This window comes from Vanellus vanellus (genome assembly GCF_965231255.1).
Source record: "Vanellus vanellus genome assembly, contig: HAP1_SCAFFOLD_386, whole genome shotgun sequence".
In the NCBI taxonomy this organism is placed as follows: Eukaryota; Metazoa; Chordata; class Aves; order Charadriiformes; family Charadriidae; genus Vanellus; species Vanellus vanellus.
The window spans coordinates 50,563-121,212 of NW_028128834.1; the positions used below are offsets into that span (position 1 = coordinate 50,563).

The 70,650-nt window shown below is 47.7% G+C and overlaps 3 protein-coding genes across 3 annotated transcripts; all 3 read left to right on the forward strand.

The window, feature by feature from the left end:
* Positions 1-7,775: 7,775 nt before the first annotated feature.
* Positions 7,776-10,161, forward strand: LOC309684018 (E3 ubiquitin-protein ligase RBBP6-like; the record flags this gene model as incomplete). The annotated part of the gene is made up of 3 exons (XM_082499984.1): positions 7,776-8,001; positions 9,352-9,451; positions 10,029-10,161. The coding sequence occupies exons 1-3, from the start codon at positions 7,836-7,838 to the stop codon at positions 10,159-10,161; spliced, it is 399 nt and encodes a 132-aa protein (XP_082356110.1). The 5' UTR covers positions 7,776-7,835.
* A 22,707-nt stretch (positions 10,162-32,868) lies between these two features.
* Positions 32,869-35,254, forward strand: LOC309684019 (E3 ubiquitin-protein ligase RBBP6-like; the record flags this gene model as incomplete). Its single annotated transcript, XM_082499985.1, has 3 exons — positions 32,869-33,094; positions 34,445-34,544; positions 35,122-35,254. The coding sequence occupies exons 1-3, from the start codon at positions 32,929-32,931 to the stop codon at positions 35,252-35,254; spliced, it is 399 nt and encodes a 132-aa protein (XP_082356111.1). The 5' UTR covers positions 32,869-32,928.
* A 23,123-nt stretch (positions 35,255-58,377) lies between these two features.
* Positions 58,378-60,763, forward strand: LOC309684021 (E3 ubiquitin-protein ligase RBBP6-like; the record flags this gene model as incomplete). The annotated part of the gene is made up of 3 exons (XM_082499986.1): positions 58,378-58,603; positions 59,954-60,053; positions 60,631-60,763. Exons 1-3 carry the CDS (start codon positions 58,438-58,440, stop codon positions 60,761-60,763), a joined length of 399 nt encoding a protein of 132 aa, XP_082356112.1. The 5' UTR covers positions 58,378-58,437.
* Between the last annotated feature and the right edge of the window lie 9,887 nt (positions 60,764-70,650).

Below are 70,650 nucleotides of genomic sequence, written 5' to 3' on the forward strand. Positions count from 1 at the left end.
CCTGCTATAAGAGGAGCTAGCCGGGGAGGGGGGGGCAGCCGCCGTTCGGGGGGTGGGCTGCAGCGGTGCTGTAATCTCTCATGGTTTGGCCTCAGCCAGCAACAAAGAACCACGCAGCCACTCGCTCGACTCCCACAGCCGTGGGAAAAATCAGCAGAAAAGGGCAAAACTCGTGGGCTTAAATATTATAATTTAACAGAACAGACAAAGGGAAGAAGAAAGAAAAACAATAACACCGGTAAAGGAATATAAGAATGTGATTACAGTACCGCCGCGAAGTGTACCAACCGGACCCACACCGCCTCAGCCCACCCCCGGAGTGGCAACTGACTCCCTCTCCCCGGCTAGCTCCTTTTATAGCTGGGCGTGGGTCACGTGGTATGGAATACTTGCCTCCCATGCCGGGTCCTTGGGGAATTAACCCCATCCTTGCCGGAACCAGGACAACGTACTTATACTCCTTTATCGGTGTTACTGGTTTTCTTTCTTCTTCCCTTTGGCTGTTCTGTTAAATTGCACTATTTCAACCCACGGGTTTTGCCTTTTCCTGCCAATTTTTTCCACGGCTGTGGGAGTCGAGCGAGCACTGCGTGGTTCTTTGTTGCTGGCTGAGGCCAAACCACAACTGCTACTCACATATTCATTGCTACAGTTTAAACAACCTACTGCTTTGGCCTTCTACCAAAGCCTGCCTTCTACCATTCACTTTTGAATATTTGTTCATGTGCCCCCCTGTGCAAGCACACTTGATGCATATTTATTAGCTGAGTTTGCAGTGTTTTTTGGAAATGTGCCACTGTCAGCTCGTTTCCATCTGGTTTCTTTTAACAGTGGACTCACTTATATGGGGAAGGTCACAGTCGCCCAAGTTCTCTTGTGCATATCTTTGAAGCTTTTTCTTACGTTTGCGTCAAAAGGAATGTAATTTCAATATTTGTCTGTCAGAGTCTCAGCAAAGGACTTTCACTGAGTCAGATTTACAACCATTGAAATGATTTATTTGATTGAGGGCGACACAGCAGATTTGAGATTGCCGTGTATAAATTCACTGACTACAATAGTGCTACTAATTAAGGTTAATATTGCTAGCAAATGTAATAATAATACTACCACAGCCCGGGGGTGACATTCACCCGAGGGTGAAAAAGGCACAGCGCTTACCCAGAAAAGCGTCCCTGCCTGGGCTGGACGAAGGGAACGCAACTGGTCTGTCAGGTACCGAGGTTCTTCTTTCTCAATTTAACAGTCATTTTCTCCATCTTTTTATGCCCACACTTACAAGGTTTCCTTCCCCCAGGTGACGGGTAGTATGATTTGGGTGGAGAGACGAGTGCTATAGTCATGAATGTTTAGCATGATCTCTATAATCTTCATTAGCATATGCAGGGATGTCAACTTCCATATGCGTTTCACAGGTAATGAGGCAGAGGTCAGTCATCGGGCATGACAGCCTTTCAAAGAAGCAAAGAACTACACGGGTTGCTGTTATCTGGTTGTCTCAGCTGATGAGAAGCAGGGCTGTCCTGCCTACACAGGGCTCCCTCCTTATCTGCATCCCATTACAGCCAGGGCAGTCTCTGCTCCCCCGAGTTATCAAGGCCAGGCTTATCTTATCTTTGAGCACAGAGACTTCACCCCATTATCCAACTTGCACACTTACGTACCGCCATGGGCTGGTCAGCTTTTTCCCCAGGGCTAGTTCAAAGCCTATGCAGCAAGACGCAACTGCTTCTTCCTATCCCAGAGGATTTCAAACTTTCCATGGGAGACGGGGAGGACCAAAGCTCTTGTATCACGGCTTGGCTTGATCTGGGAAGGCAAAAACAGCATGTGGTGGTGGCAGGCACTTCTGTCCTGCGAGCTGTGCAAATCAATCAATCTCTGTTGACAGTCTTTCATAAACAGGGATTCTGAGAAGTGGAAGTTTCTCCCTTCCTGTGGAAGAACGCACCAGAGCTTTGTTGTCAGAGAAGGAAGTGGTGAGCGCTGCTGGTTGGATGCAGCTCGCTTGGCAGATGCTTGTGCTCATCTCTGGGCCCCCAGGTCTGACGCGTGCCTTTGCCCCCCACCCAAGCTGTGCTGCCGGCTCTTGGGAGATGGGGGTACCGAGGACGGAAGTTCCAGTCACCCAATCAGGGAGGATTTCTTCCTGGTTCTTGCACTTACAGGTTTTCAAAAAAGCCAGCAAAGAAGTTTTCCAAGGAAATGTGACCAAGGAAGGTGTAGGGTTGAGCTCTGATTACTGTCTGTGTGGATTGTGTCTGTCCTCAGTCAGGCACGCAGGCACTTTCCGATGAGAAATGAGACTGTTCCGGGCTGAAGTGAGCAATCAGGATCCAAAGACTGCTTTGTTGAAGGCAAGCAGGGGGAAATGTGTGGTTGGAGCCTTCTTGGTCGCTTGGCCTTTGATTTCAGAGCTGTCGTCTTCTCCGAATCTTGCAGTGCTCTTACTGAAGTCTCAGAATTAAAGGGATAAAGCAGATCATCCTCACCCATCCTGATCACCTTCCTCCACCTTCTGTTCCTACTCCTCTTCGTTGCAGTCCTTTTACCCTTCTTCTTTTCTCCCTTCTGTCTGTCCTCCTGTTTGTCATTGCTATGCTCGTCCTTATCCCCTTCCTCTTCCTCCCCCTTCCTCTCACTCCTCCTCCACAACTTCATCCTCCTCACTCCTCCTCCACAACTTCATCCTGTTTCTCCTGTTAGTCATCCTGATTTTCCTGTACATCTTCTCACTCATCCTCTTCTTGATTCTCCTCCGCCGCCTTCTCCTCTTTCTTCCGCACCTCCTCCACCGCCTCCTCTTTGTTCTGTTCCTCTTCATCTTGTATGACATCCTGTATCACACCCTCTCTTCCTTCTCTTCATCTTCCTCCTCTTCATATTCCCATGCCTCTTCATTCTCTTCTTTTTCCTTCCTCCTTCTCCTCCTTCTGCCCTTCTACCTCCTCCTCCTCATCCCATTCTTCTTCCTCTTTTTTCTCTTTTCATGTTTGTCCTCCCCCTGTTCTGTGTCTTGTTCCTCTACCTTCTATTCCTCCTCCTGCTCACCCTTCTTCTCTTCCTACTTTTCCTCCTGCCCGTAGTCCTGTCTTCCTATTCCTCATGTTCCTTCTCCACCTTCTCTTTCTCCTCCTCATGTTCTTCCTCTTCCTCCTTTGCTTTCTCTTCTTCCTTCTCGTTCTCATCCCCTTGCTGTGTTCCTCATCTTCTTCATCCCCTTCCTCCTGCTCTCTACCAGTTCATCCTGTTTGTCTTCCTTCCTTTTCTCCTCCTCCTGTTTGTCCTCCTGTTAATTCTCTTTGACGAGGTCATCACAGCCTGGTTGCTTGGGTGCCTGGCGCTCTGATAGATAAAGGGATACCCCATTTGGAAGGGTGTTTCACAGAATCACAGAAGCAGAGACTGGGTTGGAAGGGACCTCTGGAGATACCTAGTCCAACCACCCTGCTAAAGCGGGTTCATCTAGAGCAGGTTGCACAGGATCGCGTCCAGGCGTGTTTTGAACGTCTCCAGCAAAGGAGACTCTACTACCTTTCTGGGCTCTCGGTTTCCATGTGCCCTTTTCTCGTGTCACCGTGAGAACCACCACGGGCTGCCAGTGGGGGGGGGTGCGGGGGGGTGTTAAAGTGTTTGTGGGTTGGAGAGAGCAGGAAAACGAGCGCATTCCACATGCCATCTGGTGGGTGCCTGCCCATTCTTAAAGTGTTGTTAATTAAGTGCTGTTAGTTTGTGGTCTGTAGGGCAGGTGGAAGACCCAGGCGTCTGTGAGGTTCACACCATTGCTGTACAATTTTATGTGTGGTATGAAGGTAGAAAACCTCTTCACCGCCAGAGGGGACGGTGCCATTTGTCATTTCCTCCATCAATTAGGCCGTAAGTACAGGAGAAGAGGGGAAAAGTGCTGGTTGATTTTCTAGAGGCTGCTGGGTGTGCTGCTGCGCTTCCCTGCTCTGTGACGGGGTGATCACAACCTGGTTGTTCAGGTGCCTGGGACCTTCAAGGCCCCTAAGGAGGGAAGAAGTCTGCCTGGCACCCAGGAACCTTCAGGCTTGCGGGGAGGGGGAGAAGAAGACTGCCTGGTACACAGGACCTCCAGGCCCTGATGAGGAGGAGAAAGGGAACTGATACGTAACCAGCTGGATCACAGAGCATGGCCGTTTGTCTGATCAAATGGTGTTTGTTTTGCCAACCATATTACCAGGGGTCTTTTTTTCATAACTTTTCCTTAAGAAAGGCTATTTTTCTTTGCCTTTCTTAAGTACAGGCATGGTAGCAGTGGAGGGCCCAAATACCAGGTCAGGCTCGAGGCCGCTGCTGTTGTCCTGATTCTCCCAGGCAAAGCACAGGCGGAGATGGATCCCTGCCTGCAGCTTCTCTGAAGGGAGCGCAGCAGCTCTTGCCCAGGACCAAGACACTGCGTGGCTCCAGCCCATACAGCATGGGAGTCAGTAGAAGCTGTGCTGGCTCCAGCTTCAAAGGCTCGGCTGGTGGCCAGGGACTCAGCTCGTTGGGGGGAACCTTTTATTTCCTCAGTTCACTCTGCGTTCCTGTCTGCAGAAAAGGCTGTGGATTTACCAAACCAAACACCATTTTTCAAGTGGGCGTTTCTGTCTGTAAACCGTACTCCTAAAGTATGACCGGGGTCGGAAGGGGGAGTGTCTTGCACAGGAGAGGATGGCGCACTGCTCCATGTTCTTGAGGCAGTCCGATTCGAGTTATGGTTTCAGGGAGAGTCGATCTTGAACGGTCATTTCCTGGGAGCTCAGCGCGATAAAAGCAGTAAAGCGTCTTCTGGTCCAGCCCTGGGGGCAATTCTCGGTCTTGGAGGATAACTTTCAGACTGGGGAGAGGGATATTTTCATGAAGATTCTGCAACTGGCCCATGCCGTCCGAGGAGAGAGGCCAGGACACAAAGTATAGGATGACAAGAGTGATTCTCTGTTCATGTGTATGAGGTGTCCCAGTCAAATTGGGGTACCCTGAATGCAGTTTTACACATGGTTCTTATGCCTTTCCAGCGTTCAGGTAAATGCGATTTGACTGATTGCTACCTAACACGCACACATATACTGCTGTTTTGTGAAGCAACTCTGCTTGTGTGGAATCCTCATCCACTTGCGTCATTCCTGATCTAGATGTCACAGTATCACAGTATGCTAGGGATTGGAAGGGACCTCAAAAGATCACCTAGTCCAATCCCCCAGTCCCTGCAGTGGGTCTTGCTGCAGTTCCTTCTCTCTGATGCCAGATCAGGGGAGGGTTTCACAGGGGTGTCGGAGGGGCTGGGAGGCTGGCGTCATCTGCGTAGTCCCGGAGCATCCTTTCTTCTTCAGGGTGGGGGCTGTCCTTCTCCTGCCTGCAATGAGCTGGGTCCTTTAGTCATGCCGACTGAACCGTGGCTGTGCAGGTTCCAATGTAAACTCTGTATCTTGTTTCTCTCGCGTTTGATTTTCTGGTCTGGATCTACATAAAAACCCCAGCAGCTCTTACTCAAGTACCGACATACTCTGTCATGTACTTCTAAATGTCGCTGTAGAGCTAATCGATTCGTTATTACCATTTTTGATAAAAATTTGATTTCTTCCTGTAAGGGTGTAATAGTGCTTGTGCTTTGATGAATGGCTTTTTCTGATTCTCTTGACACATTTGCAGTAGCTCTTTCTGGTTTTGCAACCCCTAGCTGTGGGATAAAAGCTGTGACGGGCAGGTGGAACTCGGTGCCATGTTCAGTCAGGGTAATTAGGAGCTACAGAGACAGAAGAGATCCTGGTTTTAACCTGTGTGGATGCTCTTAATGCAATCAGAATACCCGTTTCAGCTCAGGTTGAGGGTAAATCCTCGAACGCCCTTTCTCCACCTATCTAATGTTGCCCTGGTAGTTGTGTCAACGGGTAGTATAATGTGCACATAAGTCTGAATTGTGTAAATGATTTCCCGTCAAGGGGTAGCATGTGCCGGATTTGGTTGTTTAGGTAAACCAGTAAGGTTGGGACCCAGAGGAGATGACTGAGAGCAATCAGGATCCTGCAAGCCCATAGTGGCAACCAAACTTTTAACTTGATCTTCAGCACGATTATTGATTCCTGCAGAATACCCATTTAATCTGTCTGCAAAGAGCCACATGGTCTCAGAGCCTGCAGGGTATGATAAACTCCATCTAGGAAGAAAACCACAGCGTGATGGCTTGTTACAAGAGGTTTGATGTAAGGGCTTCTGGAGAATCTCTCTTTCACGGTCAGTGGATGGGGTATAGAGTAAGGTTTTGGAGTAATCTGTAAAGGAAATGGGGATGAAACCAGAATTACAAAAGTGGTGCCTGGGAGAAGCGTACCAGTGCTTCTGGGTAAAAGTGTTAGCAAGGTCTTGCAGCCTGTCCCAGTGATGGTGGGGGATGGTGAATTGTGTGACAGCAAAGACATGAGGGGTAGTGATAATTTGGTAGCTACAGTAGTGTCTGAGTATGATCAGGTGCAAATTAGGGCTTGTCCCCCCAAGAAAGTGGCAGGACAATTAGCCCAGCTGAAGTGCATCTATGCTAATGCACGCAGCATGGGAAATAAACAGGAGGAGCTGGAGGCCATTGTACAGCAAGGAAACTATGATATAGTTGCCATCACAGAAACATGGTGGGAGGACATACACAAGTGGAGTGCTGTAATTGATGGCTACCAACTCTTCAAAAAGGATAGGCAAGGAAGGAGAGCAAAAATAACTCGCCCTCGGATAGAGAGGACAGCACTGAAATCAAAAGGGTTTCCTTCCTCCGAAAAGCCAAAAGGCATTTAAAGACCTAAACCCAGCAGTCGTGGCAAGTCCCTCGTTAGCCCTGCCAGACCACAGCAAGCTTTTCATATTGTATTTACATGAACAGAAAGGAGTAGCCACTTGGCCCAGAAGTGTCTGCAAGCCGCAGCATCTCAGTCAGCAGAGCCAGACCGCATCATTCCGGGCAGGATTTCATGCGCTAGGGCTGTTGCAGCAGCAGCTGCAGTGACGGAGAGAGCAAGACATGTCGTCCTGGGGCACCTCCGAACGCTCACGGTTCACTCCTGACTCCTTCGTCCTCCTCCGCAGAGTTGAAGCAAGTGTGGGTGCGCCACGGTTGGGAAGTGCATTGGTTTACGGCGATGAGCGTAGGTGGCCATTGGCCTCTTTGGCTGAACTCTCCGTCCCTGCCCCAAGGTGCACTCAGCGTCCCCGAGATGTCCCCTGCCTTGGCTGGCCCTGCGGCGTGGGCAGCCGGGCGCCCCAGGGCAAAGCCCGCTGCATCTGCCCCGGGCTGTGTGGCCTTGGCTGGCTGCGGAGAGGAGGGGAGAGCGGGGGTGACAGCCTTGGGGGTGACAGCCCGGGGGGTGACAGGAGGGCCAGCAGGCAGTGAGAGGCATGGGGGGTGGCAGGGTGGGCCCAGGGCTGTTGGGAGAGCCAGCACTGGCCCAGGGGCTGCCGGGAGGTGACGCCGGGTGGTGAAGGCCCCTGGGGGACAGCAGGGACCCCAGAGACTTGGGGGGCACCAGGAGAGCGGGCGGGGACAGGCCCGGGGGACAGCAGGGGCAGCAGTGGCCTGGGGCGGCAACGGGCCTTTGGTCACAATGCGTGTGAGGCGTGGGGGGGCGGCGTGCGGTGTCCCCGTGCCCATAGCGACCGGTCAGGCCTGGCAGTGCAGCTTGCCAGAGAGGGAGCAGAGGCTGCGCTGGGCTCAGCCCGCACCACCTTCCCCGGGCCCTGGGTGGGCCCTTCCCCACGCCGCCGCAGGCCCCAGCCCGGAACAGGGGCCGCCACAGCCTCTGCCACAGGAGACGCCGTTGTGGAGCAGGCACTGCCCGCCTCTGGCAATGTCCTGCATCCACTACAAGTTTGCCTCCAGGCTGCGCCATGACAGGGTGATCTTCCAGGGCCGAGACATCTCCCTGAGAGACCTCAGGCGCCAGATCATGGGCCGCGAGAAGCTGAAGGCGGCCCACTGCGACCTGAGGATCAGCAATGCCCAGACGGAAGAAGGTGCGTGGGGGGGGCAGGCGCGGGGAAATATGGGAGGATATCTTCTGATAAAACACTTGCCAGATTTCTATGAAAGCCGGTGGAGAAATGTGAAAGTGATAGTAGAACAGATGGCTCATTTGAAGAAAAAAAGTTGTTTGGGTGACTTAATTTTGTCTTCAGCTTGTTTTAATGCACTGCATCGGGAACCTGTTTTTTCGGCTGTTGCAGAAACTGCTCAACAGCAACATTTTGGATCCAGAGTGTATCTGTGAGTTGCAATCTATGCAGACCCTTGAAAGCCATCTTGCACAGGAGTGTTCTCCGTATCTGAATTATACTCTGGGATTTCTTTTTAATAGAACTTCTTTTCTACACCAAAGACATTGTCATTCAGATGCTACTGAGCATCATTTCATCGTTCATTTCTAACCAGATTTTTTGGGGTTTTGCTTCTGCAAAAGACTAACGTGGTGTAAGACAAGGCAAAGCATGGAGAGCTTCTAGCACGTGCTGGTTTTGAAAGGCATTTCCAGGCTGCTTTCATCAGTAATTTCGTTCAAGTCTGTCTGCTCTGCAAAAAATGAATCGAAAGAATTCACGTCCCTGTGGTTAATTCAAACTGGATGATCAGCTTAAGAAGGGAGATACCACTTTCGTTGGAGCCAATTCTGCCCTACTTGTGAAAGCAAGACCGAAATCCCCCCAAATTTCTGCGGTCCACGTTCTAGCACTGCCAGCTTTGTTCCTGTTTAAACGTAACAGAAACAGAAACCGAGCAGTTTGGTCAGTTTGGTTGTTGATGCTCCAAGAAATAGAGCGAGATGGCGGGCTCTCTTCTGTGTTCTGTCAGTCTTGAGCACCGGTGGTTTTAGGTGAATCGTTTTTAGGTAACAGCTATGAAAGCCACGGCGCAGAGCTTCCATGCTTTAGCCAAGGGCCTGTTTTGCTGCAGGGCGAGCGTGTCAGACCTTAGTATCTGCTTTATGCAGGTGAGACTGCTGTGGTTTGTTTTTCTCGAAAGATCTCTTGGCATTGTAGCCTCAACAGAAGCAAATGCAGCTTAAGCTAGATGCGGAAAGAACCTCATGCCTTAGCAGACTCTCTTTTTGTCACCTTTGAGATAACTTTGCTGTTGGCATTTAAACTATATAAAAAAATGATGATTTCGCTGCTTGTCTTCGATTAGGAAACCTGAAGGTCTCTTGAAACGTACCGTTAGAGTGTTGAGATGGTAACAGCGCAATGTCACACGCAAAGTTTTGCTTTCATAGCTGTAAAAGGATTCTCTGAAGTGCGATGTAACTACACAGTAAGAGACCTTCTTACAAGTTGACTGATGTTTTTTTTCTGCATTCATGTTGTTTTCAGAATACACAGACGACAATGCCCTGATTCCTAAGAATTCATCAGTAATTGTCAGAAGAATCCCCCCTGGAGGAGTTAAAGCTACCAGCAAAACATCAGTTCTGTAAGTATCCATAAAGCATTGTGTTCTTTGTTAGGGGTTTCAGTGTGTTGACGTTTTTTAAGGCTGTTACTTTACAGAGACACTCACATTGTCTCTCTCGTGTTACAGCTGCTCTTAATTTTTGTTGTCACGGGGTAGATTTTAATGTGCCTGTCCCAAAGCAGGCTGACATTTTGAGGCCTGCTGGGGTTAGCAGGCAGGTTAGCTTTCTGTTCCTTCACAGCAACACCGCTCTACAGACTGTGCGGTTGACATTTTTGTTATTTCTTTGTCAGAGAACTGATTTTTTTGATACTTACGCAGCAGAGACAAAAGATCTCAGGACTTCCTCTTGCACTGCTGTGTTCTACATCTGTCAGTCTTAGAGTATTTGTGACCAAGGAGAAATGTGATTTTGAGGGTTCTTTTCAGTACCAAGAGAGAAGAGCTTACGTATACGGAGGAACTTCCACATTCACTAGATGATCAGAACATAAAGTTTTGATGTTCAGGTTTTATAATCTCTTTGCACTGCTTTATGTTGGGTACAAGTGCTTTATTTTAAGTTCTGACCACCTTCCTTTCTTTCTTCTTCTAGAAGTCGAACTGAGCCAGGGAGTGGAACATCAAAAGCAGTATGTAAAAACACAATCATCTCACACTTTTTTCTGCACACTGCACTTAATCCTAAACAATGGAGCCTTGTATTAATTTTGCAAACAGTAACTTGACCTATTTTCCAGTAAAACGTAGTATATGTTGCAAATGCAATGTATTTAATTCAGCCTAGTAAAAAGTGAGGAATGCCATCCTTTGCACAGTTCTCATGTGAATATTGGTATTTGTGCCTAGCCATGCATTGTATTTCACAGCGACTATGCTGGACTATTTCCCGTATGACTTTGTGTTGTACAGATGATGTAGGACCGTTTTTAGATCATGCAGGTTCAAGGCTTGCACAGGTGAACTCGGTGCCATGTTCTACATCTGTCTGTCTGGAGCTAGTAATACGTACGTTTGTATGGGTTCTTGGGTGCTTTTTGTTTCCTGCGGTAAAAGTCATGCTATCCTGTAAAGAGTAGTTCCCGGTTTGGGAAGAAAGAAGGGGAGTACCTTATCAGCCTCAGCGTCATGTAGCAGTATCACTCATCTCCAAGGCACAAAGAAGAAGCCCTTCACACACTGTTTACCGCTTTTCGTGCGTCTCGATAATTTTGCATTGGAAACTAACACAATTTTTACAGAAGAATCTAATTGGCTGCAAGTTATGGACATTTCAGGAGGCTTTGTCACAGCCAAACCAGAAGCATTTCTGTAACACGGACAATTGCGTGGCTTTTTCTGAGTTTCTAGTCGTTAGAGTTACAGATCCATTCTCTGAATGCGGCACAACTTCATAAATTCTACTCTGCATATACAGTGGACAACACAAACTCATGGGTTTGAACGCAGACCCTGTAAATGCTGTAAATGTACCTCCTCGTTTATCGGAATATACCAAGGTGTCTGTGTGGTGTATTAGCAGACGTGACCTTCTGAAACTGTTGTAACACCATGTCTTGCTACAGAACTGCTTGCATTTTTTGCTCAACGATGCGTAACTTCGCCTGGCAAAGCACTGGTGATTGCACCTTGTGAAAAGGCGTAGTGTTAGTCAATTAAAATACCAGTTACAGAGACGAGAGAAGGCAGCGCCTAGTGCAGAGGAGCTAGTTCTTTCTTCTGAAAATAAAGGCGGGAGTTCATTTCCAAGAGAATCTCTTCCCACTGGTAAATTCTTCCCTCGCTCACTGCAGTGAGAGACACATTTCACAATGTGTACATTTGGGGGAAAAAAAGGAAAGGTTTGGAAGGCAACCACCAAAAGACATTGGTCTGCATTAGTGCTGCCCCTAATCGTGTCCTTGGTTTGGTAAACTCACGTGAAGTTTTACTCTGAAACGTGAAAAGCTCTGTACACGTTTGAGCTTTTGAGAAAATTTCAGTATTTCAGACAAATCCGGGAACGTGACAGCAAGCAGCTCAAAACCGTTACTTTCTCTGACCTCTTTAGTGCAGACTGGCTTAGCCTGGAGGCAATGTGCTAACAGTCTTCGGGTCTGTTATTCCTGTGTATTAACTGCCGTATTTGAATTTTGGTCTATCCCGAGTAATGTTTTGTGGGATTTGGATGTGTTTTCTAAACCGTTTGGATTCCAACAAATTAGTCTAGCATCTGTAAAGGTTCCTCTAAATGTTCATGGAAATTATTTCATAGATGTCGATCTGGATTATGTTACTGTTGGAAAAAAACTGTCTATGAAACAAGCGTTCAATAAAATTGTGAAACTAGTTTGTTGCTTTTGTGAATGAACGCATGTAAAACCCAAACCAATAGGGGCTGATCTGAATGATGGGCACTTGAAGGTCCAAGTCATTGACAGCCACTCCCTTGGACCCTGCTTGTACCTGGACTAGTGTGTAATAAAAATGTTTTAAGAAATCCTGCTTAACTTAATCAGCTGGCTTCCATAATTGGAAGATGTAGCTCTGCGTAATGTTTTTAGTACCATTTGCATGTTAGAAGGACAGAGCCAACTGGACAAAAACCTGCAGGTTTTGCTTTCTGTAGTTAACTCACCTAATATGAAGAAGTTAGGCCGGCGGGGGAGAACGTGCAGTTTGGACAGCCTAGAGCACGTGATTGTCAAATTTCTACTGCAAAGAATCTCTTGTCTTGCTGAGGGATTATGAAAAGCACGATTCCTTTTCAGGCTTCTGTGTCTGAAGCTGAAGTTCAGCAAGCAGAAACAACTTCCCCGACTCCTGGGTGTCCTTTTAATGCTGCAAAATGTAAAGAAAGAGAGTTGCATGCATCTTTCCCCATTAAATGCACGGTGGATAGCTTCTCCTTCAAATAGGCCGGAGCTTAAAAATCGGTTTGAAAATACTGGATAGTATAATTTTTTCGACACGTAGCTTCAGTCCACTTGGGAGAAAATTGATTACGCCAGCCTTTCTGTGAGGTACCAACAGAGCCAAAGGTTCTGAGTGCCCGAGAATGCTCTTTTCAAGTGGGTGAACGGGCACATAAACATCACGCGATGGCGTAAGGACTCCCCAGAACATCTTCAGGACAACTGTATTTGATCAAAGCAGCTGTTTTCACGCAACCTCAGCTAGCGTTGTGCTGCTCTTTACAGGATGGGGTGAGCGGTGCTGTCTTGGGCCGTGTGGGCTTAAACGTGTTTCTAACATGTGTGTCAAATACTTCCCTGTTACACAGACTGACGATCTGGCCGGTGCTTCCAAAGAAGATATAATGAAAGCTACGGTGATCCAGTCGTGCCGTGAATACGATGCAATGAAGTAAGTGTTGATCATGTCACATCTCTTCTTCAAAGACTATGGAAAAGTTGTAGAGATGTTTGTTTGAACAAGAGAGACACATGCATACCTTTTTCTTCTTTTCCCCAAAAAATTTTAGTTATGGGAAGAAACCCTTGGCTCCACCTCCACCATCGTATATCTGCTTTCGTTGCGGAATACCTGGCCACTATAAAAAGCACTGCCCAACCAATGGGGTAAGATTGCAGGGGACTGCTTTTTAATGGCGGTTCACAGTTTTTAGTATTCCATATAAAAACAAGGCATTTCTGTTGCTCCCGCCTATTGAATATGTGTGTGTTTTATTGACGCACGTCTCTGGCTGAGCTTTCATGCCCTGTAACGTTACTCGCCGCATGTATACGCAGCCGTCATCTATAGAGACGGTGAAGGTAAGTAAGACGAGCTCTCCCTCTGAATTGCGCCTTGGAGGAGGAGCGGGTTTGTGCCTCTTCTAGGGGCGGGTGGCGAGCTAAGCGATATGTAACCCTTACGGAACCCGGAGTTAAGCAAAAGAATGTCGCTTGAGCGCAAAACGCTGCTCAAGTCTTTGCAACATCCTGGTTCTATTAGTTTAGGAAAATAAGAGAAACCCTTAGGCTAGGTAAAAGGAGAGGATTAAGGGCTTTTGCTGCTTAAAATCACCGTTGAAATATCATTTTAAGTGTGGGTCTTCAGATGAGAGATGTCCGCATTTCTTTTCTTAACAGGACAAAAATTTTAAGCCTCTTCCCAGAATTAAAAAGAGCACAGGAATTCCAAGGAGCTTCATGATGGAGGTGAAAGATCCCAATACAAAGGGTGCCATGCTGACAAACACCGGGCAATACGTAATACCAATCATTAACGCGTACGTATGGAATGAACTGGACTGAGCACAAAGGGAACGAGAGGAACCATGGGCAAATGCCTGAGTGGCAATGTAACCGAGTTGGCCAGCGTCTGTAGTGACGGGGGAGGAAGCACTGTTGCTGTATCGTAACCTTCTAAACTGCGATACTTGCTAGTATTAAAACGGGGTGGTCCTACTGTTCATGCCCCTGGACCTTGGTTAAACTTGCGATGTGCTAAGAATCTGGCTTTCTGCCAAACATTTCCGTAGTATTTACAGTGGAGTCGTTCTCTTGGAAAGCTCATTTGGCTTCTGATTTATGTTTCAAAGGCTTCTTGCAAAGTTTAACAAATAGCTCTTGGACTGAGATTTCCTCCCCCCCCTCTGACTTTTATCCAATGCCATGTGGGAAACCGACTGAAGTTTTCCTGTTGCTGTAAACTAAGAAAATACTACTGTGTGCTGACAGCAGTGGCTGTTTGAAAATGCACTTGGTAGCACTTCCGTTCTTCTGTCACGCATCTCCTTTTGTAGACGCTGTACCATAGAGCTCTTCCATGTGTAAAATGTAATGACTCAGAGACAAAGTTTATCCTGCGCCTGCAATTTGCTCTCTGTCAAAGGAGAGGTGGGATTCATTTCACCTGACTTCTAGCTGTCAAAAAATGATGCTTCTCACCTGAGCTAATTTCTTACTTGATCCAATGAATGGCAGAGTTCTGCAGAAGGAAATTGGTTCCCCCTCCCTCTGCTAGTGCTGTGGCTATGGCAAAGCAGTTTAAACTAAATGCCTACCTCTCCGAAGGCTAATGCAGAGTGAGAATTCCATCTGTTTTCTTCCTCCGATAACATGCAAAGCTTGGAACAGTTTTCCTTTACCCAGCTTTAACTTTTTGCTTTTTTCCTTCCCCACCCCGCCCTCCAGGGAAGCTTATGCTCGAGGAAAGAAGGAAAAGCCTCCCTTTTTACCAGAGGAGCCGTCCTCCTCCTCTTCCTCCTCCTCCTCTGAAGACGCTATTCCAGAGGAGTTGTTGTGTCTCCTTTGCAAAGAGATAATGACCGACGCCGCTGTTATTCCCTGCTGCGGAAACAGTTACTGTGACGAATGTACGTGTTATTCCCGTCTTTGTTAATTCCAAACATCACATCTGATTTTCTGAAAGCAGAAATAGGGGATGACGAAAATACTTGTCACCCGTTCGTGACAACCTATTCGTGAACCTTGAGGCTGGGGGCTTCTCCCTGTACTAGACAGTGGAAAAAAGACTAGTGAGAACATCAAGACGCAGACATCTTCAAGTGTTACACTAGTGAAAGACCAAAACTGTATAGTTATTTGCTGCATATGAGAAACTTTTCACACTGTTGAACATCTATAGCTTCATGCGCTCAGTTCAAGACCATCTTCACCCATCAATCATATAATTGTTTTATACTTGATGAGAACCCCCAAAATTGCTTTACTTTGGCTAAACCTCCTTTGATGACTCTAATGATACACAGGTATTAGAACGGCATTACTGGACTCGGAGGAACACACATGCCCAACGTGTCACCAGACAGACGTTTCCCCCGATGCTTTAGTTGCCAACCACTTCCTACGCAAGGTAACATGATGACTTCTAGGTAAACTGTTTGTAAGAACAGGGTCTTAATGTTACTCTGTGGAGGCGTTTGTTCGTCTATCTGCTGAAGTTTCATATTCCCTTTCTGTAAATGTTTTTCTGCCTCTAGGCCGTCAACAACTTCAGCAATGGAACTGGCTACACAAAAAGGCTCCCTGAGCGGAATCAGCAGCAGCAGCTGCCAGCGCCACCACCTCCACCACCGCTCATGACCGTTACACCTCCTGGACCTTTTTGGTAGGAAATCTGTAGATCAACATGAATATAAGAGCCACCAAAATGTTGGAGTCAGATTCTTCTTCTTGAGCTTCTCTGCTAGGGATTTATAGATAACATTAGTGACAGTTCCGCATAACTGTGGGAGCTCTCTTTTTCGTTTCTACTTGGAATGAGGCCACTTTGGTAAGCTGGAAGTGTGCCTCATGCAAGAATTTTCTCCAAAGCATTTCCCGTTTGGTTCCCTTATCAGTCGCTCAGTACAGGTTTACCCTGAGAGAGGAACGTTTTTTCCCCAGGAGCCCTTTGATTGTAAGTGGCTAGCAATTCCTAAAGAAACCATTCCTTGATGTTAAACCTTCCTGAGTGCATTAACTTCTCTTTAGTACTGGGGGAATAATATTTTAATGAAAAGTGTAAAAGTGCAATCATAGGTAAAATTGGCCAGGTGTGTTCGCTCTACTTTCTTCTATAGTATTTCCGTCGTCAATGTTAGAATAAGGAATACACAGTATTCAGTATGGTTGAGTATTACTCAGTAATACACAGCGTAGTCAGTGATGCATACAGATTGGGTAATAAACATTGAAACACTGTAAATTTGAGGAATTTACAAACCTGACAGTCTAAGTGTGCAACCCAGTGCGGTCACAGGAAACTACATGAAAAATCTGTACGATTCCTTAGGGCTTATACCCTTTTGCCTTTATGCCTTGAATGCAAACAGCCACTCTGCCCAGCAGATGGTCAGGCTCAGCCGTACCATTGAACACAAAGGATCACAATTCAAAAGAACCTCTCGGGCAGCCTCTGAAGTAGCTTTATCTTTCACGTAGCACTCCAAAACACTCTTTGAATAATAGAAATTTGCTTGTTTGTTTGTTTGTTTGTTTGTTTCGTAGTGGTGCCAACAGCGTTCGACCTCCTACTGCTCTGGTGACGGCACATCTGGTGTCGGTGTCACAGAGGTGTCGCCAAGGACAATCACTACCCACAACTGGTAAGTAACTGCAACTTCCGAATGTCTTTAAGCAAATTACCTGCAGATCAACTGAATGGGATCTTTGTTCTTTTTCCTCTCCCCACTCCAAAAGGTCACCCAGGGAGAGCCAGTACACCTTGCTCAGCAGGTGGCAGACCGGGCTGCCAACTGTAAGTATTCTACAGAAATTCAGTATGTTCCTTCTTGTAACCCGTCAAATGATTCCATAAGGTGTCACTCACACAGCAGCTGATTTGTAATGAAAAAAGTATGCACAGAGAGTTGTGGAGAATACAAGCGGTAATTGATTTTTAAACGGCTTATTTTGAATTGGCTTTAACAGAGGGGATCTGTGCATGCAGTAAGGTTACTGTAAATAAAACCCCAGTACGGGATTGGAAAGAGGACTGTGAAAAATGAATGCTTTTTGAGGAAACCATAATCTCACGTGAAAACTAAACATAATGAAAGGATCAGATGGAAAGTCACCCTTTTGATTACTGCTGAAGAGAGCTGAAGAAATTGATTTCCCAATAGAGAGCGGGACTCGAGCCCCAACACTGCCAGCATCACCACCGGTCTCTGTGCCCGTGCCTCCAGCTCCCCTGAAGGACTTTGAGAGGAGGAATGGTGCCAATGAACATATGAGGAATACTGTGAAAGGGTTCTTTAAAAAAAGAATGCAAGAAAAACTCGTGAAGACAAATCTCAGGCTAGCTGATGTCTTCTATCCCCAAAATCACTTGGGCAGGAGTCTGAATCGCTCTCTATTAGTAATGCTGCCAGTATCTTTCCTCGAGTAACGGCATTGAGTCATAGTACTAGAGGCTGAGTTTAGAGATGCCTTTAGGTAGCACGTTTCTTGAAATGCCGTCACTATCCTTGGTGTGAGCGATTATGTGCTAAAGTTTGCTAGAACAGCTGGGCAGAAGTGTTGGTTAAATAGTGCTGCACGTAGGATTGCAGTACAAGTATTTTGCATCCTGTACAAATTGCCAAATAAGGATTGAAGTTCAATAGCCTAAGCTGGCATTTTAAAATTGAGGTTGACTGTCTTCAGGCTGAATTGTGTTTTCTTGATGTTTGATAGTGCACTGTAGACGTTAAGAGTTCTCTTCTTGCATCTTACTGCAACAAAAAGGGTTTGCACTGCACGTGGTTGCCCAGTGGTGAAACGTGTGCGTTCACATACCAGTAGAGGCCAGTGCACAGCGCCTTAAATCAATCAACAGCGATGGTAGCTCGTGTGCTAGAAGCGAGTGGAAACAGACTTACCCTTCCTGTATGCTTTTACACTTACAAAGCAGCAGCTGTTCTGTCTTGGAAGCAGAAACATTTACATGCGATCACGTTCTTCAGTTTGCAGTAGCGCTGTCAGCAGCTGAAAGTTTGCGCAAAAGCATATGGAGAGGAACAAAACCCAAACCAAACCAAACTTGGGAGGAAAAAAATACTTTCATTTACTGCTTTTGTGTTGTGTTTTTTTAAAGGTCCAAGTCTCCCTGTAGTGCTTCATTTTACTCCAATTCATATACCTACCCCACGTCAAGACCGGAAAATATGCAGAACAAACACCGCAAGAGAAGAAGAGGGGATGAGAAGGAGGGATTTTGCAAGGCTGAGTTGTTAGAAGGTGTGAGAAAACCGAGAGAGCCAGTTACAGCAGCAGATGTTAGAAGAGACTCTCCCTTCAAGAAGCAAAGGATAAGCACTTAGGACCTTTTTCAGATGGATTTCTATGAAAGCGGATGCTTTTTGGTTTAGTATTACTATGTATTTGTATTTGGCTTACTGTACTTTGTTTAGTGTTACTAAGTATTTGGTTTAGTATTACTATGTATTTGTATTTGGATTACTGTACTTTTAACGTTACTATGTATTTGGTTTAGTATTGCTATGTATTTGTATTTGGTTTACTGTACTTTGTTTAGTGTTACTACGTATTTGGTTTAGTATTACTATGTATTTGTATTTGGTTGAGTATTACTATGTCAGTAACCGCCAGGATCCCTAGTTGCTCTTTGTCCTTAGAGGCTGCAGAAATGCAGAGAGCCGTGCCCGTTGTTTTATGGCCGCCAAGCACAACTGTCATCTCTCCTGGCTCAATCTTCAGTTTCGCCAAGCTCTTGGGTTTTAGGAAACCACTGTAATGTAAATGTAGCACTCCAGCAGTGACATTACCCTTTCCCTCCTATTTTCTGCCCCCTTACTTTATGTCAGTTTCTGTTTAGGCTTCTGTCTGAAATGGCAGTTAATACATTGACTGTCGATTCTGGAGTTTGGGGTTTGGGGTTTTTTTTAGGGGGTTTGTTTTGTTGGGTATTTTTTCAATTCTTCTGCAGTATTACCCTAGGGTTGTATACAAGTTGTGGAATGATTACTAAAAATGATCAATAATACAGCATTGTCCACGCATTAAGGAAAGGTATAAACGCAAAATGCTTCTAGGGTAACATACAGCCGCAGCTGGTAGCTGAAGAATCCGCTACATCTGTGATTCCCTGTACAATATTGCTTACAAAGCAACACGGGGAGTGGAGTGGGGTGGAGACTCCAAGGCCAAACCCTGTGATAATCCGGAAAGCATGGGAACGAGATGGTACCACGGAAGGAAAGCAGTGCGAAGGATGGAGCAGAGTGGAGACACTGCGGCTAAAACTTTGGGATAAAATGGGAACTTGGGGACCAACTGGAGCCCTCGAAGGTCTTATAGAACTGATAAACCGCCTACTTGTTACCCTGAGCCAACAATCTGCCATTTTTTTGATGAAATACTGTCCTTTACTGAACTTTGCTCATTAGAGTGTCATTATAATACCAAAACACACCTCCATCCCAAAAGCTAGGCGCCTCCAAGGTGCGACCACTCCTCCTTGAGTCTGCGCCCTGAATTTTTCGTCAACTGTACCTTTAAATGCGAGGCGGGAAAATTTTACTCCAATCATAATGAAAGTATGTATGACTAGAGTCGCTCAAACTCCACCTTGAAGATAAAAAATAGTATAAAAATAGCCCAAGAAAAGGGGGATGAGAGGGAAGACACCGTCGTGGACTTCTGGGACCAGTCGACGGGCTGAGCCTCTCTTCCCCCGCAATGAGGATGCTTGTGGGTAAGATTCAAACACTTGGCGATACCAAGTGCTTCCCCCGGAAACTTAGAAATCTCTATACAGAGCGGTTTTATAACTTAGCGCTTTTCTAACCGAGCTATATTGCTAGCATCTTTAGCATTCGCACATGCTTTGCAGACAGTCACTATCACGGGCAATCCAAAAGAACTTGTGTATCTGTTGTCTAAATAAACTGTACTGTGTAGGCAGCTAGTCGTTTGGGTTTCTCATTGAACGCGACCGAAGCGTGGCCGTGTTAGTTCATGAGCACAACTGGGCTGAAGGTGCAGTCCTCTATTAGTGTATTCAGAACCGTAACAGTTTAATATATCAAACGCGCCTGGGCTGATAGTGGTGAATTGGGCATCACTCAGAATTTAAACCTAGCCGCACCTAGCCTCCCACCTCGGTGAGGAGTGTTAGAACGCAAGGGGGTTTATTTTCTGCCAAAACTACTTGGCCCCTTAACGCCACACAAGCGTCATGGATATATTGTTTCCCCTTGACTGACTGGAGGCAGTACTTCAGTATTCCTGTAGAGTACTCCAATCGAGAGCTTTCCTAAGGTCTGCTTTGTGTTTGAAGAACCACAAAAGGAGAGAGGCTGTGCCTGCCATGAGAGAACATGGGCCTGTTTTTCCACAGAACTAGGCACAAAATGTTCTGAGAAGAAGGAAGCTTGAATCTTGTGGTAAGGCTCGCAATGGCAATGAAGAGAAGTTCTCTTCTTCCGGATCTGGGTGTTCCTCTCCAAAGGCACATTTTCAGGAACTTGGTTGTTCTCAATACAGTAATGTTGCGTGTGCTTTCCTAAACGTGGAGAGAAGGACCGATTAAGTGAAGTGAGGTTGCAATCTACACACATCTTCTGCATGCAGCTCTTCTTTCCCCAGAGTCTGCTCTGAGTCTATTCCCTTGAATTCTTCCCCTGCATTAGTACTGCGTCCAGCTCTGGAGCCCCCAACATTGGAAAGACATGGACCTGTTGGAGCGGGCCCAGAGGAGGTCCCAAAGATGATCAGAGGGCTGGAGCACCTCTCCTATGAGGACAGGCTGAGAGAGTTAGGGTTGTTCAGCCGGGAGAGGAGAAGGCTCTGGGGAGACCTTATAGCAGCCTTCCAATATCTGAAGGGCACCTACAAGAAAGCTGGGGAGGGACTTTGTACAATGGCATGGAGTGACACGGCAAGGGGTAATGTCTTCAAAGTGTAATAAGGGAGACTTAGATTAAATAGTAGGAAGAAATGTTGCACTCTGAGGGTGGTAAGACACTGGACGAGGTTGCCCAGAGGAGCTGTGGAAGCTCCATCCCAGAGGTGTTCAAGGCCAGGCTGGATGGGGCTTTGAGCAACCTGGTCTAGTGGGAGGTGTCCCTGGCCAGGGCAGGGGGGTTGGAATGAGACAGTCTTTAAAGTTCCTTCCAACCTAAACAACTCTATGATTCTATGATGAGGAGGAGGAAGGAGAGAGACCACAAGGAGGACGGGTACGGGGAGTGAGACATACAGGCAGAGAGAGAAAAAGCAGGAGAGGGAAGAGGCCAGAGAGACTGTTAACCACAGGGGGATGCAGAGCGGGACAAAGAGGCAGAGAATGAGAAAACAGCAAAGTGCTTCAGGACAGAGAGAGAGGAAGAGAAAAAGAGGAAAACGGAGAGGAAGAGCAAGAAGAAAAAAGGGACAGGTAGCATGCCAGAGAAAGAGAGGGGCTGGAGACTAGAGCAGGGGCAGGAAGCAGGATACAAGACTAGCCAGATGAGGAGAGGTACAGGGAAGCAAAAGAGTGACACCAGCGAAGGAAAGGCTCGGGGAGCACAGGCACAGGGAGGGATCCGGACGCAGCACAGGGGCGACACAGCCCCAAGGGCCCAGGACGCAACGCAGGTCCTGCTCTCCGTGCTGCCGGCAGAATTTTACGAACCCTGCCTCAGCTGGAACGGCTGGCTGTCTCTTGTCTGCAGCTGGGGGCAGCATGCCCTTCATGTCCTTCTCCAGCTGCTTCAGCTTCTTCTGCTCTCTTCAACTTCAGCCTGAGCCAGATGCAGGTCCCTCCCGGGGCTGCCGCGTCCAGGCCCGGCTCAAGCTGACTGGGACCCCATCACTGCGGGCGCTTTGGGGCTGCCCCGCCACCCCCGGGTGGCCCCACCCCTCACCTCAGCCCAGTGGCAGCTGGAGCAGGGACTGCGCCTCCCGAGACCGACAGGGCAGCCCGGCAGCGGCCTGTGGGGCCATGAGAGCTGCCGGCGGGGCCCGGGAAGGAACATGGCCGCTGGGCAGCCCCGTGCCCCGGGACTACAGCTCCCAGCATGCCCTGCGGCGCCACTTCCTGCCCTCTGTCCCCCGCCCCCCTACAGCCCCCCTGGCTGCCTCCTCGGGGCTGCCCCGGCCCAGGGCCAGGCCCCGGAGCCCCGGCGGGGCCGGCAGGAGGAGCAGGAGAGAGGGGGAGAGCGGCAGAGAGGGGTGGGACAGGGCGATGGGGTGGCTGGAGAGGGGCAGGAGAGGACAGAGGGAGGGGAGAGGGACAGCGGGAGGGGAGAGCAGGGGGGAGCTGGGCAGGGAAGGGGAGGGAGCAACCATCCTGGTGAGGAGAGGGCAGAGGGGTAGAGTGGGAAAGAGATGCGGGGAAGGGGAGAGCGGTGGAGGGGGAAAAGAAAAACAGTCATTTTCTGTCTATTTGCTTGTTGGTTTTGCTTTTTTAAAAAAATATCGTTTAAGCTCTAAATACCACCTGCAAGGGAAAAGGAACCCGGCATACCAGGGTGGGCACAGTTGAAAACCAAACCCATTCCACAGCCGCACAACCCGGCACTTGCTTCTGTTGCACACACTCCACTGCCTGCCTGCAGGTAGAGGCAGCCACCCCGTTTCTTGAGCGCTCCCCAGGAGCGGCACCACCGTGTAGCTCAAAAAACCATACTGCCTGCAAAGACTTAAGCGCAGCCTAATTCTGGGCAACTTTTCCTCTTTTTAGGCCCTCTGGTTAAAGACTCCTCTGTTGAGACATGGCTCAGGACCACGCCAGGACCAGCAGAACTGCTTCCTGCACCCCGTGGTGGTGATAGGCAGAGGGACAGGTTAGTGGGACCCGGTACGCGTGCTGAGTGTCAGGGTCACCCTCGCCTGTTTTTTCCCAGCAAAGCCCCAACCGGTGCCGGCCCCGAGCTGCAGCCCTGGGGCCGAGGCTTAAGGAGCCGGGCATTCCTGCAGGCGCTGCACCCTGCAGGGCCCCACCACTGGCTGCCCTGGACTCCAGCTCTGCTTTCTGCCAGCACCAGGGGCACTGCAGAATGGCTCGTCTGCTCCCCAAGGCTGTTCTGACCCATGTCTGCAGTTCATATGTAGTGTCCGCAACACACAGATGATTTGGGGGTGGCAGGTCTCTCTTGTGGCACCCTGGGAACGGGGCCAAGCAAACCCCATCCCTCCCTTCGATCTTTGTCCCCAGGGAGACTAAGGAGAGATGTACCTTGTGCTAGAGAGCGTCCTGCAGGGAGGTGACGGCTGATTGCAGAGCAATGCTGAGCCCCACCTGACAGCAGAAGTGCCCGGTGGCCGCAGAGCAGCCCAGGTGAGCTGATTCTCTTGGAGGCCACCAAAGCAGCCTTCCTCCACCCCTCTCATTTTGGTGAGATATGCAGCAGCGCAGAGCGGTTTCTCAGGCATCCAGGCCCGAGGAGGGCTTCCCAGTGCCCCAGTGAGAGATCCAGCTCTTGGGAAGTGCCTCTCTATAGAGGAAAGGCCGCATCCAGCCACCATCCGCATCAGCGTGTTCTGTGTGGTCTTTTTTTTGTGGGAGATCCTTTTACAGCTCGTTTGTCTGTTTAGGGTTTTGATTTTTGTGTAATTTGTCCAGTGTTTCTTCTGGTTGATTTTTTGCTGCTCTGTTCAATTGGGTTGTCTTTTCTTTCTTGAAACTGTCATTTCTGGCCTGATACGTCTACTGCAGGTCAGGCAGTGTCAATTCTGCTGCGGTCCGACTCATTTCTGGAGAGTCGGTAGGTAGGTAGGTAGGTGTGGAGGACTTGGGGTTCATGGAGAATGACTGCCAGACGACTAACGGGCACTTCTGGGGCGGGGTGAGAGGACTTCTGGCTTGTAAGCAATGTCTGCCAAAGGACTAAGTGTACTTCCGAATGCCAAATTCATGGTCATTTCTCCTGTTTGGAGGAAGAGCCCTGTGAAGACACCAGCCACACAGAAGGACAAGGGTTTCTCCAGGGGTAGGTGGCTTTTTGGTTTCTTGCTTTTGCGTAAGCAACCTGCAAAGAGGCTACTATCATTAAGTTTAGTGACATTTTGTAAAGTCCCGGCCTGAGTATGGCATGACTTGAAGCATTGCTGAAAAAATGGTGGAGGTTTCTCTGTGTGTTCTAGATGCTTTGGGTTTGACCGTCTGCTCGTGGTGGTGACTTCACGCAGTCCTTAGCTCCGGATTTCTAAGCCTCTAAGATTCCTACCCAGGAGTGAGATGTCCAGAAAGGACTGTGCTTGTACCCTGCTGTCAGCCTTCAGTCTAGAAAAACGTCTGGTAGCGGTGTATGCTTACCGGTAATGTAACTCAAACGGATCTTAAGTGGGCGCCCTTTAGAGTAGAGGAGAGAACGTGAGAAACACTCCAGTGAGATGTGTCTCTTGAGGATGAAGATACTGTCTTTGACAATATCTTCTCTAAAGTCTACTTCAGCAAAAGAAGAAGAAATCACTTCCAGTTTCTGTGCCTGGCTAAAAGAACTCAGCTGATCGTAGAGAGAAGTGATAGGAAGAGCCATTTGTTGTCGTTATTGACTACCACATCTGACTTGTTGTGCTTTCCCTGTGCCTAGGGTGGTGTTTTGTGCCTGGCACTGGTCTGATGTGCCGGGTCCACCTCCCTGTTGGTTGCCAGATGCAAGGCAAAGGGCTTATCCTCATTTAAAACTATTTGTCTAATTTCAGAAACTGTGTCCGTTGACGTAGAAACACAACTCTTCCTAATGCCTTTGTGCACTAGTAGAGAAGCAGTGGGGGGTTTTCAGGGCAGTACCTGTGAACGAGGCTTTAGGAGATCCTGTCCCTTGACTCAGATGGGGCAGTGAAGAGTTTGAGAAAGTCACGGGTGTTTTGGTGTGCAGTTTCTCTTACGGAGGAGAGCTGTGAGGCTGGGAGGAAAGACTGTGGGTAGGAGGGAATGTGCTTAGTTACATATCAAAGAGAGATACCATCAGTATCTAAGGGTCAGCATAACTATTCAGAATTTTGACTGTTTAAATGTTGACCTGAACTTTTGCCAAAATGGATTTGCTGGCACTTCTCTTCTAGTTCATGCGTGGGTACAGGAAAGAAGGCAGCCGACGTACACACGAGCTAAACCCCCTTTTTATTTCTGGCCATAAAGGGCCCCTCTCAGCTGGGAGCCTGAGAAGGACCCCGTGTTACAATTCTTCATTCTTTATATGCCATCTTAAGGCTACTGTCCTGGTTCCAGCAAGGACGGGGTTAATTTCCCCAAGGAGCCGGCAGGGGAGGCAGGTATTCCATACCACATGACCCATGCCCTGCTATAAGAGGAGCTAGCCGGGGAGGGGGGGGCAGCCGCCGTTTGGGGGTGGGCTGCAGCGGTGCTGTAATCTCTCATGGTTTGGCCTCAGCCAGCAACAAAGAACCACGCAGCCACTCGCTCGACTCCCACAGCCGTGGGAAAAATCAGCAGAAAAGGGCAAAACTCGTGGGCTTAAATATTATAATTTAACAGAACAGACAAAGGGAAGAAGAAAGAAAAACAATAACACCGGTAAAGGAATATAAGAATGTGATTACAGTACCGCCGCGAAGTGTACCAACCGGACCCACACCGCCTCAGCCCACCCCCGGAGTGGCAACTGACTCCCTCTCCCCGGCTAGCTCCTTTTATAGCTGGGCGTGGGTCACGTGGTATGGAATACTTGCCTCCCATGCCAGGTCCTTGGGGAATTAACCCCATCCTTGCCGGAACCAGGACAACGTACTTATACTCCTTTATCGGTGTTACTGGTTTTCTTTCTTCTTCCCTTTGGCTGTTCTGTTAAATTGCACTATTTCAACCCACGGGTTTTGCCTTTTCCTGCCAATTTTTTCCACGGCTGTGGGAGTCGAGCGAGCACTGCGTGGTTCTTTGTTGCTGGCTGAGGCCAAACCACAACTGCTACTCACATATTCATTGCTACAGTTTAAACAACCTACTGCTTTGGCCTTCTACCAAAGCCTGCCTTCTACCATTCACTTTTGAATATTTGTTCATGTGCCCCCCTGTGCAAGCACACTTGATGCATATTTATTAGCTGAGTTTGCAGTGTTTTTTGGAAATGTGCCACTGTCAGCTCGTTTCCATCTGGTTTCTTTTAACAATGGACTCACTTATATGGGGAAGGTCACAGTCGCCCAAGTTCTCTTGTGCATATCTTTGAAGCTTTTTCTTACGTTTGCGTCAAAAGGAATGTAATTTCAATATTTGTCTGTCAGAGTCTCAGCAAAGGACTTTCACTGAGTCAGATTTACAACCATTGAAATGATTTATTTGATTGAGGGCGACACAGCAGATTTGAGATTGCCGTGTATAAATTCACTGACTACAATAGTGCTACTAATTCAGGTTAATATTGCTAGCAAATGTAATAATAATACTACCACAGCCCGGGGGTGACATTCACCCGAGGGTGAAAAAGGCACAGCGCTTACCCAGAAAAGCGTCCCTGCCTGGGCTGGACGAAGGGAAACGCAACTGGTCTGTCAGGTACCGAGGTTCTTCTTTCTCAATTTAACAGTCATTTTCTCCATCTTTTTATGCCCACACTTACAAGGTTTCCTTCCCCCAGGTGACGGGTAGTATGATTTGGGTGGAGAGACGAGTGCTATAGTCATGAATGTTTAGCATGATCTCTATAATCTTCATTAGCATATGCAGGGATGTCAACTTCCATATGCGTTTCACAGGTAATGAGGCAGAGGTCAGTCATCGGGCATGACAGCCTTTCAAAGAAGCAAAGAACTACACGGGTTGCTGTTATCTGGTTGTCTCAGCTGATGAGAAGCAGGGCTGTCCTGCCTACACAGGGCTCCCTCCTTATCTGCATCCCATTACAGCCAGGGCAGTCTCTGCTCCCCCGAGTTATCAAGGCCAGGCTTATCTTATCTTTGAGCACAGAGACTTCACCCCATTATCCAACTTGCACACTTACGTACCGCCATGGGCTGGTCAGCTTTTTCCCCAGGGCTAGTTCAAAGCCTATGCAGCAAGACGCAACTGCTTCTTCCTATCCCAGAGGATTCAAACTTTCCATGGGAGACGGGGAGGACCAAAGCTCTTGTATCACGGCTTGGCTTGATCTGGGAAGGCAAAACCAGCATGTGGTGGTGGCAGGCACTTCTGTCCTGCGAGCATAGCAATCAAACAGGAGGACAGTCAGAATGGGAGAAAGAAGAAGTTTCTCCCTTCCTGTGGAAGAACGCACAAGAGAGTAGGAACAGAAGAGGAGGAAGGTGATCAGATGGGTGAGGATGATCTGCTTTCTTTAATTCCTGAGACTTCAGTAAGAGCACTGCAAGATTCGGAGAAGACGACAGCTCTGAAATCAAAGGCCAAGCGACCAAGAAGGCTCCACACCCTGCTTGCCTTCAACAAAGCAGTCCTTTGGATCCTGAGTTGCTCACTTCAGCCCGGAACAGTCTCATTTCTCATCGGAAAGTGCCTGCGTGCCTGACTGAGGACAGGACACAATCCACACAGACAGTAATCAGAGCGTAGGGTTGAGCTCTGATTACTGTCTGTGTGGATTGTGTCTGTCCTCAGTCAGGCACGCAGGCACTTTCCGATGAGAAATGAGACTGTTCCGGGCTGAAGTGAGCAATCAGGATCCAAAGACTGCTTTGTTGAAGGCAAGCAGGGGGAAATGTGTGGTTGGAGCCTTCTTGGTCGCTTGGCCTTTGATTTCAGAGCTGTCGTCTTCTCCGAATCTTGCAGTGCTCTTACTGAAGTCTCAGAATTAAAGGGATAAAGCAGATCATCCTCACCCATCCTGATCACCTTCCTCCACCTTCTGTTCCTACTCCTCTTCGTTGCAGTCCTTTTACCCTTCTTCTTTTCTCCCTTCTGTCTGTCCTCCTGTTTGTCATTGCTATGCTCGTCCTTATCCCCTTCCTCTTCCTCCCCCTTCCTCTCACTCCTCCTCCACAACTTCATCCTCCTCACTCCTCCTCCACAACTTCATCCTGTTTCTCCTGTTAGTCATCCTGATTTTCCTGTACATCTTCTCACTCATCCTCTTCTTGATTCTCCTCCGCCGCCTTCTCCTCTTTCTTCCGCACCTCCTCCACCGCCTCCTCTTTGTTCTGTTCCTCTTCATCTTGTATGACATCCTGTATCACACCCTCTCTTCCTTCTCTTCATCTTCCTCCTCTTCATATTCCCATGCCTCTTCATTCTCTTCTTTTTCCTTCCTCCTTCTCCTCCTTCTGCCCTTCTACCTCCTCCTCCTCATCCCATTCTTCTTCCTCTTTTTTCTCTTTTCATGTTTGTCCTCCCCCTGTTCTGTGTCTTGTTCCTCTACCTTCTATTCCTCCTCCTGCTCACCCTTCTTCTCTTCCTACTTTTCCTCCTGCCCGTAGTCCTGTCTTCCTATTCCTCATGTTCCTTCTCCACCTTCTCTTTCTCCTCCTCATGTTCTTCCTCTTCCTCCTTTGCTTTCTCTTCTTCCTTCTCGTTCTCATCCCCTTGCTGTGTTCCTCATCTTCTTCATCCCCTTCCTCCTGCTCTCTACCAGTTCATCCTGTTTGTCTTCCTTCCTTTTCTCCTCCTCCTGTTTGTCCTCCTGTTAATTCTCTTTGACGAGGTCATCACAGCCTGGTTGCTTGGGTGCCTGGCGCTCTGATAGATAAAGGGATACCCCATTTGGAAGGGTGTTTCACAGAATCACAGAAGCAGAGACTGGGTTGGAAGGGACCTCTGGAGATACCTAGTCCAACCACCCTGCTAAAGCGGGTTCATCTAGAGCAGGTTGCACAGGATCGCGTCCAGGCGTGTTTTGAACGTCTCCAGCAAAGGAGACTCTACTACCTTTCTGGGCTCTCGGTTTCCATGTGCCCTTTTCTCGTGTCACCGTGAGAACCACCACGGGCTGCCAGTGGGGGGGGGTGCGGGGGGGTGTTAAAGTGTTTGTGGGTTGGAGAGAGCAGGAAAACGAGCGCATTCCACATGCCATCTGGTGGGTGCCTGCCCATTCTTAAAGTGTTGTTAATTAAGTGCTGTTAGTTTGTGGTCTGTAGGGCAGGTGGAAGACCCAGGCGTCTGTGAGGTTCACACCATTGCTGTACAATTTTATGTGTGGTATGAAGGTAGAAAACCTCTTCACCGCCAGAGGGGACGGTGCCATTTGTCATTTCCTCCATCAATTAGGCCGTAAGTACAGGAGAAGAGGGGAAAAGTGCTGGTTGATTTTCTAGAGGCTGCTGGGTGTGCTGCTGCGCTTCCCTGCTCTGTGACGGGGTGATCACAACCTGGTTGTTCAGGTGCCTGGGACCTTCAAGGCCCCTAAGGAGGGAAGAAGTCTGCCTGGCACCCAGGAACCTTCAGGCTTGCGGGGAGGGGGAGAAGAAGACTGCCTGGTACACAGGACCTCCAGGCCCTGATGAGGAGGAGAAAGGGAACTGATACGTAACCAGCTGGATCACAGAGCATGGCCGTTTGTCTGATGAAATGGTGTTTGTTTTGCCAACCATATTACCAGGGGTCTTTTTTTCATAACTTTTCCTTAAGAAAGGCTATTTTTCTTTGCCTTTCTTAAGTACAGGCATGGTAGCAGTGGAGGGCCCAAATACCAGGTCAGGCTCGAGGCCGCTGCTGTTGTCCTGATTCTCCCAGGCAAAGCACAGGCGGAGATGGATCCCTGCCTGCAGCTTCTCTGAAGGGAGCGCAGCAGCTCTTGCCCAGGACCAAGACACTGCGTGGCTCCAGCCCATACAGCATGGGAGTCAGTAGAAGCTGTGCTGGCTCCAGCTTCAAAGGCTCGGCTGGTGGCCAGGGACTCAGCTCGTTGGGGGGAACCTTTTATTTCCTCAGTTCACTCTGCGTTCCTGTCTGCAGAAAAGGCTGTGGATTTACCAAACCAAACACCATTTTTCAAGTGGGCGTTTCTGTCTGTAAACCGTACTCCTAAAGTATGACCGGGGTCGGAAGGGGGAGTGTCTTGCACAGGAGAGGATGGCGCACTGCTCCATGTTCTTGAGGCAGTCCGATTCGAGTTATGGTTTCAGGGAGAGTCGATCTTGAACGGTCATTTCCTGGGAGCTCAGCGCGATAAAAGCAGTAAAGCGTCTTCTGGTCCAGCCCTGGGGGCAATTCTCGGTCTTGGAGGATAACTTTCAGACTGGGGAGAGGGATATTTTCATGAAGATTCTGCAACTGGCCCATGCCGTCCGAGGAGAGAGGCCAGGACACAAAGTATAGGATGACAAGAGTGATTCTCTGTTCATGTGTATGAGGTGTCCCAGTCAAATTGGGGTACCCTGAATGCAGTTTTACACATGGTTCTTATGCCTTTCCAGCGTTCAGGTAAATGCGATTTGACTGATTGCTACCTAACACGCACACATATACTGCTGTTTTGTGAAGCAACTCTGCTTGTGTGGAATCCTCATCCACTTGCGTCATTCCTGATCTAGATGTCACAGTATCACAGTATGCTAGGGATTGGAAGGGACCTCAAAAGATCACCTAGTCCAATCCCCCAGTCCCTGCAGTGGGTCTTGCTGCAGTTCCTTCTCTCTGATGCCAGATCAGGGGAGGGTTTCACAGGGGTGTCGGAGGGGCTGGGAGGCTGGCGTCATCTGCGTAGTCCCGGAGCATCCTTTCTTCTTCAGGGTGGGGGCTGTCCTTCTCCTGCCTGCAATGAGCTGGGTCCTTTAGTCATGCCGACTGAACCGTGGCTGTGCAGGTTCCAATGTAAACTCTGTATCTTGTTTCTCTCGCGTTTGATTTTCTGGTCTGGATCTACATAAAAACCCCAGCAGCTCTTACTCAAGTACCGACATACTCTGTCATGTACTTCTAAATGTCGCTGTAGAGCTAATCGATTCGTTATTACCATTTTTGATAAAAATTTGATTTCTTCCTGTAAGGGTGTAATAGTGCTTGTGCTTTGATGAATGGCTTTTTCTGATTCTCTTGACACATTTGCAGTAGCTCTTTCTGGTTTTGCAACCCCTAGCTGTGGGATAAAAGCTGTGACGGGCAGGTGGAACTCGGTGCCATGTTCAGTCAGGGTAATTAGGAGCTACAGAGACAGAAGAGATCCTGGTTTTAACCTGTGTGGATGCTCTTAATGCAATCAGAATACCCGTTTCAGCTCAGGTTGAGGGTAAATCCTCGAACGCCCTTTCTCCACCTATCTAATGTTGCCCTGGTAGTTGTGTCAACGGGTAGTATAATGTGCACATAAGTCTGAATTGTGTAAATGATTTCCCGTCAAGGGGTAGCATGTGCCGGATTTGGTTGTTTAGGTAAACCAGTAAGGTTGGGACCCAGAGGAGATGACTGAGAGCAATCAGGATCCTGCAAGCCCATAGTGGCAACCAAACTTTTAACTTGATCTTCAGCACGATTATTGATTCCTGCAGAATACCCATTTAATCTGTCTGCAAAGAGCCACATGGTCTCAGAGCCTGCAGGGTATGATAAACTCCATCTAGGAAGAAAACCACAGCGTGATGGCTTGTTACAAGAGGTTTGATGTAAGGGCTTCTGGAGAATCTCTCTTTCACGGTCAGTGGATGGGGTATAGAGTAAGGTTTTGGAGTAATCTGTAAAGGAAATGGGGATGAAACCAGAATTACAAAAGTGGTGCCTGGGAGAAGCGTACCAGTGCTTCTGGGTAAAAGTGTTAGCAAGGTCTTGCAGCCTGTCCCAGTGATGGTGGGGGATGGTGAATTGTGTGACAGCAAAGACATGAGGGGTAGTGATAATTTGGTAGCTACAGTAGTGTCTGAGTATGATCAGGTGCAAATTAGGGCTTGTCCCCCCAAGAAAGTGGCAGGACAATTAGCCCAGCTGAAGTGCATCTATGCTAATGCACGCAGCATGGGAAATAAACAGGAGGAGCTGGAGGCCATTGTACAGCAAGGAAACTATGATATAGTTGCCATCACAGAAACATGGTGGGAGGACATACACAAGTGGAGTGCTGTAATTGATGGCTACCAACTCTTCAAAAAGGATAGGCAAGGAAGGAGAGCAAAAATAACTCGCCCTCGGATAGAGAGGACAGCACTGAAATCAAAAGGGTTTCCTTCCTCCGAAAAGCCAAAAGGCATTTAAAGACCTAAACCCAGCAGTCGTGGCAAGTCCCTCGTTAGCCCTGCCAGACCACAGCAAGCTTTTCATATTGTATTTACATGAACAGAAAGGAGTAGCCACTTGGCCCAGAAGTGTCTGCAAGCCGCAGCATCTCAGTCAGCAGAGCCAGACCGCATCATTCCGGGCAGGATTTCATGCGCTAGGGCTGTTGCAGCAGCAGCTGCAGTGACGGAGAGAGCAAGACATGTCGTCCTGGGGCACCTCCGAACGCTCACGGTTCACTCCTGACTCCTTCGTCCTCCTCCGCAGAGTTGAAGCAAGTGTGGGTGCGCCACGGTTGGGAAGTGCATTGGTTTACGGCGATGAGCGTAGGTGGCCATTGGCCTCTTTGGCTGAACTCTCCGTCCCTGCCCCAAGGTGCACTCAGCGTCCCCGAGATGTCCCCTGCCTTGGCTGGCCCTGCGGCGTGGGCAGCCGGGCGCCCCAGGGCAAAGCCCGCTGCATCTGCCCCGGGCTGTGTGGCCTTGGCTGGCTGCGGAGAGGAGGGGAGAGCGGGGGTGACAGCCTTGGGGGTGACAGCCCGGGGGGTGACAGGAGGGCCAGCAGGCAGTGAGAGGCATGGGGGGTGGCAGGGTGGGCCCAGGGCTGTTGGGAGAGCCAGCACTGGCCCAGGGGCTGCCGGGAGGTGACGCCGGGTGGTGAAGGCCCCTGGGGGACAGCAGGGACCCCAGAGACTTGGGGGGCACCAGGAGAGCGGGCGGGGACAGGCCCGGGGGACAGCAGGGGCAGCAGTGGCCTGGGGCGGCAACGGGCCTTTGGTCACAATGCGTGTGAGGCGTGGGGGGGCGGCGTGCGGTGTCCCCGTGCCCATAGCGACCGGTCAGGCCTGGCAGTGCAGCTTGCCAGAGAGGGAGCAGAGGCTGCGCTGGGCTCAGCCCGCACCACCTTCCCCGGGCCCTGGGTGGGCCCTTCCCCACGCCGCCGCAGGCCCCAGCCCGGAACAGGGGCCGCCACAGCCTCTGCCACAGGAGACGCCGTTGTGGAGCAGGCACTGCCCGCCTCTGGCAATGTCCTGCATCCACTACAAGTTTGCCTCCAGGCTGCGCCATGACAGGGTGATCTTCCAGGGCCGAGACATCTCCCTGAGAGACCTCAGGCGCCAGATCATGGGCCGCGAGAAGCTGAAGGCGGCCCACTGCGACCTGAGGATCAGCAATGCCCAGACGGAAGAAGGTGCGTGGGGGGGGCAGGCGCGGGGAAATATGGGAGGATATCTTCTGATAAAACACTTGCCAGATTTCTATGAAAGCCGGTGGAGAAATGTGAAAGTGATAGTAGAACAGATGGCTCATTTGAAGAAAAAAAGTTGTTTGGGTGACTTAATTTTGTCTTCAGCTTGTTTTAATGCACTGCATCGGGAACCTGTTTTTTCGGCTGTTGCAGAAACTGCTCAACAGCAACATTTTGGATCCAGAGTGTATCTGTGAGTTGCAATCTATGCAGACCCTTGAAAGCCATCTTGCACAGGAGTGTTCTCCGTATCTGAATTATACTCTGGGATTTCTTTTTAATAGAACTTCTTTTCTACACCAAAGACATTGTCATTCAGATGCTACTGAGCATCATTTCATCGTTCATTTCTAACCAGATTTTTTGGGGTTTTGCTTCTGCAAAAGACTAACGTGGTGTAAGACAAGGCAAAGCATGGAGAGCTTCTAGCACGTGCTGGTTTTGAAAGGCATTTCCAGGCTGCTTTCATCAGTAATTTCGTTCAAGTCTGTCTGCTCTGCAAAAAATGAATCGAAAGAATTCACGTCCCTGTGGTTAATTCAAACTGGATGATCAGCTTAAGAAGGGAGATACCACTTTCGTTGGAGCCAATTCTGCCCTACTTGTGAAAGCAAGACCGAAATCCCCCCAAATTTCTGCGGTCCACGTTCTAGCACTGCCAGCTTTGTTCCTGTTTAAACGTAACAGAAACAGAAACCGAGCAGTTTGGTCAGTTTGGTTGTTGATGCTCCAAGAAATAGAGCGAGATGGCGGGCTCTCTTCTGTGTTCTGTCAGTCTTGAGCACCGGTGGTTTTAGGTGAATCGTTTTTAGGTAACAGCTATGAAAGCCACGGCGCAGAGCTTCCATGCTTTAGCCAAGGGCCTGTTTTGCTGCAGGGCGAGCGTGTCAGACCTTAGTATCTGCTTTATGCAGGTGAGACTGCTGTGGTTTGTTTTTCTCGAAAGATCTCTTGGCATTGTAGCCTCAACAGAAGCAAATGCAGCTTAAGCTAGATGCGGAAAGAACCTCATGCCTTAGCAGACTCTCTTTTTGTCACCTTTGAGATAACTTTGCTGTTGGCATTTAAACTATATAAAAAAATGATGATTTCGCTGCTTGTCTTCGATTAGGAAACCTGAAGGTCTCTTGAAACGTACCGTTAGAGTGTTGAGATGGTAACAGCGCAATGTCACACGCAAAGTTTTGCTTTCATAGCTGTAAAAGGATTCTCTGAAGTGCGATGTAACTACACAGTAAGAGACCTTCTTACAAGTTGACTGATGTTTTTTTTCTGCATTCATGTTGTTTTCAGAATACACAGACGACAATGCCCTGATTCCTAAGAATTCATCAGTAATTGTCAGAAGAATCCCCCCTGGAGGAGTTAAAGCTACCAGCAAAACATCAGTTCTGTAAGTATCCATAAAGCATTGTGTTCTTTGTTAGGGGTTTCAGTGTGTTGACGTTTTTTAAGGCTGTTACTTTACAGAGACACTCACATTGTCTCTCTCGTGTTACAGCTGCTCTTAATTTTTGTTGTCACGGGGTAGATTTTAATGTGCCTGTCCCAAAGCAGGCTGACATTTTGAGGCCTGCTGGGGTTAGCAGGCAGGTTAGCTTTCTGTTCCTTCACAGCAACACCGCTCTACAGACTGTGCGGTTGACATTTTTGTTATTTCTTTGTCAGAGAACTGATTTTTTTGATACTTACGCAGCAGAGACAAAAGATCTCAGGACTTCCTCTTGCACTGCTGTGTTCTACATCTGTCAGTCTTAGAGTATTTGTGACCAAGGAGAAATGTGATTTTGAGGGTTCTTTTCAGTACCAAGAGAGAAGAGCTTACGTATACGGAGGAACTTCCACATTCACTAGATGATCAGAACATAAAGTTTTGATGTTCAGGTTTTATAATCTCTTTGCACTGCTTTATGTTGGGTACAAGTGCTTTATTTTAAGTTCTGACCACCTTCCTTTCTTTCTTCTTCTAGAAGTCGAACTGAGCCAGGGAGTGGAACATCAAAAGCAGTATGTAAAAACACAATCATCTCACACTTTTTTCTGCACACTGCACTTAATCCTAAACAATGGAGCCTTGTATTAATTTTGCAAACAGTAACTTGACCTATTTTCCAGTAAAACGTAGTATATGTTGCAAATGCAATGTATTTAATTCAGCCTAGTAAAAAGTGAGGAATGCCATCCTTTGCACAGTTCTCATGTGAATATTGGTATTTGTGCCTAGCCATGCATTGTATTTCACAGCGACTATGCTGGACTATTTCCCGTATGACTTTGTGTTGTACAGATGATGTAGGACCGTTTTTAGATCATGCAGGTTCAAGGCTTGCACAGGTGAACTCGGTGCCATGTTCTACATCTGTCTGTCTGGAGCTAGTAATACGTACGTTTGTATGGGTTCTTGGGTGCTTTTTGTTTCCTGCGGTAAAAGTCATGCTATCCTGTAAAGAGTAGTTCCCGGTTTGGGAAGAAAGAAGGGGAGTACCTTATCAGCCTCAGCGTCATGTAGCAGTATCACTCATCTCCAAGGCACAAAGAAGAAGCCCTTCACACACTGTTTACCGCTTTTCGTGCGTCTCGATAATTTTGCATTGGAAACTAACACAATTTTTACAGAAGAATCTAATTGGCTGCAAGTTATGGACATTTCAGGAGGCTTTGCCACAGCCAAACCAGAAGCATTTCTGTAACACGGACAATTGCGTGGCTTTTTCTGAGTTTCTAGTCGTTAGAGTTACAGATCCATTCTCTGAATGCGGCACAACTTCATAAATTCTACTCTGCATATACAGTGGACAACACAAACTCATGGGTTTGAACGCAGACCCTGTAAATGCTGTAAATGTACCTCCTCGTTTATCGGAATATACCAAGGTGTCTGTGTGGTGTATTAGCAGACGTGACCTTCTGAAACTGTTGTAACACCATGTCTTGCTACAGAACTGCTTGCATTTTTTGCTCAACGATGCGTAACTTCGCCTGGCAAAGCACTGGTGATTGCACCTTGTGAAAAGGCGTAGTGTTAGTCAATTAAAATACCAGTTACAGAGACGAGAGAAGGCAGCGCCTAGTGCAGAGGAGCTAGTTCTTTCTTCTGAAAATAAAGGCGGGAGTTCATTTCCAAGAGAATCTCTTCCCACTGGTAAATTCTTCCCTCGCTCACTGCAGTGAGAGACACATTTCACAATGTGTACATTTGGGGGAAAAAAAGGAAAGGTTTGGAAGGCAACCACCAAAAGACATTGGTCTGCATTAGTGCTGCCCCTAATCGTGTCCTTGGTTTGGTAAACTCACGTGAAGTTTTACTCTGAAACGTGAAAAGCTCTGTACACGTTTGAGCTTTTGAGAAAATTTCAGTATTTCAGACAAATCCGGGAACGTGACAGCAAGCAGCTCAAAACCGTTACTTTCTCTGACCTCTTTAGTGCAGACTGGCTTAGCCTGGAGGCAATGTGCTAACAGTCTTCGGGTCTGTTATTCCTGTGTATTAACTGCCGTATTTGAATTTTGGTCTATCCCGAGTAATGTTTTGTGGGATTTGGATGTGTTTTCTAAACCGTTTGGATTCCAACAAATTAGTCTAGCATCTGTAAAGGTTCCTCTAAATGTTCATGGAAATTATTTCATAGATGTCGATCTGGATTATGTTACTGTTGGAAAAAAACTGTCTATGAAACAAGCGTTCAATAAAATTGTGAAACTAGTTTGTTGCTTTTGTGAATGAACGCATGTAAAACCCAAACCAATAGGGGCTGATCTGAATGATGGGCACTTGAAGGTCCAAGTCATTGACAGCCACTCCCTTGGACCCTGCTTGTACCTGGACTAGTGTGTAATAAAAATGTTTTAAGAAATCCTGCTTAACTTAATCAGCTGGCTTCCATAATTGGAAGATGTAGCTCTGCGTAATGTTTTTAGTACCATTTGCATGTTAGAAGGACAGAGCCAACTGGACAAAAACCTGCAGGTTTTGCTTTCTGTAGTTAACTCACCTAATATGAAGAAGTTAGGCCGGCGGGGGAGAACGTGCGGTTTGGACAGCCTAGAGCACGTGATTGTCAAATTTCTACTGCAAAGAATCTCTTGTCTTGCTGAGGGATTATGAAAAGCACGATTCCTTTTCAGGCTTCTGTGTCTGAAGCTGAAGTTCAGCAAGCAGAAACAACTTCCCCGACTCCTGGGTGTCCTTTTAATGCTGCAAAATGTAAAGAAAGAGAGTTGCATGCATCTTTCCCCATTAAATGCACGGTGGATAGCTTCTCCTTCAAATAGGCCGGAGCTTAAAAATCGGTTTGAAAATACTGGATAGTATAATTTTTTCGACACGTAGCTTCAGTCCACTTGGGAGAAAATTGATTACGCCAGCCTTTCTGTGAGGTACCAACAGAGCCAAAGGTTCTGAGTGCCCGAGAATGCTCTTTTCAAGTGGGTGAACGGGCACATAAACATCATGCGATGGCGTAAGGACTCCCCAGAACATCTTCAGGACAACTGTATTTGATCAAAGCAGCTGTTTTCACGCAACCTCAGCTAGCGTTGTGCTGCTCTTTACAGGATGGGGTGAGCGGTGCTGTCTTGGGCCGTGTGGGCTTAAACGTGTTTCTAACATGTGTGTCAAATACTTCCCTGTTACACAGACTGACGATCTGGCCGGTGCTTCCAAAGAAGATATAATGAAAGCTACGGTGATCCAGTCGTGCCGTGAATACGATGCAATGAAGTAAGTGTTGATCATGTCACATCTCTTCTTCAAAGACTATGGAAAAGTTGTAGAGATGTTTGTTTGAACAAGAGAGACACATGCATACCTTTTTCTTCTTTTCCCCAAAAAATTTTAGTTATGGGAAGAAACCCTTGGCTCCACCTCCACCATCGTATATCTGCTTTCGTTGCGGAATACCTGGCCACTATAAAAAGCACTGCCCAACCAATGGGGTAAGATTGCAGGGGACTGCTTTTTAATGGCGGTTCACAGTTTTTAGTATTCCATATAAAAACAAGGCATTTCTGTTGCTCCCGCCTATTGAATATGTGTGTGTTTTATTGACGCACGTCTCTGGCTGAGCTTTCATGCCCTGTAACGTTACTCGCCGCATGTATACGCAGCCGTCATCTATAGAGACGGTGAAGGTAAGTAAGACGAGCTCTCCCTCTGAATTGCGCCTTGGAGGAGGAGCGGGTTTGTGCCTCTTCTAGGGGCGGGTGGCGAGCTAAGCGATATGTAACCCTTACGGAACCCGGAGTTAAGCAAAAGAATGTCGCTTGAGCGCAAAACGCTGCTCAAGTCTTTGCAACATCCTGGTTCTATTAGTTTAGGAAAATAAGAGAAACCCTTAGGCTAGGTAAAAGGAGAGGATTAAGGGCTTTTGCTGCTTAAAATCACCGTTGAAATATCATTTTAAGTGTGGGTCTTCAGATGAGAGATGTCCGCATTTCTTTTCTTAACAGGACAAAAATTTTAAGCCTCTTCCCAGAATTAAAAAGAGCACAGGAATTCCAAGGAGCTTCATGATGGAGGTGAAAGATCCCAATACAAAGGGTGCCATGCTGACAAACACCGGGCAATACGTAATACCAATCATTAACGCGTACGTATGGAATGAACTGGACTGAGCACAAAGGGAACGAGAGGAACCATGGGCAAATGCCTGAGTGGCAATGTAACCGAGTTGGCCAGCGTCTGTAGTGACGGGGGAGGAAGCACTGTTGCTGTATCGTAACCTTCTAAACTGCGATACTTGCTAGTATTAAAACGGGGTGGTCCTACTGTTCATGCCCCTGGACCTTGGTTAAACTTGCGATGTGCTAAGAATCTGGCTTTCTGCCAAACATTTCCGTAGTATTTACAGTGGAGTCGTTCTCTTGGAAAGCTCATTTGGCTTCTGATTTATGTTTCAAAGGCTTCTTGCAAAGTTTAACAAATAGCTCTTGGACTGAGATTTCCTCCCCCCCCTCTGACTTTTATCCAATGCCATGTGGGAAACCGACTGAAGTTTTCCTGTTGCTGTAAACTAAGAAAATACTACTGTGTGCTGACAGCAGTGGCTGTTTGAAAATGCACTTGGTAGCACTTCCGTTCTTCTGTCACGCATCTCCTTTTGTAGACGCTGTACCATAGAGCTCTTCCATGTGTAAAATGTAATGACTCAGAGACAAAGTTTATCCTGCGCCTGCAATTTGCTCTCTGTCAAAGGAGAGGTGGGATTCATTTCACCTGACTTCTAGCTGTCAAAAAATGATGCTTCTCACCTGAGCTAATTTCTTACTTGATCCAATGAATGGCAGAGTTCTGCAGAAGGAAATTGGTTCCCCCTCCCTCTGCTAGTGCTGTGGCTATGGCAAAGCAGTTTAAACTAAATGCCTACCTCTCCGAAGGCTAATGCAGAGTGAGAATTCCATCTGTTTTCTTCCTCCGATAACATGCAAAGCTTGGAACAGTTTTCCTTTACCCAGCTTTAACTTTTTGCTTTTTTCCTTCCCCACCCCGCCCTCCAGGGAAGCTTATGCTCGAGGAAAGAAGGAAAAGCCTCCCTTTTTACCAGAGGAGCCGTCCTCCTCCTCTTCCTCCTCCTCCTCTGAAGACGCTATTCCAGAGGAGTTGTTGTGTCTCCTTTGCAAAGAGATAATGACCGACGCCGCTGTTATTCCCTGCTGCGGAAACAGTTACTGTGATGAATGTACGTGTTATTCCCGTCTTTGTTAATTCCAAACATCACATCTGATTTTCTGAAAGCAGAAATAGGGGATGACGAAAATACTTGTCACCCGTTCGTGACAACCTATTCGTGAACCTTGAGGCTGGGGGCTTCTCCCTGTACTAGACAGTGGAAAAAAGACTAGTGAGAACATCAAGACGCAGACATCTTCAAGTGTTACACTAGTGAAAGACCAAAACTGTATAGTTATTTGCTGCATATGAGAAACTTTTCACACTGTTGAACATCTATAGCTTCATGCGCTCAGTTCAAGACCATCTTCACCCATCAATCATATAATTGTTTTATACTTGATGAGAACCCCCAAAATTGCTTTACTTTGGCTAAACCTCCTTTGATGACTCTAACGATACACAGGTATTAGAACGGCATTACTGGACTCGGAGGAACACACATGCCCAACGTGTCACCAGACAGACGTTTCCCCCGATGCTTTAGTTGCCAACCACTTCCTACGCAAGGTAACATGATGACTTCTAGGTAAACTGTTTGTAAGAACAGGGTCTTAATGTTACTCTGTGGAGGCGTTTGTTCGTCTATCTGCTGAAGTTTCATATTCCCTTTCTGTAAATGTTTTTCTGCCTCTAGGCCGTCAACAACTTCAGCAATGGAACTGGCTACACAAAAAGGCTCCCTGAGCGGAATCAGCAGCAGCAGCTGCCAGCGCCACCACCTCCACCACCGCTCATGACCGTTACACCTCCTGGACCTTTTTGGTAGGAAATCTGTAGATCAACATGAATATAAGAGCCACCAAAATGCTGGAGTCAGATTCTTCTTCTTGAGCTTCTCTGCTAGGGATTTATAGATAACATTAGTGACAGTTCCGCATAACTGTGGGAGCTCTCTTTTTCGTTTCTACTTGGAATGAGGCCACTTTGGTAAGCTGGAAGTGTGCCTCATGCAAGAATTTTCTCCAAAGCATTTCCCGTTTGGTTCCCTTATCAGTCGCTCAGTACAGGTCGCTCTCTCAGGTTTACCCTGAGAGAGGAACGTTTTTTCCCCAGGAGCCCTTTGATTGTAAGTGGCTAGCAATTCCTAAAGAAACCATTCCTTGATGTTAAACCTTCCTGAGTGCATTAACTTCTCTTTAGTACTGGGGGAATAATATTTTAATGAAAAGTGTAAAAGTGCAATCATAGGTAAAATTGGCCAGGTGTGTTCGCTCTACTTTCTTCTATAGTATTTCCGTCGTCAATGTTAGAATAAGGAATACACAGTATTCAGTATGGTTGAGTATTACTCAGTAATACACAGCGTAGTCAGTGATGCATACAGATTGGGTAATAAACATTGAAACACTGTAAATTTGAGGAATTTACAAACCTGACAGTCTAAGTGTGCAACCCAGTGCGGTCACAGGAAACTACATGAAAAATCTGTACGATTCCTTAGGGCTTATACCCTTTCGCCTTTATGCCTTGAATGCAAACAGCCACTCTGCCCAGCAGATGGTCAGGCTCAGCCGTACCATTGAACACAAAGGATCACAATTCAAAAGAACCTCTCGGGCAGCCTCTGAAGTAGCTTTATCTTTCACGTAGCACTCCAAAACACTCTTTGAATAATAGAAATTTGCTTGTTTGTTTGTTTGTTTGTTTGTTTGTTTCGTAGTGGTGCCAACAGCGTTCGACCTCCTACTGCTCTGGTGACGGCACATCTGGTGTCGGTGTCACAGAGGTGTCGCCAAGGACAATCACTACCCACAACTGGTAAGTAACTGCAACTTCCGAATGTCTTTAAGCAAATTACCTGCAGATCAACTGAATGGGATCTTTGTTCTTTTTCCTCTCCCCACTCCAAAAGGTCACCCAGGGAGAGCCAGTACACCTTGCTCAGCAGGTGGCAGACCGGGCTGCCAACTGTAAGTATTCTACAGAAATTCAGTATGTTCCTTCTTGTAACCCGTCAAATGATTCCATAAGGTGTCACTCACACAGCAGCTGATTTGTAATGAAAAAAGTATGCACAGAGAGTTGTGGAGAATACAAGCGGTAATTGATTTTTAAACGGCTTATTTTGAATTGGCTTTAACAGAGGGGATCTGTGCATGCAGTAAGGTTACTGTAAATAAAACCCCAGTACGGGATTGGAAAGAGGACTGTGAAAAATGAATGCTTTTTGAGGAAACCATAATCTCACGTGAAAACTAAACATAATGAAAGGATCAGATGGAAAGTCACCCTTTTGATTACTGCTGAAGAGAGCTGAAGAAATTGATTTCCCAATAGAGAGCGGGACTCGAGCCCCAACGCTGCCAGCATCACCACCGGTCTCTGTGCCCGTGCCTCCAGCTCCCCTGAAGGACTTTGAGAGGAGGAATGGTGCCAATGAACATATGAGGAATACTGTGAAAGGGTTCTTTAAAAAAAGAATGCAAGAAAAACTCGTGAAGACAAATCTCAGGCTAGCTGATGTCTTCTATCCCCAAAATCACTTGGGCAGGAGTCTGAATCGCTCTCTATTAGTAATGCTGCCAGTATCTTTCCTCGAGTAACGGCATTGAGTCATAGTACTAGAGGCTGAGTTTAGAGATGCCTTTAGGTAGCACGTTTCTTGAAATGCCGTCACTATCCTTGGTGTGAGCGATTATGTGCTAAAGTTTGCTAGAACAGCTGGGCAGAAGTGTTGGTTAAATAGTGCTGCACGTAGGATTGCAGTACAAGTATTTTGCATCCTGTACAAATTGCCAAATAAGGATTGAAGTTCAATAGCCTAAGCTGGCATTTTAAAATTGAGGTTGACTGTCTTCAGGCTGAATTGTGTTTTCTTGATGTTTGATAGTGCACTGTAGACGTTAAGAGTTCTCTTCTTGCATCTTACTGCAACAAAAAGGGTTTGCACTGCACGTGGTTGCCCAGTGGTGAAACGTGTGCGTTCACATACCAGTAGAGGCCAGTGCACAGCGCCTTAAATCAATCAACAGCGATGGTAGCTCGTGTGCTAGAAGCGAGTGGAAACAGACTTACCCTTCCTGTATGCTTTTACACTTACAAAGCAGCAGCTGTTCTGTCTTGGAAGCAGAAACATTTACATGCGATCACGTTCTTCAGTTTGCAGTAGCGCTGTCAGCAGCTGAAAGTTTGCGCAAAAGCATATGGAGAGGAACAAAACCCAAACCAAACCAAACTTGGGAGGAAAAAAATACTTTCATTTATTGCTTTTGTGTTGTGTTTTTTTAAAGGTCCAAGTCTCCCTGTAGTGCTTCATTTTACTCCAATTCATATACCTACCCCACGTCAAGACCGGAAAATATACAGAACAAACACCGCAAGAGAAGAAGAGGGGATGAGAAGGAGGGATTTTGCAAGGCTGAGTTGTTAGAAGGTGTGAGAAAACCGAGAGAGCCAGTTACAGCAGCAGATGTTAGAAGAGACTCTCCCTTCAAGAAGCAAAGGATAAGCACTTAGGACCTTTTTCAGATGGATTTCTATGAAAGCGGATGCTTTTTGGTTTAGTATTACTATGTATTTGTATTTGGCTTACTGTACTTTGTTTAGTGTTACTAAGTATTTGGTTTAGTATTACTATGTATTTGTATTTGGATTACTGTACTTTTAACGTTACTATGTATTTGGTTTAGTATTACTATGTATTTGTATTTGGTTTACTGTACTTTGTTTAGTGTTACTACGTATTTGGTTTAGTATTACTATGTATTTGTATTTGGTTGAGTATTACTATGTCAGTAACCGCCAGGATCCCTAGTTGCTCTTTGTCCTTAGAGGCTGCAGAAATGCAGAGAGCCGTGCCCGTTGTTTTATGGCCGCCAAGCACAACTGTCATCTCTCCTGGCTCAATCTTCAGTTTCGCCAAGCTCTTGGGTTTTAGGAAACCACTGTAATGTAAATGTAGCACTCCAGCAGTGACATTACCCTTTCCCTCCTATTTTCTGCCCCCTTACTTTATGTCAGTTTCTGTTTAGGCTTCTGTCTGAAATGGCAGTTAATACATTGACTGTCGATTCTGGAGTTTGGGGTGTGGGGTTTTTTTTAGGGGGTTTGTTTTGTTGGGTATTTTTTCAATTCTTCTGCAGTATTACCCTAGGGTTGTATACAAGTTGTGGAATGATTACTAAAAATGATCAATAATACAGCATTGTTCACGCATTAAGGAAAGGTATAAACGCAAAATGCTTCTAGGGTAACATACAGCCGCAGCTGGTAGCTGAAGAATCCGCTACATCTGTGATTCCCTGTACAATATTGCTTACAAAGCAACACGGGGAGTGGAGTGGGGTGGAGACTCCAAGGCCAAACCCTGTGATAATCCGGAAAGCATGGGAACGAGATGGTACCACGGAAGGAAAGCAGTGCGAAGGATGGAGCAGAGTGGAGACACTGCGGCTAAAACTTTGGGATAAAATGGGAACTTGGGGACCAACTGGAGCCCTCAAAGGTCTTATAGAACTGATAAACCGCCTACTTGTTACCCTGAGCCAACAATCTGCCATTTTTTTGATGAAATGCTGTCCTTTACTGAACTTTGCTCATTAGAGTGTCATTATAATACCAAAACACACCTCCATCCCAAAAGCTAGGCGCCTCCAAGGTGCGACCACTCCTCCTTGAGTCTGCGCCCTGAATTTTTTCGTCAACTGTACCTTTAAATGCGAGGCGGGAAAATTTTACTCCAATCATAATGAAAGTATGTATGACTAGAGTCGCTCAAACTCCACCTTGAAGATAAAAAATAGTATAAAAATAGCCCAAGAAAAGGGGGATGAGGGAAGACACCGTCGTGGACTTCTGGGACCAGTCGACGGGCTGAGCCTCTCTTCCCCCGCAATGAGGATGCTTGTGGGTAAGATTCAAACACTTGGCGATACCAAGTGCTTCCCCTGGAAACTTAGAAATCTCTATACAGAGCGGTTTTATAACTTAGCGCTTTTCTAACCGAGCTATATTGCTAGCATCTTTAGCATTCGCACATGCTTTGCAGACAGTCACTATCACGGGCAATCCAAAAGAACTTGTGTATCTGTTGTCTAAATAAACTGTACTGTGTAGGCAGCTAGTCGTTTGGGTTTCTCATTGAACGCGACCGAAGCGTGGCCGTGTTAGTTCATGAGCACAACTGGGCTGAAGGTGCAGTCCTCTATTAGTGTATTCAGAACCGTAACAGTTTAATATATCAAACGCGCCTGGGCTGATAGTGGTGAATTGGGCATCACTCAGAATTTAAACCTAGCCGCACCTAGCCTCCCACCTCGGTGAGGAGTGTTAGAACGCAAGGGGGTTTATTTTCTGCCAAAACTACTTGGCCCCTTAACGCCACACAAGCGTCATGGATATATTGTTTCCCCTTGACTGACTGGAGGCAGTACTTCAGTATTCCTGTAGAGTACTCCAATCGAGAGCTTTCCTAAGGTCTGCTTTGTGTTTGAAGAACCACAAAAGGAGAGAGGCTGTGCCTGCCATGAGAGAACATGGGCCTGTTTTTCCACAGAACTAGGCACAAAATGTTCTGAGAAGAAGGAAGCTTGAATCTTGTGGTAAGGCTCGCAATGGCAATGAAGAGAAGTTCTCTTCTTCCGGATCTGGGTGTTCCTCTCCAAAGGCACATTTTCAGGAACTTGGTTGTTCTCAATACAGTAATGCTGCGTGTGCTTTCCTAAACGTGGAGAGAAGGACCGATTAAGTGAAGTGAGGTTGCAATCTACACACATCTTCTGCATGCAGCTCTTCTTTCCCCAGAGTCTGCTCTGAGTCTATTCCCTTGAATTCTTCCCCTGCATTAGTACTGCGTCCAGCTCTGGAGCCCCCAACATTGGAAAGACATGGACCTGTTGGAGCGGGCCCAGAGGAGGTCCCAAAGATGATCAGAGGGCTGGAGCACCTCTCCTATGAGGACAGGCTGAGAGAGTTAGGGTTGTTCAGCCGGGAGAGGAGAAGGCTCTGGGGAGACCTTATAGCAGCCTTCCAATATCTGAAGGGCACCTACAAGAAAGCTGGGGAGGGACTTTGTACAATGGCATGGAGTGACACGGCAAGGGGTAATGTCTTCAAAGTGTAATAAGGGAGACTTAGATTAAATAGTAGGAAGAAATGTTGCACTCTGAGGGTGGTAAGACACTGGACGAGGTTGCCCAGAGGAGCTGTGGAAGCTCCATCCCAGAGGTGTTCAAGGCCAGGCTGGATGGGGCTTTGAGCAACCTGGTCTAGTGGGAGGTGTCCCTGGCCAGGGCAGGGGGGTTGGAATGAGACAGTCTTTAAAGTTCCTTCCAACCTAAACAACTCTATGATTCTATGATGAGGAGGAGGAAGGAGAGAGACCACAAGGAGGACGGGTACGGGGAGTGAGACATACAGGCAGAGAGAGAAAAAGCAGGAGAGGGAAGAGGCCAGAGAGACTGTTAACCACAGGGGGATGCAGAGCGGGACAAAGAGGCAGAGAATGAGAAAACAGCAAAGTGCTTCAGGACAGAGAGAGAGGAAGAGAAAAAGAGGAAAACGGAGCAGGACAGAGGAAGAGCAAGAAGAAAAAAGGGACAGGTAGCATGCCAGAGAAAGAGAGGGGCTGGAGACTAGAGCAGGGGCAGGAAGCAGGATACAAGACTAGCCAGATGAGGAGAGGTACAGGGAAGCAAAAGAGTGACACCAGCGAAGGAAAGGCTCGGGGAGCACAGGCACAGGGAGGGATCCGGACGCAGCACAGGGGCGACACAGCCCCAAGGGCCCAGGACGCAACGCAGGTCCTGCTCTCCGTGCTGCCGGCAGAATTTTACGAACCCTGCCTCAGCTGGAACGGCTGGCTGTCTCTTGTCTGCAGCTGGGGGCAGCATGCCCTTCATGTCCTTCTCCAGCTGCTTCAGCTTCTTCTGCTCTCTTCAACTTCAGCCTGAGCCAGATGCAGACAACAACACCCCTGGGGGAGGGACGGACAATTGAACCCTCAGTGCGGCCTCTGGGAGAGGGAAAGAACCGCGATTCCCTCAGCCGGCCCCGGGCTGGAGCCCCTCCTGCTGCAGGAGCTGCTGCAAACACCGCTCCTTCCCCGCGCTGACGCTGACAGCACTGCGTTACCAGGGATGGAGCGCGCCCCAGGCCCAGCTCGCTGCTGCTAGGACAGGCCGTGGGGTGGCCTGGGGCTGCAGGAGAGCCCTCAGGGGAGGCGCTGGGGCTGGGGCGGCTGAGGGGGCTGTGGGAGTCGGGGTGCCCGCTGCCTGTGCCCAGGGGGGGGTCTCTCTCCATCCCCTTCCCCTCCGCGGCTCCCGGGTCCCTCCCGGGGCTGCCGCGTCCAGGCCCGGCTCAAGCTGACTGGGACCCCATCACTGCGGGCGCTTTGGGGCTGCCCCGCCACCCCCGGGTGGCCCCACCCCTCACCTCAGCCCAGTGGCAGCTGGAGCAGGGACTGCGCCTCCCGAGACCGACAGGGCAGCCCGGCAGCGGCCTGTGGGGCCATGAGAGCTGCCGGCGGGGCCCGGAAAGGAACATGGCCGCTGGGCAGCCCCGTGCCCCGGGACTACAGCTCCCAGCATGCCCTGCGGCGCCACTTCCTGCCCTCTGTCCCCCGCCCCCCTACAGCCCCCCTGGCTGCCTCCTCGGGGCTGCCCCGGCCCAGGGCCAGGCCCCGGAGCCCCGGCGGGGCCGGCAGGAGGAGCAGGAGAGAGGGGGAGAGCGGCAGAGAGGGGTGGGACAGGGCGATGGGGTGGCTGGAGAGGGGCAGGAGAGGACAGAGGGAGGGGAGAGGGACAGCGGGAGGGGAGAGCAGGGGGGAGCTGGGCAGGGAAGGGGAGGGAGCAACCATCCTGGTGAGGAGAGGGCAGAGGGGTAGAGTGGGAAAGAGATGCGGGGAAGGGGAGAGCGGTGGAGGGGGAAAAGAAAAACAGTCATTTTCTGTCTATTTGCTTGTTGGTTTTGCTTTTTTAAAAAAATATCGTTTAAGCTCTAAATACCACCTGCAAGGGAAAAGGAACCCGGCATACCAGGGTGGGCACAGTTGAAAACCAAACCCATTCCACAGCCGCACAAACCGGCACTTGCTTCTGTTGCACACACTCCACTGCCTGCCTGCAGGTAGAGGCAGCCACCCCGTTTCTTGAGCGCTCCCCAGGAGCGGCACCACCGTGTAGCTCAAAAAACCATACTGCCTGCAAAGACTTAAGCGCAGCCTAATTCTGGGCAACTTTTCCTCTTTTTAGGCCCTCTGGTTAAAGACTCCTCTGTTGAGACATGGCTCAGGACCACGCCAGGACCAGCAGAACTGCTTCCTGCACCCCGTGGTGGTGATAGGCAGAGGGACAGGTTAGTGGGACCCGGTACGCGTGCTGAGTGTCAGGGTCACCCTCGCCTGTTTTTTCCCAGCAAAGCCCCAACCGGTGCCGGCCCCGAGCTGCAGCCCTGGGGCCGAGGCTTAAGGAGCCGGGCATTCCTGCAGGCGCTGCACCCTGCAGGGCCCCACCACTGGCTGCCCTGGACTCCAGCTCTGCTTTCTGCCAGCACCAGGGGCACTGCAGAATGGCTCGTCTGCTCCCCAAGGCTGTTCTGACCCATGTCTGCAGTTCATATGTAGTGTCCGCAACACACAGATGATTTGGGGGTGGCAGGTCTCTCTTGTGGCACCCTGGGAACGGGGCCAAGCAAACCCCATCCCTCCCTTCGATCTTTGTCCCCAGGGAGACTAAGGAGAGATGTACCTTGTGCTAGAGAGCGTCCTGCAGGGAGGTGACGCCTGATTGCAGAGCAATGCTGAGCCCCACCTGACAGCAGAAGTGCCCGGTGGCCGCAGAGCAGCCCAGGTGAGCTGATTCTCTTGGAGGCCACCAAAGCAGCCTTCCTCCACCCCTCTCATTTTGGTGAGATATGCAGCAGCGCAGAGCGGTTTCTCAGGCATCCAGGCCCGAGGAGGGCTTCCCAGTGCCCCAGTGAGAGATCCAGCTCTTGGGAAGTGCCTCTCTATAGAGGAAAGGCCGCATCCAGCCACCATCCGCATCAGCGTGTTCTGTGTGGTCTTTTTTTGTGGGAGATCCTTTTTCAGCTCGTTTGTCTGTTTAGGGTTTTGATTTTTGTGTAATTTGTCCAGTGTTTCTTCTGGTTGATTTTTTGCTGCTCTGTTCAATTGGGTTGTCTTTTCTTTCTTGAAACTGTCATTTCTGGCCTGATACGTCTACTGCAGGTCAGGCAGTGTCAATTCTGCTGCGGTCCGACTCATTTCTGGAGAGTCGGTAGGTAGGTAGGTAGGTGTGGAGGACTTGGGGTTCATGGAGAATGACTGCCAGACGACTAACGGGCACTTCTGGGGCGGGGTGAGAGGACTTCTGGCTTGTAAGCAATGTCTGCCAAAGGACTAAGTGTACTTCCGAATGCCAAATTCATGGTCATTTCTCCTGTTTGGAGGAAGAGCCCTGTGAAGACACCAGCCACACAGAAGGACAAGGGTTTCTCCAGGGGTAGGTGGCTTTTTGGTTTCTTGCTTTTGCGTAAGCAACCTGCAAAGAGGCTACTATCATTAAGTTTAGTGACATTTTGTAAAGTCCCGGCCTGAGTATGGCATGACTTGAAGCATTGCTGAAAAAATGGTGGAGGTTTCTCTGTGTGTTCTAGATGCTTTGGGTTTGACCGTCTGCTCGTGGTGGTGACTTCACGCAGTCCTTAGCTCCGGATTTCTAAGCCTCTAAGATTCCTACCCAGGAGTGAGATGTCCAGAAAGGACTGTGCTTGTACCCTGCTGTCAGCCTTCAGTCTAGAAAAACGTCTGGTAGCGGTGTATGCTTACCGGTAATGTAACTCAAACGGATCTTAAGTGGGCGCCCTTTAGAGTAGAGGAGAGAACGTGAGAAACACTCCAGTGAGATGTGTCTCTTGAGGATGAAGATACTGTCTTTGACAATATCTTCTCTAAAGTCTACTTCAGCAAAAGAAGAAGAAATCACTTCCAGTTTCTGTGCCTGGCTAAAAGAACTCAGCTGATCGTAGAGAGAAGTGATAGGAAGAGCCATTTGTTGTCGTTATTGACTACCACATCTGACTTGTTGTGCTTTCCCTGTGCCTAGGGTGGTGTTTTGTGCCTGGCACTGGTCTGATGTGCCGGGTCCACCTCCCTGTTGGTTGCCAGATGCAAGGCAAAGGGCTTATCCTCATTTAAAACTATTTGTCTAATTTCAGAAACTGTGTCCGTTGACGTAGAAACGCAACTCTTCCTAATGCCTTTGTGCACTAGTAGAGAAGCAGTGGGGGGTTTTCAGGGCAGTGCCTGTGAACGAGCCTTTAGGAGATCCTGTCCCTTGACTCAGATGGGGCAGTGAAGAGTTTGAGAAAGTCACGGGTGTTTTGGTGTGCAGTTTCTCTTACGGAGGAGAGCTGTGAGGCTGGGAGGAAAGACTGTGGGTAGGAGGGAATGTGCTTAGTTACATATCAAAGAGAGATACCATCAGTATCTAAGGGTCAGCATAACTATTCAGAATTTTGACTGTTTAAATGTTGACCTGAACTTTTGCCAAAATGGATTTGCTGGCACTTCTCTTCTAGTTCATGCGTGGGTACAGGAAAGAAGGCAGCCGACGTACACACGAGCTAAACCCCCTTTTTATTTCTGGCCATAAAGGGCCCCTCTCAGCTGGGAGCCTGAGAAGGACCCCGTGTTACAATTCTTCATTCTTTATATGCCATCTTAAGGCTACTGTCCTGGTTCCAGCAAGGACGGGGTTAATTTCCCCAAGGAGCCGGCAGGGGAGGCAGGTATTCCATACCACATGACCCATGCCCTGCTATAAGAGGAGCTAGCCGGGGAGGGGGGGGCAGCCGCCGTTGGGGGGTGGGCTGCAGCGGTGCTGTAATCTCTCATGGTTTGGCCTCAGCCAGCAACAAAGAACCACGCAGCCACTCGCTCGACTCCCACAGCCGTGGGAAAAATCAGCAGAAAAGGGCAAAACTCGTGGGCTTAAATATTATAATTTAACAGAACAGACAAAGGGAAGAAGAAAGAAAAACAATAACACCGGTAAAGGAATATAAGAATGTGATTACAGTACCGCCGCGAAGTGTACCAACCGGACCCACACCGCCTCAGCCCACCCCCGGAGTGGCAACTGACTCCCTCTCCCCGGCTAGCTCCTTTTATAGCTGGGCGTGGGTCACGTGGTATGGAATACTTGCCTCCCATGCCAGGTCCTTGGGGAATTAACCCCATCCTTGCCGGAACCAGGACAACGTACTTATACTCCTTTATCGGTGTTACTGGTTTTCTTTCTTCTTCCCTTTGGCTGTTCTGTTAAATTGCACTATTTCAACCCACGGGTTTTGCCTTTTCCTGCCAATTTTTTCCACGGCTGTGGGAGTCGAGCGAGCACTGCGTGGTTCTTTGTTGCTGGCTGAGGCCAAACCACAACTGCTACTCACATATTCATTGCTACAGTTTAAACAACCTACTGCTTTGGCCTTCTACCAAAGCCTGCCTTCTACCATTCACTTTTGAATATTTGTTCATGTGCCCCCCTGTGCAAGCACACTTGATGCATATTTATTAGCTGAGTTTGCAGTGTTTTTTGGAAATGTGCCACTGTCAGCTCGTTTCCATCTGGTTTCTTTTAACAGTGGACTCACTTATATGGGGAAGGTCACAGTCGCCCAAGTTCTCTTGTGCATATCTTTGAAGCTTTTTCTTACGTTTGCGTCAAAAGGAATGTAATTTCAATATTTGTCTGTCAGAGTCCCAGGACTTTCCCTGATTTATCTGTCAGAGTCTCAGCAAAGGACTTTCACTGAGTCAGATTTACAACCATTGAAATGATTTATTTGATTGAGGGCGACACAGCAGATTTGAGATTGCCGTGTATAAATTCACTGACTACAATAGTGCTACTAATTAAGGTTAATATTGCTAGCAAATGTAATAATAATACTACCACAGCCCGGGGGTGACATTCACCCGAGGGTGAAAAAGGCACAGCGCTTACCCAGAAAAGCGTCCCTGCCTGGGCTGGACGAAGGGAACGCAACTGGTCTGTCAGGTACCGAGGTTCTTCTTTCTCAATTTAACAGTCATTTTCTCCATCTTTTTATGCCCACACTTACAAGGTTTCCTTCCCCCAGGTGACGGGTAGTATGATTTGGGTGGAGAGACGAGTGCTATAGTCATGAATGTTTAGCATGATCTCTATAATCTTCATTAGCATATGCAGGGATGTCAACTTCCATATGCGTTTCACAGGTAATGAGGCAGAGGTCAGTCATCGGGCATGACAGCCTTTCAAAGAAGCAAAGAACTACACGGGTTGCTGTTATCTGGTTGTCTCAGCTGATGAGAAGCAGGGCTGTCCTGCCTACACAGGGCTCCCTCCTTATCTGCATCCCATTACAGCCAGGGCAGTCTCTGCTCCCCCGAGTTATCAAGGCCAGGCTTATCTTATCTTTGAGCACAGAGACTTCACCCCATTATCCAACTTGCACACTTACGTACCGCCATGGGCTGGTCAGCTTTTTCCCCAGGGCTAGTTCAAAGCCTATGCAGCAAGACGCAACTGCTTCTTCCTATCCCAGAGGATTTCAAACTTTCCATGGGAGACGGGGAGGACCAAAGCTCTTGTATCACGGCTTGGCTTGATCTGGGAAGGCAAAAACAGCATGTGGTGGTGGCAGGCACTTCTGTCCTGCGAGCTGTGCAAATCAATCAATCTCTGTTGACAGTCTTTCATAAACAGGGATTCTGAGAAGTGGAAGTTTCTCCCTTCCTGTGGAAGAACGCACCAGAGCTTTGTTGTCAGAGAAGGAAGTGGTGAGCGCTGCTGGTTGGATGCAGCTCGCTTGGCAGATGCTTGTGCTCATCTCTGGGCCCCCAGGTCTGACGCGTGCCTTTGCCCCCCACCCAAGCTGTGCTGCCGGCTCTTGGGAGATGGGGGTACCGAGGACGGAAGTTCCAGTCACCCAATCAGGGAGGATTTCTTCCTGGTTCTTGCACTTACAGGTTTTCAAAAAAGCCAGCAAAGAAGTTTTCCAAGGAAATGTGACCAAGGAAGGTGTAGGGTTGAGCTCTGATTACTGTCTGTGTGGATTGTGTCTGTCCTCAGTCAGGCACGCAGGCACTTTCCGATGAGAAATGAGACTGTTCCGGGCTGAAGTGAGCAATCAGGATCCAAAGACTGCTTTGTTGAAGGCAAGCAGGGGGAAATGTGTGGTTGGAGCCTTCTTGGTCGCTTGGCCTTTGATTTCAGAGCTGTCGTCTTCTCCGAATCTTGCAGTGCTCTTACTGAAGTCTCAGAATTAAAGGGATAAAGCAGATCATCCTCACCCATCCTGATCACCTTCCTCCACCTTCTGTTCCTACTCCTCTTCGTTGCAGTCCTTTTACCCTTCTTCTTTTCTCCCTTCTGTCTGTCCTCCTGTTTGTCATTGCTATGCTCGTCCTTATCCCCTTCCTCTTCCTCCCCCTTCCTCTCACTCCTCCTCCACAACTTCATCCTCCTCACTCCTCCTCCACAACTTCATCCTGTTTCTCCTGTTAGTCATCCTGATTTTCCTGTACATCTTCTCACTCATCCTCTTCTTGATTCTCCTCCGCCGCCTTCTCCTCTTTCTTCCGCACCTCCTCCACCGCCTCCTCTTTGTTCTGTTCCTCTTCATCTTGTATGACATCCTGTATCACACCCTCTCTTCCTTCTCTTCATCTTCCTCCTCTTCATATTCCCATGCCTCTTCATTCTCTTCTTTTTCCTTCCTCCTTCTCCTCCTTCTGCCCTTCTACCTCCTCCTCCTCATCCCATTCTTCTTCCTCTTTTTTCTCTTTTCATGTTTGTCCTCCCCCTGTTCTGTGTCTTGTTCCTCTACCTTCTATTCCTCCTCCTGCTCACCCTTCTTCTCTTCCTACTTTTCCTCCTGCCCGTAGTCCTGTCTTCCTATTCCTCATGTTCCTTCTCCACCTTCTCTTTCTCCTCCTCATGTTCTTCCTCTTCCTCCTTTGCTTTCTCTTCTTCCTTCTCGTTCTCATCCCCTTGCTGTGTTCCTCATCTTCTTCATCCCCTTCCTCCTGCTCTCTACCAGTTCATCCTGTTTGTCTTCCTTCCTTTTCTCCTCCTCCTGTTTGTCCTCCTGTTAATTCTCTTTGACGAGGTCATCACAGCCTGGTTGCTTGGGTGCCTGGCGCTCTGATAGATAAAGGGATACCCCATTTGGAAGGGTGTTTCACAGAATCACAGAAGCAGAGACTGGGTTGGAAGGGACCTCTGGAGATACCTAGTCCAACCACCCTGCTAAAGCGGGTTCATCTAGAGCAGGTTGCACAGGATCGCGTCCAGGCGTGTTTTGAACGTCTCCAGCAAAGGAGACTCTACTACCTTTCTGGGCTCTCGGTTTCCATGTGCCCTTTTCTCGTGTCACCGTGAGAACCACCACGGGCTGCCAGTGGGGGGGGGTGCGGGGGGGTGTTAAAGTGTTTGTGGGTTGGAGAGAGCAGGAAAACGAGCGCATTCCACATGCCATCTGGTGGGTGCCTGCCCATTCTTAAAGTGTTGTTAATTAAGTGCTGTTAGTTTGTGGTCTGTAGGGCAGGTGGAAGACCCAGGCGTCTGTGAGGTTCACACCATTGCTGTACAATTTTATGTGTGGTATGAAGGTAGAAAACCTCTTCACCGCCAGAGGGGACGGTGCCATTTGTCATTTCCTCCATCAATTAGGCCGTAAGTACAGGAGAAGAGGGGAAAAGTGCTGGTTGATTTTCTAGAGGCTGCTGGGTGTGCTGCTGCGCTTCCCTGCTCTGTGACGGGGTGATCACAACCTGGTTGTTCAGGTGCCTGGGACCTTCAAGGCCCCTAAGGAGGGAAGAAGTCTGCCTGGCACCCAGGAACCTTCAGGCTTGCGGGGAGGGGGAGAAGAAGACTGCCTGGTACACAGGACCTCCAGGCCCTGATGAGGAGGAGAAAGGGAACTGATACGTAACCAGCTGGATCACAGAGCATGGCCGTTTGTCTGATCAAATGGTGTTTGTTTTGCCAACCATATTACCAGGGGTCTTTTTTTCATAACTTTTCCTTAAGAAAGGCTATTTTTCTTTGCCTTTCTTAAGTACAGGCATGGTAGCAGTGGAGGGCCCAAATACCAGGTCAGGCTCGAGGCCGCTGCTGTTGTCCTGATTCTCCCAGGCAAAGCACAGGCGGAGATGGATCCCTGCCTGCAGCTTCTCTGAAGGGAGCGCAGCAGCTCTTGCCCAGGACCAAGACACTGCGTGGCTCCAGCCCATACAGCATGGGAGTCAGTAGAAGCTGTGCTGGCTCCAGCTTCAAAGGCTCGGCTGGTGGCCAGGGACTCAGCTCGTTGGGGGGAACCTTTTATTTCCTCAGTTCACTCTGCGTTCCTGTCTGCAGAAAAGGCTGTGGATTTACCAAACCAAACACCATTTTTCAAGTGGGCGTTTCTGTCTGTAAACCGTACTCCTAAAGTATGACCGGGGTCGGAAGGGGGAGTGTCTTGCACAGGAGAGGATGGCGCACTGCTCCATGTTCTTGAGGCAGTCCGATTCGAGTTATGGTTTCAGGGAGAGTCGATCTTGAACGGTCATTTCCTGGGAGCTCAGCGCGATAAAAGCAGTAAAGCGTCTTCTGGTCCAGCCCTGGGGGCAATTCTCGGTCTTGGAGGATAACTTTCAGACTGGGGAGAGGGATATTTTCATGAAGATTCTGCAACTGGCCCATGCCGTCCGAGGAGAGAGGCCAGGACACAAAGTATAGGATGACAAGAGTGATTCTCTGTTCATGTGTATGAGGTGTCCCAGTCAAATTGGGGTACCCTGAATGCAGTTTTACACATGGTTCTTATGCCTTTCCAGCGTTCAGGTAAATGCGATTTGACTGATTGCTACCTAACACGCACACATATACTGCTGTTTTGTGAAGCAACTCTGCTTGTGTGGAATCCTCATCCACTTGCGTCATTCCTGATCTAGATGTCACAGTATCACAGTATGCTAGGGATTGGAAGGGACCTCAAAAGATCACCTAGTCCAATCCCCCAGTCCCTGCAGTGGGTCTTGCTGCAGTTCCTTCTCTCTGATGCCAGATCAGGGGAGGGTTTCACAGGGGTGTCGGAGGGGCTGGGAGGCTGGCGTCATCTGCGTAGTCCCGGAGCATCCTTTCTTCTTCAGGGTGGGGGCTGTCCTTCTCCTGCCTGCAATGAGCTGGGTCCTTTAGTCATGCCGACTGAACCGTGGCTGTGCAGGTTCCAATGTAAACTCTGTATCTTGTTTCTCTCGCGTTTGATTTTCTGGTCTGGATCTACATAAAAACCCCAGCAGCTCTTACTCAAGTACCGACATACTCTGTCATGTACTTCTAAATGTCGCTGTAGAGCTAATCGATTCGTTATTACCATTTTTGATAAAAATTTGATTTCTTCCTGTAAGGGTGTAATAGTGCTTGTGCTTTGATGAATGGCTTTTTCTGATTCTCTTGACACATTTGCAGTAGCTCTTTCTGGTTTTGCAACCCCTAGCTGTGGGATAAAAGCTGTGACGGGCAGGTGGAACTCGGTGCCATGTTCAGTCAGGGTAATTAGGAGCTACAGAGACAGAAGAGATCCTGGTTTTAACCTGTGTGGATGCTCTTAATGCAATCAGAATACCCGTTTCAGCTCAGGTTGAGGGTAAATCCTCGAACGCCTTTTCTCCACCTATCTAATGTTGCCCTGGTAGTTGTGTCAACGGGTAGTATAATGTGCACATAAGTCTGAATTGTGTAAATGATTTCCCGTCAAGGGGTAGCATGTGCCGGATTTGGTTGTTTAGGTAAACCAGTAAGGTTGGGACCCAGAGGAGATGACTGAGAGCAATCAGGATCCTGCAAGCCCATAGTGGCAACCAAACTTTTAACTTGATCTTCAGCACGATTATTGATTCCTGCAGAATACCCATTTAATCTGTCTGCAAAGAGCCACATGGTCTCAGAGCCTGCAGGGTATGATAAACTCCATCTAGGAAGAAAACCACAGCGTGATGGCTTGTTACAAGAGGTTTGATGTAAGGGCTTCTGGAGAATCTCTCTTTCACGGTCAGTGGATGGGGTATAGAGTAAGGTTTTGGAGTAATCTGTAAAGGAAATGGGGATGAAACCAGAATTACAAAAGTGGTGCCTGGGAGAAGCGTACCAGTGCTTCTGGGTAAAAGTGTTAGCAAGGTCTTGCAGCCTGTCCCAGTGATGGTGGGGGATGGTGAATTGTGTGACAGCAAAGACATGAGGGGTAGTGATAATTTGGTAGCTACAGTAGTGTCTGAGTATGATCAGGTGCAAATTAGGGCTTGTCCCCCCAAGAAAGTGGCAGGACAATTAGCCCAGCTGAAGTGCATCTATGCTAATGCACGCAGCATGGGAAATAAACAGGAGGAGCTGGAGGCCATTGTACAGCAAGGAAACTATGATATAGTTGCCATCACAGAAACATGGTGGGAGGACATACACAAGTGGAGTGCTGTAATTGATGGCTACCAACTCTTCAAAAAGGATAGGCAAGGAAGGAGAGCAAAAATAACTCGCCCTCGGATAGAGAGGACAGCACTGAAATCAAAAGGGTTTCCTTCCTCCGAAAAGCCAAAAGGCATTTAAAGACCTAAACCCAGCAGTCGTGGCAAGTCCCTCGTTAGCCCTGCCAGACCACAGCAAGCTTTTCATATTGTATTTACATGAACAGAAAGGAGTAGCCACTTGGCCCAGAAGTGTCTGCAAGCCGCAGCATCTCAGTCAGCAGAGCCAGACCGCATCATTCCGGGCAGGATTTCATGCGCTAGGGCTGTTGCAGCAGCAGCTGCAGTGACGGAGAGAGCAAGACATGTCGTCCTGGGGCACCTCCGAACGCTCACGGTTCACTCCTGACTCCTTCGTCCTCCTCCGCAGAGTTGAAGCAAGTGTGGGTGCGCCACGGTTGGGAAGTGCATTGGTTTACGGCGATGAGCGTAGGTGGCCATTGGCCTCTTTGGCTGAACTCTCCGTCCCTGCCCCAAGGTGCACTCAGCGTCCCCGAGATGTCCCCTGCCTTGGCTGGCCCTGCGGCGTGGGCAGCCGGGCGCCCCAGGGCAAAGCCCGCTGCATCTGCCCCGGGCTGTGTGGCCTTGGCTGGCTGCGGAGAGGAGGGGAGAGCGGGGGTGACAGCCTTGGGGGTGACAGCCCGGGGGGTGACAGGAGGGCCAGCAGGCAGTGAGAGGCATGGGGGGTGGCAGGGTGGGCCCAGGGCTGTTGGGAGAGCCAGCACTGGCCCAGGGGCTGCCGGGAGGTGACGCCGGGTGGTGAAGGCCCCTGGGGGACAGCAGGGACCCCAGAGACTTGGGGGGCACCAGGAGAGCGGGCGGGGACAGGCCCGGGGGACAGCAGGGGCAGCAGTGGCCTGGGGCGGCAACGGGCCTTTGGTCACAATGCGTGTGAGGCGTGGGGGGGCGGCGTGCGGTGTCCCCGTGCCCATAGCGACCGGTCAGGCCTGGCAGTGCAGCTTGCCAGAGAGGGAGCAGAGGCTGCGCTGGGCTCAGCCCGCACCACCTTCCCCGGGCCCTGGGTGGGCCCTTCCCCACGCCGCCGCAGGCCCCAGCCCGGAACAGGGGCCGCCACAGCCTCTGCCACAGGAGACGCCGTTGTGGAGCAGGCACTGCCCGCCTCTGGCAATGTCCTGCATCCACTACAAGTTTGCCTCCAGGCTGCGCCATGACAGGGTGATCTTCCAGGGCCGAGACATCTCCCTGAGAGACCTCAGGCGCCAGATCATGGGCCGCGAGAAGCTGAAGGCGGCCCACTGCGACCTGAGGATCAGCAATGCCCAGACGGAAGAAGGTGCGTGGGGGGGGCAGGCGCGGGGAAATATGGGAGGATATCTTCTGATAAAACACTTGCCAGATTTCTATGAAAGCCGGTGGAGAAATGTGAAAGTGATAGTAGAACAGATGGCTCATTTGAAGAAAAAAAGTTGTTTGGGTGACTTAATTTTGTCTTCAGCTTGTTTTAATGCACTGCATCGGGAACCTGTTTTTTCGGCTGTTGCAGAAACTGCTCAACAGCAACATTTTGGATCCAGAGTGTATCTGTGAGTTGCAATCTATGCAGACCCTTGAAAGCCATCTTGCACAGGAGTGTTCTCCGTATCTGAATTATACTCTGGGATTTCTTTTTAATAGAACTTCTTTTCTACACCAAAGACATTGTCATTCAGATGCTACTGAGCATCATTTCATCGTTCATTTCTAACCAGATTTTTTGGGGTTTTGCTTCTGCAAAAGACTAACGTGGTGTAAGACAAGGCAAAGCATGGAGAGCTTCTAGCACGTGCTGGTTTTGAAAGGCATTTCCAGGCTGCTTTCATCAGTAATTTCGTTCAAGTCTGTCTGCTCTGCAAAAAATGAATCGAAAGAATTCACGTCCCTGTGGTTAATTCAAACTGGATGATCAGCTTAAGAAGGGAGATACCACTTTCGTTGGAGCCAATTCTGCCCTACTTGTGAAAGCAAGACCGAAATCCCCCCAAATTTCTGCGGTCCACGTTCTAGCACTGCCAGCTTTGTTCCTGTTTAAACGTAACAGAAACAGAAACCGAGCAGTTTGGTCAGTTTGGTTGTTGATGCTCCAAGAAATAGAGCGAGATGGCGGGCTCTCTTCTGTGTTCTGTCAGTCTTGAGCACCGGTGGTTTTAGGTGAATCGTTTTTAGGTAACAGCTATGAAAGCCACGGCGCAGAGCTTCCATGCTTTAGCCAAGGGCCTGTTTTGCTGCAGGGCGAGCGTGTCAGACCTTAGTATCTGCTTTATGCAGGTGAGACTGCTGTGGTTTGTTTTTCTCGAAAGATCTCTTGGCATTGTAGCCTCAACAGAAGCAAATGCAGCTTAAGCTAGATGCGGAAAGAACCTCATGCCTTAGCAGACTCTCTTTTTGTCACCTTTGAGATAACTTTGCTGTTGGCATTTAAACTATATAAAAAAATGATGATTTCGCTGCTTGTCTTCGATTAGGAAACCTGAAGGTCTCTTGAAACGTACCGTTAGAGTGTTGAGATGGTAACAGCGCAATGTCACACGCAAAGTTTTGCTTTCATAGCTGTAAAAGGATTCTCTGAAGTGCGATGTAACTACACAGTAAGAGACCTTCTTACAAGTTGACTGATGTTTTTTTTCTGCATTCATGTTGTTTTCAGAATACACAGACGACAATGCCCTGATTCCTAAGAATTCATCAGTAATTGTCAGAAGAATCCCCCCTGGAGGAGTTAAAGCTACCAGCAAAACATCAGTTCTGTAAGTATCCATAAAGCATTGTGTTCTTTGTTAGGGGTTTCAGTGTGTTGACGTTTTTTAAGGCTGTTACTTTACAGAGACACTCACATTGTCTCTCTCGTGTTACAGCTGCTCTTAATTTTTGTTGTCACGGGGTAGATTTTAATGTGCCTGTCCCAAAGCAGGCTGACATTTTGAGGCCTGCTGGGGTTAGCAGGCAGGTTAGCTTTCTGTTCCTTCACAGCAACACCGCTCTACAGACTGTGCGGTTGACATTTTTGTTATTTCTTTGTCAGAGAACTGATTTTTTTGATACTTACGCAGCAGAGACAAAAGATCTCAGGACTTCCTCTTGCACTGCTGTGTTCTACATCTGTCAGTCTTAGAGTATTTGTGACCAAGGAGAAATGTGATTTTGAGGGTTCTTTTCAGTACCAAGAGAGAAGAGCTTACGTATACGGAGGAACTTCCACATTCACTAGATGATCAGAACATAAAGTTTTGATGTTCAGGTTTTATAATCTCTTTGCACGGCTTTATGTTGGGTACAAGTGCTTAATTTTAAGTTCTGACCACCTTCCTTTCTTTCTTCTTCTAGAAGTCGAACTGAGCCAGGGAGTGGAACATCAAAAGCAGTATGTAAAAACACAATCATCTCACACTTTCTTCTGCACACTGCACTTAATCCTAAACAATGGAGCCTTGTATTAATTTTGCAAACAGTAACTTGACCTGTTTTCCAGTAAAACGTAGTATATGTTGCAAATGCAATGTATTTAATTCAGCCTAGTAAAAAGTGAGGAATGCCATCCTTTGCACAGTTCTCATGTGAATATTGGTATTTGTGCCTAGCCATGCATTGTATTTCACAGCGACTATGCTGGACTATTTCCCGTATGACTTTGTGTTGTACAGATGATGTAGGACCGTTTTTAGATCATGCAGGTTCAAGGCTTGCACAGGTGAACTCGGTGCCATGTTCTACATCTGTCTGTCTGGAGCTAGTAATACGTACGTTTGTATGGGTTCTTGGGTGCTTTTTGTTTCCTGCGGTAAAAGTCATGCTATCCTGTAAAGAGTAGTTCCCGGTTTGGGAAGAAAGAAGGGGAGTACCTTATCAGCCTCAGCGTCATGTAGCAGTATCACTCATCTCCAAGGCACAAAGAAGAAGCCCTTCACACACTGTTTACCGCTTTTCGTGCATCTCGATAATTTTGCATTGGAAACTAACACAATTTTTACAGAAGAATCTAATTGGCTGCAAGTTATGGACATTTCAGGAGGCTTTGCCACAGCCAAACCAGAAGCATTTCTGTAACACGGACAATTGCGTGGCTTTTTCTGAGTTTCTAGTCGTTAGAGTTACAGATCCATTCTCTGAATGCGGCACAACTTCATAAATTCTACTCTGCATATACAGTGGACAACACAAACTCATGGGTTTGAACGCAGACCCTGTAAATGCTGTAAATGTACCTCCTCGTTTATCGGAATATACCAAGGTGTCTGTGTGGTGTATTAGCAGACGTGACCTTCTGAAACTGTTGTAACACCATGTCTTGCTACAGAACTGCTTGCATTTTTTGCTCAACGATGCGTAACTTCGCCTGGCAAAGCACTGGTGATTGCACCTTGTGAAAAGGCGTAGTGTTAGTCAATTAAAATACCAGTTACAGAGACGAGAGAAGGCAGCGCCTAGTGCAGAGGAGCTAGTTCTTTCTTCTGAAAATAAAGGCGGGAGTTCATTTCCAAGAGAATCTCTTCCCACTGGTAAATTCTTCCCTCGCTCACTGCAGTGAGAGACACATTTCACAATGTGTACATTTGGGGGAAAAAAAGGAAAGGTTTGGAAGGCAACCACCAAAAGACATTGGTCTGCATTAGTGCTGCCCCTAATCGTGTCCTTGGTTTGGTAAACTCACGTGAAGTTTTACTCTGAAACGTGAAAAGCTCTGTACACGTTTGAGCTTTTGAGAAAATTTCAGTATTTCAGACAAATCCGGGAACGTGACAGCAAGCAGCTCAAAACCGTTACTTTCTCTGACCTCTTTAGTGCAGACTGGCTTAGCCTGGAGGCAATGTGCTAACAGTCTTCGGGTCTGTTATTCCTGTGTATTAACTGCCGTATTTGAATTTTGGTCTATCCCGAGTAATGTTTTGTGGGATTTGGATGTGTTTTCTAAACCGTTTGGATTCCAACAAATTAGTCTAGCATCTGTAAAGGTTCCTCTAAATGTTCATGGAAATTATTTCATAGATGTCGATCTGGATTATGTTACTGTTGGAAAAAAACTGTCTATGAAACAAGCGTTCAATAAAATTGTGAAACTAGTTTGTTGCTTTTGTGAATGAACGCATGTAAAACCCAAACCAATAGGGGCTGATCTGAATGATGGGCACTTGAAGGTCCAAGTCATTGACAGCCACTCCCTTGGACCCTGCTTGTACCTGGACTAGTGTGTAATAAAAATGTTTTAAGAAATCCTGCTTAACTTAATCAGCTGGCTTCCATAATTGGAAGATGTAGCTCTGCGTAATGTTTTTAGTACCATTTGCATGTTAGAAGGACAGAGCCAACTGGACAAAAACCTGCAGGTTTTGCTTTCTGTAGTTAACTCACCTAATATGAAGAAGTTAGGCCGGCGGGGGAGAACGTGCGGTTTGGACAGCCTAGAGCACGTGATTGTCAAATTTCTACTGCAAAGAATCTCTTGTCTTGCTGAGGGATTATGAAAAGCACGATTCCTTTTCAGGCTTCTGTGTCTGAAGCTGAAGTTCAGCAAGCAGAAACAACTTCCCCGACTCCTGGGTGTCCTTTTAATGCTGCAAAATGTAAAGAAAGAGAGTTGCATGCATCTTTCCCCATTAAATGCACGGTGGATAGCTTCTCCTTCAAATAGGCCGGAGCTTAAAAATCGGTTTGAAAATACTGGATAGTATAATTTTTTCGACACGTAGCTTCAGTCCACTTGGGAGAAAATTGATTACGCCAGCCTTTCTGTGAGGTACCAACAGAGCCAAAGGTTCTGAGTGCCCGAGAATGCTCTTTTCAAGTGGGTGAACGGGCACATAAACATCATGCGATGGCGTAAGGACTCCCCAGAACATCTTCAGGACAACTGTATTTGATCAAAGCAGCTGTTTTCACGCAACCTCAGCTAGCGTTGTGCTGCTCTTTACAGGATGGGGTGAGCGGTGCTGTCTTGGGCCGTGTGGGCTTAAACGTGTTTCTAACATGTGTGTCAAATACTTCCCTGTTACACAGACTGACGATCTGGCCGGTGCTTCCAAAGAAGATATAATGAAAGCTACGGTGATCCAGTCGTGCCGTGAATACGATGCAATGAAGTAAGTGTTGATCATGTCACATCTCTTCTTCAAAGACTATGGAAAAGTTGTAGAGATGTTTGTTTGAACAAGAGAGACACATGCATACCTTTTTCTTCTTTTCCCCAAAAAATTTTAGTTATGGGAAGAAACCCTTGGCTCCACCTCCACCATCGTATATCTGCTTTCGTTGCGGAATACCTGGCCACTATAAAAAGCACTGCCCAACCAATGGGGTAAGATTGCAGGGGACTGCTTTTTAATGGCGGTTCACAGTTTTTAGTATTCCATATAAAAACAAGGCATTTCTGTTGCTCCCGCCTATTGAATATGTGTGTGTTTTATTGACGCACGTCTCTGGCTGAGCTTTCATGCCCTGTAACGTTACTCGCCGCATGTATACGCAGCCGTCATCTATAGAGATGGTGAAGGTAAGTAAGACGAGCTCTCCCTCTGAATTGCGCCTTGGAGGAGGAGCGGGTTTGTGCCTCTTCTAGGGGCGGGTGGCGAGCTAAGCGATATGTAACCCTTACGGAACCCGGAGTTAAGCAAAAGAATGTCGCTTGAGCGCAAAACGCTGCTCAAGTCTTTGCAACATCCTGGTTCTATTAGTTTAGGAAAATAAGAGAAACCCTTAGGCTAGGTAAAAGGAGAGGATTAAGGGCTTTTGCTGCTTAAAATCACCGTTGAAATATCATTTTAAGTGTGGGTCTTCAGATGAGAGATGTCCGCATTTCTTTTCTTAACAGGACAAAAATTTTAAGCCTCTTCCCAGAATTAAAAAGAGCACAGGAATTCCAAGGAGCTTCATGATGGAGGTGAAAGATCCCAATACAAAGGGTGCCATGCTGACAAACACCGGGCAATACGTAATACCAATCATTAACGCGTACGTATGGAATGAACTGGACTGAGCACAAAGGGAACGAGAGGAACCATGGGCAAATGCCTGAGTGGCAATGTAACCGAGTTGGCCAGCGTCTGTAGTGACGGGGGAGGAAGCACTGTTGCTGTATCGTAACCTTCTAAACTGCGATACTTGCTAGTATTAAAACGGGGTGGTCCTACTGTTCATGCCCCTGGACCTTGGTTAAACTTGCGATGTGCTAAGAATCTGGCTTTCTGCCAAACATTTCCGTAGTATTTACAGTGGAGTCGTTCTCTTGGAAAGCTCATTTGGCTTCTGATTTATGTTTCAAAGGCTTCTTGCAAAGTTTAACAAATAGCTCTTGGACTGAGATTTCCTCCCCCCCCTCTGACTTTTATCCAATGCCATGTGGGAAACCGACTGAAGTTTTCCTGTTGCTGTAAACTAAGAAAATACTACTGTGTGCTGACAGCAGTGGCTGTTTGAAAATGCACTTGGTAGCACTTCCGTTCTTCTGTCACGCATCTCCTTTTGTAGACGCTGTACCATAGAGCTCTTCCATGTGTAAAATGTAATGACTCAGAGACAAAGTTTATCCTGCGCCTGCAATTTGCTCTCTGTCAAAGGAGAGGTGGGATTCATTTCACCTGACTTCTAGCTGTCAAAAAATGATGCTTCTCACCTGAGCTAATTTCTTACTTGATCCAATGAATGGCAGAGTTCTGCAGAAGGAAATTGGTTCCCCCTCCCTCTGCTAGTGCTGTGGCTATGGCAAAGCAGTTTAAACTAAATGCCTACCTCTCCGAAGGCTAATGCAGAGTGAGAATTCCATCTGTTTTCTTCCTCCGATAACATGCAAAGCTTGGAACAGTTTTCCTTTACCCAGCTTTAACTTTTTGCTTTTTTCCTTCCCCACCCCGCCCTCCAGGGAAGCTTATGCTCGAGGAAAGAAGGAAAAGCCTCCCTTTTTACCAGAGGAGCCGTCCTCCTCCTCTTCCTCCTCCTCCTCTGAAGACGCTATTCCAGAGGAGTTGTTGTGTCTCCTTTGCAAAGAGATAATGACCGACGCCGCTGTTATTCCCTGCTGCGGAAACAGTTACTGTGACGAATGTACGTGTTATTCCCGTCTTTGTTAATTCCAAACATCACATCTGATTTTCTGAAAGCAGAAATAGGGGATGACGAAAATACTTGTCACCCGTTCGTGACAACCTATTCGTGAACCTTGAGGCTGGGGGCTTCTCCCTGTACTAGACAGTGGAAAAAAGACTAGTGAGAACATCAAGACGCAGACATCTTCAAGTGTTACACTAGTGAAAGACCAAAACTGTATAGTTATTTGCTGCATATGAGAAACTTTTCACACTGTTGAACATCTATAGCTTCATGCGCTCAGTTCAAGACCATCTTCACCCATCAATCATATAATTGTTTTATACTTGATGAGAACCCCCAAAATTGCTTTACTTTGGCTAAACCTCCTTTGATGACTCTAACGATACACAGGTATTAGAACGGCATTACTGGACTCGGAGGAACACACATGCCCAACGTGTCACCAGACAGACGTTTCCCCCGATGCTTTAGTTGCCAACCACTTCCTACGCAAGGTAACATGATGACTTCTAGGTAAACTGTTTGTAAGAACAGGGTCTTAATGTTACTCTGTGGAGGCGTTTGTTCGTCTATCTGCTGAAGTTTCATATTCCCTTTCTGTAAATGTTTTTCTGCCTCTAGGCCGTCAACAACTTCAGCAATGGAACTGGCTACACAAAAAGGCTCCCTGAGCGGAATCAGCAGCAGCAGCTGCCAGCGCCACCACCTCCACCACCGCTCATGACCGTTACACCTCCTGGACCTTTTTGGTAGGAAATCTGTAGATCAACATGAATATAAGAGCCACCAAAATGTTGGAGTCAGATTCTTCTTCTTGAGCTTCTCTGCTAGGGATTTATAGATAACATTAGTGACAGTTCCGCATAACTGTGGGAGCTCTCTTTTTCGTTTCTACTTGGAATGAGGCCACTTTGGTAAGCTGGAAGTGTGCCTCATGCAAGAATTTTCTCCAAAGCATTTCCCGTTTGGTTCCCTTATCAGTCGCTCAGTACAGGTTTACCCTGAGAGAGGAACGTTTTTTCCCCAGGAGCCCTTTGATTGTAAGTGGCTAGCAATTCCTAAAGAAACCATTCCTTGATGTTAAACCTTCCTGAGTGCATTAACTTCTCTTTAGTACTGGGGGAATAATATTTTAATGAAAAGTGTAAAAGTGCAATCATAGGTAAAATTGGCCAGGTGTGTTCGCTCTACTTTCTTCTATAGTATTTCCGTCGTCAATGTTAGAATAAGGAATACACAGTATTCAGTATGGTTGAGTATTACTCAGTAATACACAGCGTAGTCAGTGATGCATACAGATTGGGTAATAAACATTGAAACACTGTAAATTTGAGGAATTTACAAACCTGACAGTCTAAGTGTGCAACCCAGTGCGGTCACAGGAAACTACATGAAAAATCTGTACGATTCCTTAGGGCTTATACCCTTTCGCCTTTATGCCTTGAATGCAAACAGCCACTCTGCCCAGCAGATGGTCAGGCTCAGCCGTACCATTGAACACAAAGGATCACAATTCAAAAGAACCTCTCGGGCAGCCTCTGAAGTAGCTTTATCTTTCACGTAGCACTCCAAAACACTCTTTGAATAATAGAAATTTGCTTGTTTGTTTGTTTGTTTGTTTGTTTCGTAGTGGTGCCAACAGCGTTCGACCTCCTACTGCTCTGGTGACGGCACATCTGGTGTCGGTGTCACAGAGGTGTCGCCAAGGACAATCACTACCCACAACTGGTAAGTAACTGCAACTTCCGAATGTCTTTAAGCAAATTACCTGCAGATCAACTGAATGGGATCTTTGTTCTTTTTCCTCTCCCCACTCCAAAAGGTCACCCAGGGAGAGCCAGTACACCTTGCTCAGCAGGTGGCAGACCGGGCTGCCAACTGTAAGTATTCTACAGAAATTCAGTATGTTCCTTCTTGTAACCCGTCAAATGATTCCATAAGGTGTCACTCACACAGCAGCTGATTTGTAATGAAAAAAGTATGCACAGAGAGTTGTGGAGAATACAAGCGGTAATTGATTTTTAAACGGCTTATTTTGAATTGGCTTTAACAGAGGGGATCTGTGCATGCAGTAAGGTTACTGTAAATAAAACCCCAGTACGGGATTGGAAAGAGGACTGTGAAAAATGAATGCTTTTTGAGGAAACCATAATCTCACGTGAAAACTAAACATAATGAAAGGATCAGATGGAAAGTCACCCTTTTGATTACTGCTGAAGAGAGCTGAAGAAATTGATTTCCCAATAGAGAGCGGGACTCGAGCCCCAACACTGCCAGCATCACCACCGGTCTCTGTGCCCGTGCCTCCAGCTCCCCTGAAGGACTTTGAGAGGAGGAATGGTGCCAATGAACATATGAGGAATACTGTGAAAGGGTTCTTTAAAAAAAGAATGCAAGAAAAACTCGTGAAGACAAATCTCAGGCTAGCTGATGTCTTCTATCCCCAAAATCACTTGGGCAGGAGTCTGAATCGCTCTCTATTAGTAATGCTGCCAGTATCTTTCCTTGAGTAACGGCATTGAGTCATAGTACTAGAGGCTGAGTTTAGAGATGCCTTTAGGTAGCACGTTTCTTGAAATGCCGTCACTATCCTTGGTGTGAGCGATTATGTGCTAAAGTTTGCTAGAACAGCTGGGCAGAAGTGTTGGTTAAATAGTGCTGCACGTAGGATTGCAGTACAAGTATTTTGCATCCTGTACAAATTGCCAAATAAGGATTGAAGTTCAATAGCCTAAGCTGGCATTTTAAAATTGAGGTTGACTGTCTTCAGGCTGAATTGTGTTTTCTTGATGTTTGATAGTGCACTGTAGACGTTAAGAGTTCTCTTCTTGCATCTTACTGCAACAAAAAGGGTTTGCACTGCACGTGGTTGCCCAGTAGTGAAACGTGTGCGTTCACATACCAGTAGAGGCCAGTGCACAGCGCCTTAAATCAATCAACAGCGATGGTAGCTCGTGTGCTAGAAGCGAGTGGAAACAGACTTACCCTTCCTGTATGCTTTTACACTTACAAAGCAGCAGCTGTTCTGTCTTGGAAGCAGAAACATTTACATGCGATCACGTTCTTCAGTTTGCAGTAGCGCTGTCAGCAGCTGAAAGTTTGCGCAAAAGCATATGGAGAGGAACAAAACCCAAACCAAACCAAACTTGGGAGGAAAAAAATACTTTCATTTATTGCTTTTGTGTTGTGTTTTTTTAAAGGTCCAAGTCTCCCTGTAGTGCTTCATTTTACTCCAATTCATATACCTACCCCACGTCAAGACCGGAAAATATACAGAACAAACACCGCAAGAGAAGAAGAGAGGATGAGAAGGAGGGATTTTGCAAGGCTGAGTTGTTAGAAGGTGTGAGAAAACCAAGAGTGCCAGTTACAGCAGCAGATGTTAGAAGAGACTCTCCCTTCAAGAAGCAAAGGATAAGCACTTAGGACCTTTTTCAGATGGATTTCTATGAAAGCGGATGCTTTTTGGTTTAGTATTACTATGTATTTGTATTTGGCTTACTGTACTTTTAGCGTTACTAGGTATTTGGTTTAGTATTACTATGTATTTGTATTTGGCTTACTGTACTTTTAGTGGTACTACGTATTTGGTTTAGTATTACTATGTATTTGTATTTGGATTACTGTACTTTTAGTGTTACTACGTATTTGGTTTAGTATTACTATGTATTTGTATTTGGTTTACTGTACTTTGTTTAGTGTTACTACGTATTTGGTTTAGTATTACTATGTATTTGTATTTGGTTGAGTATTACTATGTCAGTAACCACCAGGATCCCTAGTTGCTCTTTGTCCTTAGAGGCTGCAGAAATGCAGAGAGCCGTGCCCGTTGTTTTACGGCCGCCAAGCACAACTGTCATCTTTCCTGGCTCAATCTTCAGTTTCGCCAAGCTCTTGGGTTTTAGGAAACCACTGTAATGTAAATGTAGCACTCCAGCAGTGACATTACCCTTTCCCTCCTATTTTCTGCCCCCTTACTTTATGTCAGTTTCTGTTTAGGCTTCTGTCTGAAATGGCAGTTAATACATTGACTGTCGATTCTGGAGTTTGGGGTTTGGGGTTTTTTTTAGGGGGTTTGTTTTGTTGGGTATTTTTTCAATTCTTCTGCAGTATTACCCTAGGGTTGTATACAAGTTGTGGAATGATTACTAAAAATGATCAATAATACAGCATTGTCCACGCATTAAGGAAAGGTATAAACGCAAAATGCTTCTAGGGTAACATACAGCCGCAGCTGGTAGCTGAAGAATCCGCTACATCTGTGATTCCCTGTACAATATTGCTTACAAAGCAACACGGGGAGTGGAGTGGGGTGGAGACTCCAAGGCCAAACCCTGTGATAATCCGGAAAGCATGGGAACGAGATGGTACCACGGAAGGAAAGCAGTGCGAAGGATGGAGCAGAGTGGAGACACTGCGGCTAAAACTTTGGGATAAAATGGGAACTTGGGGACCAACTGGAGCCCTCGAAGGTCTTATAGAACTGATAAACCGCCTACTTGTTACCCTGAGCCAACAATCTGCCATTTTTTTGATGAAATACTGTCCTTTACTGAACTTTGCTCATTAGAGTGTCATTATAATACCAAAACACACCTCCATCCCAAAAGCTAGGCGCCTCCAAGGTGCGACCACTCCTCCTTGAGTCTGCGCCCTGAATTTTTCGTCAACTGTACCTTTAAATGCGAGGCGGGAAAATTTTACTCCAATCATAATGAAAGTATGTATGACTAGAGTCGCTCAAACTCCACCTTGAAGATAAAAAATAGTATAAAAATAGCCCAAGAAAAGGGGGATGAGAGGGAAGACACCGTCGTGGACTTCTGGGACCAGTCGACGGGCTGAGCCTCTCTTCCCCCGCAATGAGGATGCTTGTGGGTAAGATTCAAACACTTGGCGATACCAAGTGCTTCCCCCGGAAACTTAGAAATCTCTATACAGAGCGGTTTTATAACTTAGCGCTTTTCTAACCGAGCTATATTGCTAGCATCTTTAGCATTCGCACATGCTTTGCAGACAGTCACTATCACGGGCAATCCAAAAGAACTTGTGTATCTGTTGTCTAAATAAACTGTACTGTGTAGGCAGCTAGTCGTTTGGGTTTCTCATTGAACGCGACCGAAGCGTGGCCGTGTTAGTTCATGAGCACAACTGGGCTGAAGGTGCAGTCCTCTATTAGTGTATTCAGAACCGTAACAGTTTAATATATCAAACGCGCCTGGGCTGATAGTGGTGAATTGGGCATCACTCAGAATTTAAACCTAGCCGCACCTAGCCTCCCACCTCGGTGAGGAGTGTTAGAACGCA